The 60948-nt window shown below is 42.5% G+C and overlaps 3 protein-coding genes and 1 long non-coding RNA gene across 5 annotated transcripts in view; 2 read left to right on the top strand and 2 right to left on the bottom strand.

Annotated features, from left to right (window-relative positions):
• The first annotated feature begins 7149 nt into the window (after positions 1-7149).
• On the top strand, positions 7150-24873 carry LOC130192843 (complexin-3-like). Its single transcript, XM_056413019.1, has 3 exons — positions 7150-7585; positions 22223-22310; positions 22481-24873. The coding sequence occupies exons 1-3, from the start codon at positions 7428-7430 to the stop codon at positions 22703-22705; spliced, it is 471 nt and encodes a 156-aa protein (XP_056268994.1). The 5' UTR covers positions 7150-7427; the 3' UTR covers positions 22706-24873.
• On the bottom strand, positions 9091-9642 carry LOC130192844 (uncharacterized). The gene is made up of 3 exons (XR_008831459.1): positions 9459-9642; positions 9240-9360; positions 9091-9161 (listed from the first exon to the last, which is right to left on the bottom strand). It is a non-coding gene; the product is annotated as an uncharacterized LOC130192844 (long non-coding RNA).
• Positions 24874-49825: 24952 nt separating the features above from the next.
• Positions 49826-50711, top strand: LOC130192675 (complexin-3-like). The gene is made up of 3 exons (XM_056412782.1): positions 49826-49932; positions 50126-50213; positions 50383-50711. The coding sequence occupies exons 1-3, from the start codon at positions 49826-49828 to the stop codon at positions 50605-50607; spliced, it is 420 nt and encodes a 139-aa protein (XP_056268757.1). The 3' UTR covers positions 50608-50711.
• A 10069-nt stretch (positions 50712-60780) lies between these two features.
• Positions 60781-60948, bottom strand: part of pnoca (prepronociceptin a) — a 17482-nt gene continuing 17314 nt past the window's right edge. For both annotated transcript variants that reach the window (XM_056413040.1, XM_056413041.1), the window contains exon 3: positions 60781-60948. This exon is cut by the window's right edge and continues 1173 nt beyond it. The gene's annotated coding sequence lies outside the window, so the exon portion shown is untranslated.

Here is a 60948-nt window from a genome sequence, read left to right as displayed (position 1 = left end):
CCCTGGTGCAGGTAGAGTGTGTCTAGCTTCACAGACCCTGGTGCAGGTAGAGTGTGTCTTCAAAAGAAGTTGATTTTCAAAATGAACAGATTTCAGTCTCGCTCTTCTTGGACTGAAGACGAGTCCTGCGATGCTGAAGAGCCGTTCACAGGCCCTGGTGCAGGTAGAGTGTGTCTAGCTTCACAGACAGCAGCACACAGTTGGGAAGCATTTCAGCAAGTCAACGTGATCTGCTGAACAGGTCACGTCTCCATCCAGCTGTTTGCTGCTGTCGTGCTTGAGATGACGAAGAAGTCCTCTTCATCAGATGAACTGGACCTGGTGGCATCACATAGCTGCAGGGAGGGTTCTTCCATGTGCTGCTTGATGTAGTCCATTCCTGAAATAAAGTGAGGGTATTATATACATGATAGAATTAATACCACTTCCTAACATGTCATGACCCCAACCTAAAGTTTTGTACAAAATAGTTTGTTTTAATTTGAGGTTTATACATTTAGTTTCATGCGCTGTCCGAGCATCCAGAGTTAATTTGTGAATATGTACTTGTATCTCTAGTTAAACACAACAACAGTCCCAAATCAATATCCTCGGCATTACTGGACCGTCACTCTTATAATATTAATACAAATCATAATAATAATGCTGTAATGATTAGCATTATATTATAGCTAAGACGACTCAAATCAACAAATTCTCACAACTGTCAACACTTCTTCAGCTCATTAACTCGCTAGCGATCTGTCTGCTGCACTAACGCAAATTGTCTCATTTAATTGACGATAGCTAGCGAACGTTAGCCTAACATACAACATGTGTAGGACAATCAGACACCTGTCTTCCCCTCTCCTGCCAAAGATATAACTTACTCCAATCCTGAGGACAACACTGCTAGATATCTTAACAGGTTTATAATGATTATCAAAACTAAACATTAACGTTGCGGCTCATGGGATTAATCTTAATTTACCTCAATGTGTTTCCTGAGGTTGGTGAGTTGTTGAAGGCCAGTATCTCCGTAGCTTTCGGTCGGCATGAGAGACACTTCATCCGGTAGGAAGAAACTTTCACTCCGACAAAAGAAAAGAGTTCGCCCAAATATGGCCACGGACGTTGATCTTGGTCACCGTGGTTGTTCGAGTAGCCGGCGCTTCCATTGCTGCTCCACATGAAATGAGTCGTATCTGTAGCCGCTCGCTCGCTCGCATCCTGGGCACCACTGGGAATAGAAAACACGCGGCAAGGACCACTGATCCCCAACCTGGTGTTCGTGCTGCGTTCAGGTGCGCTGCGGTGTGTTCCACAACAGTCCCCGATGTTTGTCTCATGATTATTTTTTTCCGTAGTAACGAGTAACGATACTGTTTCAGGGGAAATGTATCGGAGTAAAAGTACAAGTTTTCATTGCAAAATGTAGTGAAGTAAAAGTAAAAGTAAACAGAAATATAAGTAGTAAAATAAAGTACAGATACCCAAAAAAACGACTTAAGTAAAGTAACGAAGTATTTCTACTTCGTTACTTTACACCACTGCCTGCGCCTCACCTGTAGTCCTATGTTCCTCTTTCAGGAGCACAGCTAACAACACGGCTGTCAGAGAACCCGTTTTCAAGCGTTCATTAAAATCAGGCGGAGATCTTTTCTGACGTCGATCGTCAGGAAGAGAACATTTCAGAAGACACTTTAGAAAATGTTCGAGAATGAGGAACAATGTGTTTCGGATTTTATTTTCATTTTATTTTGGAGAGCGACAGCGAACGTCTCCGAGATCGACCGAGCGAACGTCTCCGCGGTCGACGGGTTGGCGACCGCTGCTCTAGGAGGTCCTACTTCTATTGTTGCCAATGTGTCTTCATTGTTACGCCGACCGAAAGGAGTCTCTTTCAAAGAAAGAAATGAATCGCTGCTGTTGCCCTGAGCACTGGCCATCTCGACTGAATACGCCTCTGTCGAAGCTGTATGACGTACTGATAAGCTTTTACGTCGATTACTGATGACACGACCTGGAGGGGCGAGTCCTCCCGGAAGCCATAGAGAATGCATTGAGAGCTCTGTTTTGTGAAAAAAATGGGTTTAACATTGGAGTCAATGGGAGAGGTCTGGGGCGATTTTCATTTCGCCCAAAGTCACCCCAGAAGGGGCGTGGCCATTTGAAGCACGACTTTAGGCGGACTGAATGACTGTTACCTGATTGGACAATGACATACAGAGGCAGATCAGACGTCTAGTGGTAGAATGCAACTTTTTTTTCTTTTTTTCTTTTCTTTGTTCTTTTCCCCCTAGGCAGTGCATCGCCCCAATCGCCCTTATGGACAAGCCGCCCCTGCATATGACATTCCTGTCCCAGGACCTCAAATTGGATCAGGAACAACTCCCATAAAATAGAAAAAACCCTTTCAGGGGGAAAAACGGTAAGTAACCTTCAGGAGAGCAACAGATACATACATATACATACACATATATACACATATATACACACACACATACATACACATACACACACACACATACAGGACTGTCTCAGAAAATTAGAATATTGTGATGAAGTTCTTTATTTTCTGTAATGCAATTAAAAAAACAAAAATGTCATGCATTCTGGATTCATTACAAATCAACTGAAATATTGTAAGCCTTTTATTCTTTTAATATTGCTGATTATGGCTTACAGCTTAAGAAAACTCTAAAATCCTATCTCATAAAATTTTAATATTTCCTCAGACCAAGTAAAAAAAAAGATTTATAACAGCTGAGTGTTTGTCAAGGCTCAGGAAACCCTTGCAGGTGTTTCGAGTTAATTAGACAATTCAAGTGATTTGTTTAATACCCTACTAGTATACTTTTTCATGATATTCTAATATTTAGAGATAGGATATTTGAGTTTTCTTAAGCTGTAAGCCATAATCAGCAATAAATCAGAATAAAAGGCTTGCAATATTTCAGTTGATTTGTAATGAATCCAGAATGCATGACATTTTTGTTTTTTAAATTGCATTACAGAAAATAAAGAACTTCATCACAATATTCTAATTTTCTGAGACAGTCCTGTACATACACACACATACATATATATATATTTTTTTCAAGAACTTGTCTCCATTAACCGTTCCTTCTTATGCGTCATCAATGCTGTTACGTCTATACTTCTCCAGAGTCATGTCTTTAAATTTTTTATTGAATATCACCAGATTTTTACTTTCTTTGATGTCATCAGTTAAAATATTCCACTGTTTCACCCCACATCACATAGTCATGGACCACGATACAGACCTCCATGATCCATCAAGCAGATGGAGGTAGAGAGGAGGAGTTACTATTACTTAAAAAAAAAAAGTATGATACACCATACTAGGATTTTTATGACATACTATATTACGACATTTCTTTCTGACTTTTTAATGAAATCTTTATGACATACTTTAATTTGACATTTTGATGAAATTTATTTCATTAAATATATTATTGTTAGTATTTTCGGCATTTTAAAATGTGACACGGACGCATTAAAACTGTTTTCAAACAACGAATCTTGCAATAACAGCATTCATCATAAGCAAAAAGCACTAAACTAAGAGAACTCGCCTCAATTGAAGCTACAGCAACTTAACTTGTATTAACCTACATCTGTACGGGGGAGGGGGGGGGGGTGTATTTTGTGTGTTTCAATGCAGCTCTGAATGTCACGGTCAAAAGTTGAAACAGCCTTCTGTGGTGGTGGTGGTGGTGGGGGGGTCATAATATTCAGCTCACGAGGAAGCCGTTGACGTTACCCGAGGGGGACAGTTGCCATGCTGGCACACAGTGGAGCTCTACACCTCCAAGACAGCCTGCGGAGCATCAAACCTCTGTCGCTGGGGTGACTCGCTTCCCATCATATGGCGCCGAACTGCCACTGTGACCCCACCTGTCTGTTCGATCTCCGGTCGAGGTGGCCGACGTAAGGAGAAAAAAAATCTCTTTGAAATCAGCACCCTCCTGTTACCTTTATATTTACTAACATATTTTACCCTTTGGGTTCAATTTGATGCCAGCAATTAAAACCTCCAGAAAATTATTAGAATTAATATTGTTTTCCAAGTTTAAGTGTGAGGCACTTTATGTTTGTTTGTTGACTACCGAAAGAACACCGACATTAAACATTGAATGGGGTCAAATTAATCCTAAGGCGACACGAGGGTGTAATATTGATTCGGGTCAAATTGACCCTAAGGCAACACAAGGGTTAAGAGGTGGACGCAGTCACCGTAACGTCACCCAGTGGTTTGTGGACTGACGTTTTTAAAGCCTGGAGTTCAGCATTTTCACATGACTGGAGCTAAGTGCAACTGAACATTGAATTTTTAGGCAACCAAAAACTACCATGTACTGAAAAACAAAGGGAAAGGGTTAAATTCTAAGAGAAAAACTCCCCGACCGAACAACACAGGGATAGCAGCCTGTCAATCACAAGGTAGCCCCGCCCTAAAGCATACCCTGCTTTATGGTCTGTTTGACTCTAATTGGACCGTCATTTACTAAATTTATTGCACACTGTATTAAAGAAGACTTAAAACAAGCCATTAACATCATTAACTCATGTTTACAATGTTTATTGAGGGAAGGAGTCATTTTCCAATATACTTCTATACAATCAGAGGAGAGGCCCCCTAGTGGCCAGTAGAGAGAATGCAAGGTCAAGGCACCTTTTAAAGGACCTGGAGGTTTCCACCATAAACAAATGGCTGATCAAAAATATCCTGTAATGAAGAAATATTTTACAGATCGTGACAGAGATCACAAGAGAGTGAGAAGGTGGTCTCTTTTCAGTATTCAAAACATTTGTGGCGTAGCACATTTGTTGCGAGTATGTTCACATTTGTGTTCGCCATACGTCATAAATCCATGAGCCCTCTGAGGATGCCATCCTCATAAAAAAAAGGGTTTAGCTTGGGCTCCAGAAAAAAGACTCTGCTCCCACTTTTAATGCCGACACGACCTCTGTCCTCTGTCCTCCGCTGCCAGAACATGTCATCATCCTCTTCATTGAAATGCATGAAGTTGACCATTAAGCCTCCGTGTGTGTCTTTGAATCACATTATCTTGGGGTCAACCTTTCTGCTGGAGCACCTGTAGTCAGGGCTCACGGATAATCCGTAAAAAAGGGAAAATAAAGTGAGACCTGCTCTGAAGGAACAGATCTTATGGGTGTGCGAATCAAAAGAAAAAAAGAAAAAAATATAATTTGATGTTGAAACATGCTGATTAGGCAAATTATTTCTCTTTATTAAATTTCACAGAGATTACAGTTTAGATCTCATTCCCCGCGTTACATTTCCATCTGATTAGCAGATGACAGCTTTAAAGTCGGAGGGAGATTTATAAAGCGAGACAGGTACTGGGTCCCTCTCTAAGCCCATGACAAAAAGACACGGAGTCGCTCTCCGTCTTTTTTGATCCTCAGGGAACCGGGAAGTAGGCCAGGCTGCGGCGGCAGACTGCTGCGAGGATCAGGACGCCAACGTTGTTGACTTGTATTCAAAGTTGAATCCCACAGAAAGAGAGAGAGAAAGAGAGAGAGAAAGAGAGAGAGAGAGATTTAAAATACTCCTTCCACACACACACACACATCTTTTATTTTAGGCTTTCTACCCCAAACATTGCGTCACGCTGTGCCATCCAGAACCGCACCTCTTTAAATAAATCATATTTCACCAGTGATGGAAGTTGAACTATATTCACCCGCCCCTATGTATCCATCAGAGACGCACAGAAACACGAGAGGGTGTATGGCGCAGAAAATCCTACTGGAGGCCAAGACGCTTAAGACCAGGGGTCCCCAAACTTTTTCCTGAGAGGGCCACATAACGTTTCCCTTGTCTGCTGGAGGGCCAGCCGGGAGGGGGGGGGGGGGGGTGCTAGTGAGAATGTGCTCACATGTGTGCGCGCATCACGGCTGAGCGATGCGCGCGCCACTCGCTCTGAGCACTGCGCGTGCAGACAGCATTTAACGGAGCGGAGCAGCGCGTGCGCTCTGATCGCTCTTTTAATGAAGTATCGATACTAAAAATATGCTAAATCACATCGTTTTTAACGCACGGGTACTTTGTTAGTATCGCTACACCGTGCAGCGTGACAGCAGCAGATGTAGCGGACTAACATTCAAGCTAACCTAACTTCCCAAACGCTGTCGACATCTGAACGCTGATTGGCCGAGACGCGACACGTCCCATCAAAGATGTTTTATTGCGAAGAGCACCACTTCACATTTTCTCCGCGTCTCACTGCAATCTCAACGGCAGCGGGCCAGGTGAAAAAAATAATAAATCGGAACGCGTCTCGGGTATTGTTCAAGGGGCCGGTCCAAATGTGGAGGCGGGCCGCATCCGGCCCGCGGGCCGTAGTTTGGGGACCACTGCTTAAGACACTAATATCATACACCCACTTGTGGGCGGTACAGGAGTACATGAGCAATGACAGGAGTATTATGGGATGATGCAAGCGGAGGCAAAACTTTCTAATTTTAGAATTTTGGGGGTGAGGAATATTTACGAGGACGTTAGATGCGCACTGGGGGGTAGAGTTGTGTTTACTTGCGCATTGCATGCACGCTCGATCTTTTCAGTGGGAACGAGCTTGTTCTTGGAGGCAAGCCCTCCGAGAGAAGACACTCATCATTTCTGAGTGATTAGACAAATAAACCGGACGCATGCCGGTGGCTTAATAGACAACAATTTGACTCATTTGCCATTAGAAAAACTGTTAACATGGCAGATGACCCTGAGAGGGATACGGGCACAAAATCAACAAGGACAAAAAAAGTCACGTGCGTCTCCCCCCCCCCTCCTCTCTCCCCAGTCCTTCAGCGCGCCCAGCATCGTTATTTAGAGTCAGACTGCGAATCACGGGAGCAGCGACGCGAGCGCGCCCGCACACACACACACACACACACACACACACACACACACACACACACACACACACACACACACACACACACACACACACACACACACACACACACACACACACACACACACACACACACACACACACACACACACACCGTCTGGCGGTGTTTAGGATTGGGCGCAGGGAGTGCTGGCTGCGGACGAAGTCACGGGATTGGTAGAGTTCACCGCCAAACTTGTTGACTCACAACCGAGCGGGCTCCGTCTCCATCTCCTCCCGCCGCGGAGCTGTCCACGGGACAGTGGTGCTGAAACTACCAGCGCCGTTGGAAACTATTCCCCCCACCCTTCCCCAACCCATCACGGTTTGAACGCTCCCATCAAGCCTCTTTTCTTTAATCTTTGGAAAGTTACACACATGTCGGTTTGAGCGTCACTTGACGGATATTCATCCGCTCAGACGCTCCATCCGAGGAGCGCATCGCGTTGCCTTCAACTTCTCGGCCGATCCGAAGAATAAGAGGACCCTCCGAGCGGCGCAGCCATGGCTTTCATGGTGAAACATGTGGTGGGAGGGCAGCTGAAGAACCTGACGGGCGGACTGACGGAGGAGAAACCCGAAGCGGAGAAGACGGACGCCGCCGCGCAGGGCATGACTCAGGAGGAATTCGAACAGTACCAGCAACAGTTAGAGGAGGAAAAGTAAGGACCTGATTGAAGCTTTGTGTGCGTGTTTTTTTATTTTTTAAAGTTGTGATGTTAAAGAAAAAAGAACATAGTGCACGCGCGCGTGTGTGTGTCAAACGGGGTTCTGTGCGTAAATTAGCAGAGCGCTCCAGTACGCCGCGCGCGCTCTCTGATGTCTCTTTTACGCATCAGTGCAATAACAATAGCGCGCCACGCGCAGAGTTCAGTAAAGTTAGAAAGATATTCACAGATTCGGACTTCCCGGCTCAATAGCTCTCTGACGAAACGGAGTTAAAACACAAACAACACCTCTCTGTGATCGTAGTGATGTCGACAACAAGCTACAACCTTCATTTTACCCAAAAAAGCCGGTCTCCGAGATCGATACATAACGTTGGTCTCAATGTGCGATCAGCTGTGAGACCGTCTGCAACCAGGGACCGTCTGCAAAAAGCAATCCAGGAAAAACATATTCCAAAAATATTCAATAGCTCCACTGAAAGATTGTGAAGGCTGACAGAACTTATACCATACGTCAAATGGCCACCCTGTGTTGTACTACAGCTGTTTAAAAAAAAAACTCATCTTAAATAATTATTATGAATTATATTTAATATTTCATGGGAAAAAACTTCAATAGCTTCACTGTTATCAAGTGTTGGATGAAACCATTCATTTCCTACATCAATGGGCTCCACATAGGTGGACTACACCTCTTACTTTGGAGAAATGTGTTTTTGAAAAATTATTATGAATATTCTTTCAGATTTTATGGAAAAAAATCTTCAATAGCTTCATTATTATCAAGTGTAGAGTGAAATCATTCTGTATCTATGGGCTCCACATGAGTGGACTACACCTCTCATTTTGAAGAAAAAAGATTTAGAATAGTTATTATGAATATTTTGTCATAATTTATGGAAACAATCTTCAATAGCTTCACTGTTATCAAGTGTAGGGTATATTAATTCAATATCTACATCAATGGGCTCCACATGAGTGGACTACACCTGTTATTTTGGAAGAAATACGATTATGAATAATTATTATGAATTATTTTAAATATTTTATGGAGACAATATTCAATATACCCAATGTAGTAAAGTGTTGGCTGACAACTAGGGCTGTCAATCGATTTAACGATCAGATACCAATATATACATGACTGGTTCGGCTTGAACAACATTTAACTTGATAAACTTGAAGTCAACAAGTTTATCCGACAAAGTCAGACATACATATTCCTAAGTGTTCAGTTACACAACACACAATACCAAGGGGTTGTTTGGTATTTGTGCTGCTGTCATCCCAAGGCACTGCGTGTGAAATCATCTTGAGCAAGTTCCACACTGAATCTACATGGGGATAAATAAATTAAACATATTTAAAAAATGGAAACTTTAGGAAACATGTTATGCATACAAGTTAACACTATTTGATTACTAATGTTATTCCTTGAAACTCACTCCAGGTTATCTACAGATTATCCACAACTCAGATTGTCTAAAAACAAGTCTCACCCAAACAGCATCAACCGCAGTTTTGGGCAGGTCCTCAATTCCACAGAAGGAACAGAGCTCATCCTTTGAAACTAGAAATAAATACATGTATATTAGTGTCAATTATGTATTAAGTCAAACAAATATTGATTACATATTTTGAACAAAACCTGATTGTTTCAGAATGTCTTCAGCCATCTTTCTTCTTAGCTTTTCAATAGATTGTTTAGATGAGTCGATGCGAAAATGCTGCGGAATCTTTGGAAGTTCCATCACCGTCATCTTGGCCATCTGTCAAATGGCAAAACAACACACCTTGTATGAATTTACATAGTAAAACAGCATATTGTTTAATCTATCAGAAAGACAAAAGGTTGCATTAAAATAACCTGCATGACAAAGATCCCACAACTGCTGCCATCTTTCTGGCAGCTGTGGGTTATCTGGCCCGGCTGCCACTTGATGTTAACCCAGTCCTCCTTTCCAAGTCGGTTCCGGCGCATTTTGAAATACTGTCTGCAGGATGAAAGGAAAATAATGTTGGTTTACATTTGCACTTACTCTATGGCCTTACTAAAGATGTGAATAACGTTATATATTTCCCATAATCTCATTAATATTACCCACATCTTTGGCCAGCCTTTCTGGAGTCGTCAACTTCATTTGACCCTTGCAGAGGATCAACCACAAATATGCGGTTTAAAAGGGCATGGAGAAACTGTTTTAAAAAGTAATATAGTGTTAAAGCATGCCATATTTTAAATGTACCAACAACAGCAACAATAATAACATAATACATTTTATTTATGTAAAACCTAAATGAATGAGCAACATTGGAAGTATATTTATTGTACACAAGATAATCACAACTGTGAGTAAATAAAGAAACAAACCACGTTAAATAGGCATATTTTAACATTTTACTTGAAAGTACTGAATATTAGTCTGAAAATAAGTTCCACAATATGGGGTCATACTCAATCAAAGAAAACTCAAATTGTTAGAGTAGCAGTGGGGACTATCAACGGGATCCTGTTGGATGATTCAAGTGCTTTGATTGGACAATAATCATATATATATATTTCATTAAGATAGGGATGACGACCATGAAGACATTTAAAACTAAAAGAACAGTCTTAAAATCAATCCACATGCTACAGATGTGCATGTACACAATGCAGCTACATTAGATACAAATATACAATCTCATTGTCTCTTCATTTATTAATGACAATTTATGAAAAATTACATTAACTTGTAATAAAACTTGTATTTAACATTGAATTAGATTTAGTTATATTGACTTGATTGTAGGTTGTTATAAATATTTAAAGCAATTTTAAGATTGATAACCTTAAAATACACTCACAACAATGAGCCATACATGAATGCTGTAAAGGCACATTGTACCACATGACCAGCTGCATACTCACCACAAACTTCCAGTGCACATTTCTTATGTTGACAAATCCAATGGCTCCATCATAGTCATCAAACGTGACCTGACAACGTGCGTAAAAATGGAAAAATAATTGTATTTTGCTGCAAAACTCAAATAGAATGTACCCAGTATGCATTATGTATTTTTCCTCCAACGGAACAACCAAAAAACTAAAGCTGCTTTTTCAAATGGATTGTTTCAAAACAACTTGATGTTAAGATTTATAATAATAATATAATTACTCACCTTTTTTAACCCTTGCCTGGCCATTTGCTCTCTCGTGCCGTACAAGATTAAACCCATGGTATAATGATTCATGAGGTATAGCCGGCCAGGTGTAGTACACTCATGTGGAGCCCATTGATGTAGATGTTGAATGATTTCACTCTACACTTGATAATAGTGAAGCTATTGAAGATTGTTTCCATAAATATGACAAAATATTCATAAAAATTATTCAAAATCTTTTCTCTTCAAAGTAAGAGGTGTAGTCCACTAATGTGGAGCCCATTGATGCAGATGTTGAATGATTTCACTCTACACTTGATAACAGTGATGCTATTGAAGATTGTTTCCATAAATGATATCAAAATATTCATAACAATTATTCAAAATCTTTTTTCTTCAAAATGAGAGGTGTAGTCCATTCATGTGGAGCCCATTGATGTAGATGTTGAATGATTTCACTCTAGACTTGATAACAGTGATGCTATTGAAGATTGTTTCCATAAATATGACAAAATATTCATCATAATTTTTCCAAATCTTTGTTCTCCAAAGTAAGAGGTGTAGTCCACTCATGTGAAGCCCATTGATGTAGGAAATGAATGTGTTCATCCTACACTTGATAACAGTGAAGCTATTGAAGATTTTTTCCATAAAATATTAAATATAATTCATAATAATTATTTAAGATGAGTTTTTTTCAACAACAAAAAACAGCTGTAGTACAACACAGGGTGGCCATTTGACGTATGGTATAAGTTCTGTCAGCCTTCACAATCTTTCAGTGGATATATTGACTATTTTTGGAATATGTTTTTCCTGGATTGCTTTTTGCAGACGGTCCCTGGGTTTAGGTCTCACAGCTGATCGCACATTGAGACCAACGTTATTCATCGATCTCGGAGACCGGCTTTTTTTGGTAAAAAGAAGGTTGTAGCTTGTTGTCGACATCACTATGGTCACAGAGAGGTGTTGTTTGTGTTTTAACTCTGTGTCGTTTGAGAGCTATTGAGCCGGGAAGTCCAAATCTGTGAATATCTTTCTAACTTTACTGAACTCACTCGCAGCTGTTCCTCTCGCCCAGGGAGCTTCGGCAAATTGTGTAGCGCCGTTTTTTGTTTGTGTGTTTTGTTTAATTTGGGATTCCTGGATTCATTAGTCCATGGAAATGTCCACAGGGAGTCGTGCTTTGGGCGAAATGGTGCGTGCGACTGAATAATGAGGTTTTATATATAAATAGCATCAGACGGCAAACAACCCACATATGAACTAATATTGTTTTGTTGTGTTTGTTTGGTTCATTAGTCGACTTTCATCATTTACAGTTACTGCTCCAGATGGTTGCAATGTGTAGCGTGAGACATTCTTGCAGCTCTCTACGTTGTTGCAGTCACCAAAGTGGTTAGCTAGTAGCTCCTAGTAGCTAGCATTCACGGGAGAAAAAGGACAGACGACCAACGTCTCTTCACTGCGGTCAAGCCAGCCGCCACTTCGAAAAACACAGTCAAGCCAGCCCGCACGATTTTTTTCAGTACACGTATATACCAGACATTACGGTACGAGCGTGTGAAAGCTGTCTTCAAAATAAGAGCGAACTTCCGGTGAACGTGATATGACGAAACACGCCTTTAAATACAGATATAGTGATAGATTAAACTAAATGAAGAGATGAAAAATCATGAATGGTATTAATGATGAACACATTAAATGAAATAAAGTAATTATTCCAATATTGGGATATTCTGATTTAGAATTTCAAAATAAAAGCTAAAGACTTTCACTTCTGATTCATGGTAGAGTACCTCAATGTGTCATCCAGAGATGATCAAGACATTCTGACGTTTGCTTTCTAAATGAAAGCACTTCATAAAGAAAATAATAGTAATATATTTCCAATATTTGATATTTCTTTGAAGCAAATCTGTAAGTTTCTTGATAAAAATTACACTGCGGTCTTGTTAATGGTGACCTCTGCTAGGCCCATGATTATTCTCATGAGATATTACTGTGTAGATTTTGAATGAATTCAATTCAAAGTTAGCGAGAAACAAATATTATTAATATTATGGCAATATTTGGATTTTATTTTAAGCAAATCTGAAACTTTCTTCAAAAAAGGTACACTGCAGTCTTGTTAATGGTGACCTCTGCTAGGTCCATGATTATTTTCATGAGATATTACTGTGTAGATTTTGAATAAATTCACTTTAAAGTTAGCGAGAAATCAATATGATTAATATTATGGCAATATTTGGATTTTATTTAAAGCAAATCTGAAACTTTCTTCAAAAAAGGTACACTGCAGTCTTGTTATTGGTGACCTCAGCTAGACCCATGAATATTTTCATGAGATATTACTGTGTAGATTTTGAAGAAATTCAATTTAAAGTTAGCGAAAAATAAATATTATTAACACACACAAACACTACTCTGCAGACTGACCTTCGACCTTCAAATTCTCTCTAGAATATAACCTTACTGCTTTATATTCAACATAAGTCTTTTAGTTAATTTGTCATACTTCCAATCTACTTCGAGATGTGGATCCTTTTCAAATTCAAAGAAGGGCATCTGAATACCCTAAGGTTTAGAACCGATAGGTCTGAGTTAAGGGCCCCAAAAAAAGGTCCAAAGGGTAAAATTGGGCCTTGTTCTCTTGTATTTGCAGATTTATTGACAAGTGCAAAAATGGCCATAATGTCCTAAATATTATTCCTGGAAATTCTAAATTGAACGCAGACATTCAAGACAGGGCCTACAATGATGTTGATGACATTTCTTCCAAAACACCCACAAGAGTTAATTGGCTGTCTGAAATCCAGGACTTGAAGAGGGTGTGTGATTTAGCAAATCTGAGACCCTGTTGTGAGTTTGGGCAGGATTTTAGCTTTTCTTTTTTCTAAACATGTCAGAGCTTAGCTTTCTTTCCCAGGTTGTAGCCACTCCCAAATGGGGCCCAACCATGTAGGCTGGCAATATATAGTACTACCCCATTTGCGGGTACCCAATTTTTACTCAAAACAAGTTCCAAACAAAGTGATTGAGACATTAAGTAAAAAAACAACAACAACAGCATATGCAACAATATTTCAACACAGAAACAATTCAGTTATAATTAACCAAATCTACTCATGAAGTAAGTAGTCATATGGCAATAACTTTACCAGCATTCACAAAAAATAATAACATAGTTAGCAACAAAAAGTCTAAGGAAGAGTTTTTTCTAATTCTTGCGAGTTTTTCCTAAGTGTATGCAGTGTATTTAAGTGAATAATTAGGTGCGCGGAAGGAAATTGTCCTGGGGATGTAAGTCAGTGGGGGACCCGGGTGAGAGGAGTCAGCTACAATCTTCCTTGCTCGCTTCAGGGTCCTGGAAGCAGACAAGTCCTGGAGGGATGGCAGATTGCAGCCAATCACTCTCTCAGCGGAGCAGATGATCCGCTGCAGTCTGGCTCTGTCCTTAGCAGTGGCTGCAGCGTACCAGACGGTGATGGAGGAGCAGAGGATGGACTCGATGATGGCAGTGTAGAAGTGCACCATCATGGTCTTTGGCAGGTTCAATTCAGCTACGTCAGGAAGAACGTCCCCTGCCATGCCTTTTTAGTGATGGAGCTGATGTTCAGCTCCCACTTGAGGTCCTGTTATTTAGCTGATATTTCAGATTTGCTTAAAATAAAATTCATATATTGTCATAATATTAATAATATTTATTTCTCGCTAACTTTAAAGTGAATTTATTCAAAATCTACACAGTAATATCTCATGAGAATAATCATGGACCTAGCTGAGGTCACCATTAACAAGACTGCAGTGTACCTTTTTTGAAGAAAGTTTCAGATTTACTTTAAATAAAATCTAAATATTGCAATAATATTAATCATATTTATTTCTCGCTAAATTTAAAGTGAATTTATTCGAAATCTCCACAGTAATATCTCATGAAAATAATCATGGACCTAGCAGAGGTCACCAGTAACAAGACTGCAGTGTATCTCTTTTGAAGAAAGTTTCAGATTTGCTTTAAATAAAATCCAAATATTGTCATAATATTAATAATATTTATTTCTCGCTAACTTTAAAGTGAATTTATTCAAAATCTCCACAGTAATATCTCATGAAAATAATCATGGACCTAGCTGAGGTCACCAATAACAAGACTGCAGTGTACCTCTTTTGAAGAAAGTTTCAGATTTGCTTTAAATAAAATCCAAATATTGCCATAATATTAATCATATTGATTTCTCGCTAACTTTAAAGTGAATTTATTCAAAATCTACACAGTAATATCTCATGAGAATAATCATGGACCTAGCTGAGGTCACCAATAACAAGACTGCAGTGTACCTTTTTTGAAGAAAGTTTCAGATTTGCTTTAAATAAAATCCAAATATTGCCATAATATTAATCATATTGATTTCTCGCTAACTTTAAAGTGAATTTATTCAAAATCTACACAGTAATATCTCATGAGAATAATCATGGACCTAGCTGAGGTCACCAATAACAAGACTGCAGTGTACCTTTTTTGAAGAAAGTTTCAGATTTACTTTAAATAAAATCAAAATATTGCCATAATATTAATCATATTTATTTCTCGCTAAGTTTAAACTGAATTTATTCAAAATCTACACAGTAATATCTCATGAAAATATTCATGGACCTAGCTGAGGTCACCAATAACAAGACTGCAGTGTACCTTTTTTGAAGAAAGTTTCAGATTTGCTTTAAATAAAATCCAAATATTGCAATAATATTAATCATATTGATTTCTCGCTAAATTTAAAGTGAATTTATTCAAAATCCACACAGTAATATCTCATGATAATATTCATGGGTCTAGCAGAGGTCACCATTAACAAGACTGCAGTGTACCTTTTTTGAAGAAAGTTTCAGATTTGCTTTAAATAAAATCCAAATATTGCCATAATATTAATCATATTGATTTCTCGCTAACTTTAAAGTGAATTTATTCAAAATCTACAAAGTAATATCTCATGAAAATAATCATGGACCTAGCAGAGGTCACCCTTAACAAGACTGCATTGTACCTTTTTTCAAGAAAGTTTCAGATTTGCTTAAAATAAAATCCAAATATTGCCATAATATTAATAATATTTGTTTCTCGCTAACTTTGAATTGAATTCATTCAAAATCTACACAGTAATATCTCATGAGAATAATCATGGGCCTAGCAGAGGTCACCATTAACAAGACCGCAATGTAATTTTTATCAAGAAACTTACAGATTTGCTTCAAAGAAATATCAAATATTGGAAATATATTACTATTATTTTCTTTATGAAGTGCTTTCATTTAGAAATCAAACGTCAGAATGTCTTGATCATCTCTGGATGACACATTGAGGTACTCTACCATGAATCAGAAGTGAAAGTCTTTAGCTTTTATTTTGAAATTCTAAATCAGAATATCCCAATATTGGAATAATTACTTTATTTCATTTAATGTGTTCATCATTAATACCATTCATGATTTTTCATCTCTTCATTTAGTTTAATCTATCACTATATCTGTATTTAAAGGCGTGTTTCGTCATATCACGTTCACCGGAAGTTCGCTCTTATTTTGAAGACAGCTTTCACACGCTCGTACCGTAATGTCTGGTATATACGTGTACTGAAAAAAATCGTGCGGGCTGGCTTGACTGTGTTTTTCGAAGTGGCGGCTGGCTTGACCGCAGTGTCTCTTCAGTCCGGGAACTCAACCGGTGTTTTTATTCTGCGCATGCGCACAACAGCACCTCAACAGACACAGGTACACATGAACTTACAGCACAGAGCACTCAACATGACTTTGCTATTCAGGAATATACTCAACACAATGACACACATCTATTGTATCCAGGCGGATACATTGAATTTAGAATGATATGGCTTCTATTAAAACATGTGTTCTAAAATACATTTGCAGCTATATGAGTCCTTGCTTTTATTCTTTGAAGCCGTTGCTCTGTCTTACCTGCAGCCATAGATTCTGAGAGAGGGCGAGTGCAATCACTGGCACCGACAACTCACTGGCACCTCACTGGCAACTCACTGGCACCTCACTGGCACCTCACTGGCAACTCACTGGCACCTCACTGGCACCTCACTGGCAACTCACTGGCACCTCAGTGGCAAGTCTGTGGCAAGTGCCACAGACTTGCATAGATAATGTATTTGTATTTTTTTAGACTTACTTAAAATATGCAATACGATATTGCTGTACAATACTGCTGTACTATATTGAATATTGTTTTGCTACTACTACGTTTCACTTCGTAATATATAACACTTATATACCATGATATGTATAATGTGGTCCGCCTTTCTTTAATAATAAAAAATATATAATTATTTTTTTTACCATGTCATACTGTTATACCTCCATGAAATTCTCCTTTGAGGAGATGCCACTGTTAGTCTAAAGTTTAAGCACTGGCACTCAGTGACACTTGCCGGCACTTGCCATCAGTTGCCAGCAGTTGCCAGCAGTTGCCAGCAGATGCCACTACTAGTCAAAAAGTGCCACTACTAGTTAAAAAGTGCCACTACTAGTCAAAAGTGCCACTACTAGTCAAAAGTGCCAGCAGACGGAGGGTCGGGCATGTCTGCGCAGTGACGAGTCTGCGACGATTTAGTGACAAGCTCCACTGAAGTGCCCGGACAGCGGAAGAAATTACTTTCATGATCACAAAATGGAGGAGCTGCGGTTTAGCTAGATAGATACACAGATGGATATATATATATACATATATGTATATATATATATATATATATATATATAGAGATAATTTGTGTCTTTTTGTAGACTTACTTACAATATGCAATAAGATAGTTCTGTACATTACTGCTATACTATATTTAATATTGGTTTGCTTCTATATATTTGTAAGGTGCTGTGATGCTTGAGTTAGGTTTATAAATGCAATTAATGTGATGGTTATTAATTGAATACTAGGCCAACATTAAATTACAGAACATTACTGCTATACTATATTTAATATTGGTTTGCTTCTATATATTTGTAAGGTGCTGTGATGCTTGAGTTAGGTTTATAAATGCAATTAATGTGATGGTTATTAATTAAATACTAGGCCAACATTAAATTACACATCAAAGCACATATATTTGCTGAATCAATAAAGCTACAGTTGTCATGGGTGTGAACAGAATATGAAAAGAACGAGACGCAGAGAAAGTCCGGAAACAGTATTCACGGAACGTATTAGTAAATATGAAACACATTTAATAAAACAAAACACAACATGTAAAACAATAAACTCTCATTACGCAACTAATCACAGTGCTTGAATGACCCATCCACCTTGTAACCCTTGTCCATGAATTCCTCAGAAAACCTATTATAATCACTTTGATATTCAAAGTTGAAATCCAAGAGTCTTTCAGCTCCGTCGTCTTCTTCTTCTCCCGCATGTGCTTTTCCGATGGCCAGCTGTTCTGATCGGCCCATTAGCGTCAGTGCGGGTAATGTCACCTTCCCCTTCAAAGGCCATGTCTGGCACCTTTCTGACTTCTGCCCCCATCGTGGTGGCATCTGTCTAACTACTGGCTGGTGGCAAGTCTCTGACGCGTCGTGGCACTTCTTTGACAACTAGCACTGGCAGCTCATGGCACCTACCGACACCGAACTAGTGCAATCACTGGCACCGACAACTCAGCGGCAAGTGCCGCTCGGTGCCAGTACTCAGCGACAACTCAGCGGCGTGTTTGCGACGAGTCGCCGGCAGCAACACTCAAGTGGCAGGACAGGAGCAAGCGAACGACACTCGCCGAGAAGCTGTGGGTGGAACAACCATTGTTGTTACGACAGATCAGCTGCCGTTAATCAGTTTTATGATCATAGATTGGAGGAGCTCCAGGTTTTTTTATTTACACTTACACTCATATACCATCATATGTATAATGTACCCGCCTTTTTTAAATAATAAAAATAAAAAAAGATTTGTTTTTTACCATGATCATAGGCCTACTGTTATACCCCCACTATGATACTCTACTCTGAGGAGATGCCACTGTTAGTCTAAAGTTTAATATATTACGAAGTGAAACGTAGTAGAAGCAAAACAATATTAAATATAGTAGCCTACAGCAGTAATGTACAGCACTATCTTATTGTCAGTAAGTGTCTACAAAAAGACAATTATATATATATATATATCCATCTGTGTATCTAGCTATTTTAGCTATCTATCTATCTATCTAGCTAAACCGCAGCTCCTCCATTCTGTGATCATGAAAGTGATTTCTTCCGCTGTCCGGGCACTTCAGTGAAGCTTGTCACTAAATCGTCGAAGACTCGTCTCGTCACTGCGCAGACATGCCGCAGACGCGCCTGGCCGACCCTCCGTCTGCTGGCACTTTTTGACTAGTAGTGGCACTTTTTGACTAGTAGTGGCACTTTTTGACTAGTAGTGGCACTTTTTGACTAGTAGTGGCATCTGCTGGCAACTGCTGGCAACTGCCGGCAAGTGTCACTGAGTGCCAGTGCTTACACTTTAGATTAACAGTGGCATCTCCTCAAAGTAGAATTTCATGGCGGTATTACAGTATGACATGGTAAAACAAGAAATTATATATATATATATATTATTTTTTTTAAATTATTATTATAGAAAGGCGGGTACATTATACATTTTGTAGCGACCCTGTGAAGTGGCTGTCAATCACAGTGTGGCACCGTGCATGCTGGTCGAGGGAGCGTGCCTGTGATTGGCGGAGTAGAGGGGAGGCGGGGTTAACCTGTCGGAAAACGGAAGTTAAGGGTGGTTGACGGGAACCGTTGTTGTTGACATTCGAGCTGCTAAACTGAGAGGAGCACGCTGTCTGTGTTGGTGGATGCCTAATAAAGGGAGGATTAATAACGTCGTCCCGTCTCCGTGTCATCAGTGTCATAACGTCCGAGACATTACAATATCATGGTATATAAGTGTAATAGGTTACGAAGTGAAACGTAGTAGTAGCAAAACAATATTAAATATAGTACAGCAGTAATGTACAGCACTATCTTATTGCATATTGTCAGTAAGTGTCTACAAAAAGACACTAATTAATATATATATATATATATTAATTAGTGTCTTTTTTATATATATACACACATCCATCTGTGTATCTAGCTATTTTAGCTATCTATCTAGCTAAACCGCAGCTCCTCCATTTTGTGATCATGAAAGTGATTTCTTCCGCTGTCCGGGCACTTCAGTGAAGCTTGTCACTAAATCGTCGCAGACTCGTCACTGGGCCCGACCCTCCGTCTGCTGGCACTTTTTGACTAGTAGTGGCACTTTTTAACTAGTAGTGGCACTTTTTAACTAGTAGTGGCACTTTTTGACTAGTAGTGGCATCTGCTGGCAACTGCTGGCAACTGATGGCAAGTGCCGGCAAGTGTCACTGAGTGCCAGTGCTTAAACTTTAGACTAACAGTGGCATCTCCTCAAAGGAGAATTTCATGGAGGTATAACAGTATGACATGGTAAAAAAAATAATTATATATTTTTTATTATTAAAGAAAGGCGGACCACATTATACATATCATGGTATATAAGTGTTATATATTACGAAGTGAAACGTAGTAGTAGCAAAACAATATTCAATATAGTACAGCAGTATTGTACAGCAATATCGTATTGCATATTTTAAGTAAGTCTAAAAAAATACATTATCTATGCAAGTCTGTGGCACTTGCCACAGACTTGCCACTGAGGTGCCAGTGAGGTGCCAGTGAGTTGCCAGTGAGGTGCCAGTGAGGTGCCAGTGAGGTGCCAGTGAGGTGCCAGTGAGTTGCCAGTGAGGTGCCAGTGAGTGCCAGCGTCGCTAGGGGGATCTCGCCCCTACTGTAGATTCTTTGCATTTTAATGTTCCGCCTGACCTCCATAGCTGTCATGGTGTTTCATGTCCTCGGGCGTTCCGGGAGACGATGTGAAGTAACAACAAGGTCATTTTGGCAGACAAGAGTTGACCCGGCAGACAGCAACTCACTATTGATTAGCGTGACGCCTCCACCATGGAGCCCTGTTCAGATTCAATACAGACATAGATTCACTAAGAGGAGTAAGGAGTTCTACAGAAAGGAAGAGTCTGGTTATATGTTTTTTCAGCTGTTCCATAAACCATAGGCATCCTAAAGCAGCGCTGCTCGCCCTCCGCTGGGCGGAAACGACAATGAAAAGATGCAATGTTATCCGACTGCTTTCAAGCTCCCGGCTCTTTCCTCTCGACAAAAACCACAAACCACAACCTTGGCATTTAATTAAGAGTGTGTGTGGGTGGGGGGGGGGGGGTCCCCCAACGCAGCATTAACACTAAGCTTAGCCCACGGAGCTCTACAGGAGCTGCACGGCGAGACGCTTCAGCGCTCTGACTGACCTTCAGTGGGAGTTATTAGTGCGAGGTGCTGAACCACGAGCGTATAGATCCCCTCAAAGCCCACACTGCTTCGATTAAAGGCAGGAATATGTTCCTCACCCTGACATGTCACATGTAGACGTGCTATCACCCTCAGGAACCGCAGGGCCGCATGCAGCCACCGTCATCCGACGACCTTGATGGGGGGGGTCGCAGGCCCCCCCAACTCATGGTAACACAAAGTGAACTTGCACGAACATCTCCAGATAGAACAACCTTCCTTTCCTGACAGACTTTGAAAAAAAACATGCCGCTGGTTCTCCGGGTGCCTAACCCCCCCCCCCCCTTTTTTTTTGATGCTGTTGCTGATACACGTGCAGTGCAACCTCTGCCACCGTTTCCTTTTGAAGAATATCATCTCCTTGTGTGATGAGATGCGGCCTTTCCTCACCGTATCCGTGCCGTGTTTGGCCCTCGGGGGCCGCACAAGCGACTTTGTTCAGCACGGTGTCACGTTGGTGGCTCATGAGTTTTAGAGCCATTCCAGCACATTTGGCAATGGCAACAATTCTGAACAATATCGAAGCCGCAAATATTCCAGGGACAGAGTGGGAACCGTGTTGACAGCAGCTTGTAAAGTCTGCCCTCTGCTGGAGGCACCACATGATGGAGGCTGGGTGGGGTCGAGAAAGAAATGACAGCAGGCCAACAGATGACAGATGAACTGTGGACATCAGGCAACACTCGGTTTCTCTAGCACAGATGTTTGGAGAGTCATTCCTAATTTCTCGGGTGGTTTTCCCTTAAACTGCCGCGATGGTTAAGAAAGCTCTTTTGTGGATCTCCAGCCCAGAAGATCTCGCTGAGGCCACGCTCCAAGGCTCCACATCCAGCAGGAGCCTTGTGATGCTCTTAAAGCAGAGGTGCAAATGCACACGGTGGTAATGGACGGTCGATTTCCCTCCTGTTTATAACATTAGGGGCGGGGTTAGTGTTGCTTTCCCGAGGCTTCTCACATTTAAAAGCTTGCACAGACATTCCTTCAGCGGCTTTGTATGAAAACTGAGTTGATTTGAACAACGTATTTTTGCCACAAAACTATATATTTCCTTTTGTCTTGCAGACAAGAACGAGAAGCCAATTTTGCCCAGAAGAAAGCGGAGAGGGCCACCGTCAGAAGCCATTTCCGGGATAAGTACAGACTTCCAAAGGTAAACGCGGAAAACCAATTACAATGCATATTTGGGTTGAAGGACATCGCACATGTCTGAAGTACAATGTGATGCAAAAGAAGTTTATTCTAAACGCCCCCCCCCCCCCCCCCCACACACACCCACACACACTCTCCCCCCTCTCCCATCCTGTTGGGTTCCTACCCCAGAACGAGACGGACGAGACCCAGATCCAGCAGGCCGGGGACGATGTGGTGCTGCCCACGGAGCTGGCCAAGATGATCGCGGAGGACAATCAGGAGGAGTCACACAAGCAGTCGGTGCTGGGCCAGCTGTCCAACATCCAGAACGTGGACATCGACCAGCTGAAGGACAAAGCGCAGGCCACGCTGGAAGACCTCAAAAAGCAGACGGAGAATTGCAGCCTCATGTGATCCGGCCCGCTCTGGAGTCCCAGGGGGGATTAGAGTTTCACTCACGCACATATTTTTCAAAGGCAGAGCTACTCTGGAGGTAGATGGGTTCCTATTGCTTTAGAGGAGCCTCCGTTGGCGGAGCCACATATTAGCAGCTCCCAGGCAGAAGAGGAAGGGGTCGTCTTATAAGTTCAGTTAGCTTTCCAAGTTGACCTTCAGACTTCCGAACAGTCACGAATGTCATCCACTTTCACTATTGCAGATTTATTTAGTCTCTTCCCGTTGAGATTAATTCTGCCTTTAGAGCAACTCCCCCTCTGAAAAATATGAATCTATTAGATCCTTTGCTCCCTTCGTTTCCGAACCTCACGTGTCCAGTGGTAACACAATGTGATTCTGCAGCAGAGGTTTTCAGGTGTGTGTGTGTGTGTGTTTGAGTGACACACACACACACTCATATGAGGAGGCCATACGTGTAATGTGTTGAATTTGGGGAAAAGTATCGTGGGGTTGTTTATATTTCATGTACAAAAGCAAAAAATAATTTACGAGCAAGACATGAGGCTGATTTCTTTTTGCCATAAGTAGCTTACAGATGTTGGCCCCCTGGTGCCCTGATTAAAACTCCCTGTGAACTGCATTAATCTTCATTTTTATGTTTTCTTAGTCATATCAATATAAAGGTTTCCTTCTTTTCGTACTTCAGCGTGCCTTGGACGTCCGTACAAGGTGTCTTCTCCAGAGCTCCGACATCTGTAGGCTACTTTTTTTCACGAGGATGGGCCTTCTGGTTAGCTGCAGAGACTTCTTACTTTAAGTTTTTGTTAAAGAGCAAAACATCCTTTGTGAGTAGGCAGAAACTGTGGGCCGCATTTTGTATGTTGTATTTGTATTTACAATCAAAGTGTGTCCAACTGTCCTCCCGAGATTGAGCCCAGCATCTACTACAAAGGGGACCAATCGGTGCGTTTGTGCCGCATCCAGAGGTTAAAGGGAGCAGTTCACCCTTAAATCAAAAATAACTTGTGTTTGCCCCTCACCTGTCGTGTGGTGTCTGTTAAGTTTTTCAAATTTATATTTATATATATAGACAAACACTTCTACATGCAACTCACCCCAAAACAATACAGACTGATAAATAGAAATACAGGTAAGAGTCAAAGAACACCATTTTCTTTATATTGGGGTGAACTGTCCCTGTTAAAGAAAGAGAGACGTGTAAATGCTTCAGACGTCGTAAGCCACTTTGACCAACATGAAGGAAAATGGCCCCAAATATGTCAAATGTGTGTAACCGTGGCGTGAGTATAAATCCACATACAAGTATTTGTGTTGTGTGAGACGTAAAACGTTGTGTGCCGTCAACAGCGAGTTACTCTTCGCTCCGCTCCCAGGTCTCGTGGTGTTGACCTTCGACCCGTTCCTCGATCCCAGTGGTGCAGTGTTGTGTGCTGGTGGATTTGTGTTGTTTAGCTGATGTGATGCGTCCAGTGGTGTCTTTTGTAACTCGGTATTCTCTCTGTTTGGTTTTCTAGCCAATACCAGAGGAGGGGGGGGGGGGGGGACGGAACGACGACAATGTCCTTGATGTTGTGTTACATCCACATACGCTACATTTTTGACTGTTTGATTTTCAATGTAGCCGTGGGACAGTGTCTGCTTTGGTCTCCATCCCTTTAGGTGCTTTAAGATTAGGAAAGTTTGGCATTTTAAGAGTGGACTTTTTAATTTTGTACTTAAATGGCAACCAGAGATGAGCCACACCACCGCTGAATGAAAGCCGAGGCCCAACACGCCGCCCAGCGGTTGTTGTCGCGGAAGATGAACAATACACAAATCACACTTCAATAATATAAAGTGGAGGAAAAGTTGCAATAAATTCCTTTTGCAGTAGAGCTACGAGAATCATGAGACAATATCGATAGATGGAACAGAAGCCATAAAGAAAACCGTTTTGTTTTGTACGTGTGTGTGTGTGTGTGACTTGAAAAAATAATTCCAATAATAATAATAATAATAATAATAATAATAATAGTAAACAAATGTCTTTTCTGTGTGTTGTCATCCTGTGGAAATGGCTGCTATGACACGCAGTTTCTTTTGGTTCTTTGTTTGACAGTTTCTCTATCCCTCTGTCTCTGAATTGTTTTTGTCTTCACTGCAATAAACAGGTTTTTAGAACGATGCATTGAGCGTGGTGTGTGGGTGCGCCACCCTGACAGCAGCCAAAACAGCAGGTGGAGACAAACACACAACTACACAGGCACTCACGAGGACTGACGCCAGTATGATTAACATTTTAGCCGCAGTACCTTGTGGACAGTTATCATGAAGCTAATTTTAATATAATTCATAAACATCCTTGTCCTGTCGCAACAGTGCAGTGAGAGAACAAGTCAAACAATACAGAGTTGGACAATAGAGTAAACTGCACATTACAACCTCTGTAGAGGTCGAACTTATGGCCGAGCTGATCGTACAAATGTAAAGTGGCAACTAGACACTCTTCCTGTGGCCCCTCTGGGACTCAAATGAAGCTACTTCCTGTTTGATCATGTGACCTCTGTGACGTGCCAAATTGTTAAAAAGGAGAAAAGTGTTAGGGTGACAGCGGGGACAGGAATACAAATATGTTTGATGAGAACATATATGTGTACGTCTAAATTGTAAATAAAATCACACAATAATAATGACACATACAAAGAATAAAAATGTCTTCAAGACTAATCCTTACACGTCATGGTGAAGTGTGGATGGCATGAAAGGCCAAGAGAAGTTTTTTCAAAGTTCTAGATAGTTCTTAAGAAGGCGGTTTCACCTGAAGCTAGCTGTCGTGTCTCGAGCTGACTCTCTTCCCCTTTCTTTACATCCTCACTCTGATCCCTCTATCTTCTCCTTTCTTTACATCCTCACTCTGATCCCTCTCTCTTCTCCTTTCTTTACATCCTCACTCTGATCCCTCTCCTCCTTTCTTTACATCATCACTCTGATCCCTCTCTCTTCTCCTTTCTTTACATCCTCACTCTGATCCCTATCTCATCAACTTTCGACAAGGACTAAGATCGGTGGAATTCTTTCTCCAGATATTCTCCATCTAATCCGATGATGTTTGGTTCCTGTAATGTTTTGAGCAAAACTTTTAATCAATTCATCAAACTGAGAGTTCATAATGTGATCATCTGTTAATGTTATTTGGTCACCAATATGACAAATACATACCACAAATATCAAGTGATTGTGCTTGAAACTGATTGTTTATTGTCTTTTTGAAATTGTTATAATACAAAAAATAGTAAAGAAAATACTGCTGTATCCTGTAATATCTGACTTCCTGTAAGAATTCAAAACTATTTGATTTATTAGTAGCTGTGGTTCAAATGTCCACTTCTTGTGGGGATTTTTTTATTCCTCAAACTGCAAAAATGTCACAATGTAGTTTGTATTAATAAGAGCCCTCCAACAATTTATGCTTGACAGTGTCAAGCATAAATCGTTCTTTCTCTGACAGATTACTATTAAATTGACAGTAATCTGTCAGAGAAAGAACACATGACGCTTCATGCTGATGTTTCCTGTTGAAACCCACTTCATCACTCAGATGTGCCGCAGTGGTGGAAACGTCCACACTGAAACCTTTAACATGATTCTACTGACCACTGCACTGTAAACCCGAACGTCCCAATTAACTAAATAGATTAAGTAGTGTTTACTCAAAGTTTTCGAAACAGTTCTACTAACTTAAATATGTCAAGTTGTTGTAAAATGATCTTCTTTTTGAGTAATTGTAACTAATATTTTTTTATTAAATTGAACTATTTTGTGTATAAGTAAGCATAGCTTAAAAACATAACTTTAGTCCAACTTAATATAATGAAGTAATTCCATGCTAAGAATGATTAAGTCCTGTTATTTCTATTGTTGTGAATAGTGATGATTTAAAAATACAATAAAATACAATAAGTGCTTCACCAAATAATTAAAATCGACCATAACAAATAAATTGCAATCATAGCCTGATAAAATAGTAACAATTTGAGGGGGAAATGGTCGGAAATTCATTAGACATTCATTAGTGGTAGACAAAATATATTTATTTTATGAATTTGTTGTATTTTTATTTGCAGTTGGTGTCCTATATATTTTACTTAAGTGTTGAGCAGCTGCATGGATCATGACAAAAACGTTATCCTGGAAATTCACATTGAAATCAACTTGGTTGAGGAAGTAGTCATCACGTGTTCGTGGCCGTTACCGAGGTGCATTATGGGGATTTCGCGGGCGAAGTTGACTTTCCAGGCGTCGCGGACCGGTCCCGGACCGGTCCCGGACCAGGCTCGGTGCCACCGTCGACTCAGACTGTTTTCAAGGTGAGTTAAATCATAAGAGTTTTATATATAAGTTGATATAGCGGTATGTAATGTATGAAGTTACACGATGTTGCAATCAGCCAGTTGCTAAACCTCTACAAAGTAAAACTAATTAAAATAAGTGTCGAGACTTTGCGCGCGACAATACTAACATCACGTCTGCTCCACTCGCGAGTCTTCAGTCTCCTCTGCCTGTGTCCGTCTCGACTTCAGCGGGGGCTGGTTTGAACTCAAGAGACACAAGTGGCGGCTAACGTAGGCTAACGTGCTCTACTCGTGTTAACTACTCTAGCTAACGCTCGCAGGTTAGCGCTAGCTAACGTTACTCGACGGTGCATCTTGGACAAGCCGACGAGCGCGAGGTGTTCCACTAAACTAGCTTGTTCGACTCAGAAACTGGCGGGTAACGAACTTGCGCTAGCTAACGTAAGTTAACGTGGTCTCCCGTGCGTCTCGGCTGGTCCAGGTGGAGCGCCCGGTGTTTCTGCATCAAGCTTGCTGTCACTCGCAACTGCAGCATTTTTTTGCTCGTCATTCTGTTCATTATTTTTTGTGCAAACCTGGAATTTCTGCACAGATAAAGATAAAGATTATGCTACTCAATTGTTCTGCGCTAACGCCACCAAACTTCAATCAACAGGTTTTTGTCAAGCTAAGTAAGTTATTCAAGACATGTCTACCGTGGCAAATAAAGCATGTTATTGTTAGATCCTGCATGGCAAATCCTAAATAGCAAGTAATTTAAGGTGGTGTTATTGAGACTTGCATGTAAGCTGCATCAATAACATGATATGCCATCAACTTCCTATCCAATTCTCCCCAAGGAAAGGATCCTTCGAGTCAGAGGCAGACAATTGTTGAGGTCAAGAAAACAGACCATCGTGATGCCCACCAGTGAAGACCTCATGGACCTCTGGCCTGTTCTCAGAATAGAGTCTGAGGTAATATGAATCAGCTCTCTCTTTTTAAGTGAAACTTGTGATTCTTATTAATTTGGCTGCTATTATCTGCTTTGTGTGCTAGATTCTTCAAATTGAATTTTTTTACAAATATCTATTTCTTGCTGAATTCTCCTGCTGTTATTTCAATGTAGTTGTATGCAGAGTTCCAGCAGATTACGAATCAGAACCCGCTCAACACATTCTATGCTAAGCTGACCGCCATCTTCCTCGACTGATGACCTGATTCAGACAGAAGGCATCAAAAACTGAAGACAGCCGATGCTCTTTTTAAAATCCACGATGAACAGGTAAAAATATTATTACACACTTCATAGTTTGAACCGGTGGAACTTCGTACAGGTTCAATGACTCAAAAGAACTTTGAATTTTGCATTAATCCACTTTGTGTTTTCCATTTGTCTGATTGCAAAAAATATGTAAACAGGTTATTTGTGGTTCTGATTGGACTGTTTTAAAATCAGCTTTGTTCAGTAAACTCTTCATTATGTACAATTCTGTTTTTATCTGAATAGGAAATAAATGACATCCACACCAAGTGCTGTTCTCCATGCCCTTCCTGCGTATCTGTAAGACGATGTTTCTGGATTCTTCAGAACCTGCAAAGTGAGTCTCCTTAAGTCACTAACAGATTATACTGTGTTTATGTAAACAGTTCTTCAAAATACTAATATCTATACTAAAAGACTTCGGGCCTACCTTTGTTTAGTCTACCCATACAGTTTTTGTGTATGGTCTGTTTTCTTTTCCCTCACTCAACAGGAACGGCAAGTGATAAGATATTCAGTAAAACATGTTCCTGTAAATGTCCTTTAGCTTGGTTTCAGTCTCTCACCACTTAGATTCTCTGGTAATTTGGCTGATTTTTGTGTGTGCAGAACATGGATCTTATGTTGTTCCCCTCTTACAATGACACAGGTCTCCCTTGTAAAAGAGGTCTTGGTTTTCAATGGGACTTGGTTAAAGAAAGAAACATTTGTCATCTGTTCTATTCCATGTGTTAGTTTGTGATGAGCGTCTCGTCTTTCATTCATTCAGGATGAGTCTGATGAGCCAGAGCTCGATGGTGTTGCAGTGGGCCTCCTGACCGTCATCACTGACCCGACGCAAGTCCAGTTCACTGCCACCCTGTGAGCATCTCTGTCGTCATTGATGTGATGCCACGGTCAGATTTGGCGATGCCTTCCTGGTAATCTTTGGACTAATCTATGCACTACACCTCAGCTACCCCAAAGTACTGACCAACACTTTTGAATTCACTCAAAAGATTTTACTTTACTGTTCTACAAAGTGGTAAACTGTCACCCAAGTTGCAGACCCTCAAGAATGACTTGATGATGTATAATGTCATCTTAATGAAGGCTGCAGGGTAAAGCATTATAAAAGGTTCAAACTTTGAAGTGAAAGTATTCTTACAGTCTATTGCTTTTTTGTATTTAATCTGAATTGCTGCCCTGTTGTCTTACTCAGGAAGCCCAAAGTGTTTTTTCTTTTATAGCTGTATAATAATTCCATTTTGTTTTTTTATTACACCGATTACTATTTGTTTAAGCTCTACAATTTATTAAAGTATATTTTCAAATTATTTTTTGTTCTATTTATTATTATTTATAAATGTTTATTTTTTCTATTCAATTTTAATATTGCAGTGTGCTAAAAGGGAGCATGCAAGAAAATACTGCGGATGTTCATGACTTTTAAATGCATTGAGTTTGTTGAACTCAATGTAATTGAGGCAATCGATTGCCTCAAACATTTTAAGTTTCGAGTCGCATCTTTTTAACCCTTGTGTTGCCTTCGGGTCAATTTGACCCGATTCAATGTTTCACCCTCCTGTTACCTTTATATTTACTAACATATTTTACCCTTGGTCGACATGAGAACTCGTCCATCTTCCTGGTAGTCGCTCACTCTCCAGCGGTTTTTCCAGTTCAGTGCTGTGAGAGCGGTACACCGGAGAAATGACTCGGGTCACAGTCCTGCCGTCGACCTGGAATGCGTCTGACAGAGTTTCTGCAGTCCGCTGTTAAGTTGTAATAGTTTATTTTGATAACATCTGCAGAGGTCTTATGTTTTAAATTAATACATATAGAAAGATATTATAAAAGAAAATATTAGGGAGAATATTGATATTGTTATTAATGTATTATGAAGCATAGGGGTAATGTTTACTCTATGCAAATGTAAATGGCAAGAATTAATGTATATTGCATGAGAGTGACGGTATGTTAGTATTATAGATTGACGAGGCCGGTTGAATTCCGTGAAGTGACTTACAATAACGGACTTTTATTGTGAAAGTGACTTTAATGCGGACAATAACAAGACGTGACTCTTATTGTGAAAATACTTTCGCGACGGGACCGGAAGTGATGTTTTGACCGGGGCCAGAGAGGAGTATGAAACTCCTGGTTTAGAGAAATCTCGCTCTTCCACAGGTAATCTCCGAGGCCGCAAGGCTGAGGGCACGGAGGAGCCGGGAGCCGAGGAGAGCGCCTTGAATGTTTGTTCTACACGTCCTGCCATTAAATGTTGATAACTTAATCCACGCGCATCCGGAAGCCTGTTTTCCATCATCTGCGAAGTGCCCAGTTTCAGAATACTCTACACCGCCTTCAGGGCTCCCAGCTCCGCCTGCTCAGAAAGAGCTGGAGTCAATACTGGTGCAGGAGCAGAGCTGGAGCCGGCAGGGGGCACCACGAGACCTGATGGGGCCTCCATCAGAGGACCTGGTGTGCTGTTCGCCCTCTGCTCCTGGTTCGAAGGCCTTAAAAAAAAGCTGTGCGATGAAAAGCCTTTATAAGGAATTATGGGATAGTCTTTGCTGCCTGTGATGAGGTTGTGGTACAAGCTCAGAACTGAGTCCCGTTCCTCAAGTTGGTAATTTCCAGCTGAAGGACGTCATCTGGCAGAGGCAGAGCAGCTGAAAGGAAAGTCAAGAAAAGGAAAACATTAGTCACGTTAGTCAGGATGACTTAAATGAATTTATCAAAGTTTAGATTAACAAGTTAAAAAAGCATCAAAGCTCAGTTCCACACAGAAAACATCAATATACTCACAGCTGGTCAGAGCGGAAAACCTTGTTTTAGATAATTTATTTGGTTTGAGTTGAGCATGAATGATGTGAAAACTTTACCACGCAATATGATATCAAACAGAATACAATAAAGCGTATTACTTTTTTTCATACCTAAAAAAAGGTCTTGTTTTTTACAGTGACGTGAATTAAATAATATGTAAATGTCTTCTAGATTAACTGGCCGACTTTTACCATAACATGTTCAAGATGTTGCCAGTTCTATTTACGTGAGGTTTATAATCAGATTAAAAGATGAAAATGCAGTTTGTGTGAATGCTAACTTGTTCATTCGTTAGCTAAAATGTAACTGAGACTTCTAAAGCAAATAACAACAACAAAGTACAGAACATTTAAAAACTGTCACCTTGCTGTTTGTTTCAGATCGTAATGAAAATCTCCATTAAAGTTAATATTTTTCTAATCTGTTGGTGGAAAATGCAAAATAAAAAGTTATTAAAAAAAAGAAGTTAATATTGTTTTCCTTGTTTGATCTTATACATGCTTCATATAATGTACCAAAGCTTCTTCAATAAAGAGTGTTTTTACCGTAGCGCTCATCCAGCACATCGACGATGCCGATACTCAGCAGGTCTTCCTCATGCCGCCCTGAGGAGGCCATGTTTTGATCACTGCAACAGCTGCTCTCACTTCCAGATTTCAGGAGTTCAGCTGTTTTCTTAGATCATGGTTTTCTCTTGCCAACAAATACACACTTGTTCACTCAACGCAACGATCATCTGGTGCAGACAGGAGTTAGAATGGATCCCTCAGTTCTACGGAGCAGCCAAAGGCTTCCATCATCACCACGACGACCAGTCGAACCTTCGATACGATTTTACTCAAGATATTTGAGATTTTATTGTTAATGATTAAAACCTAAGTTAATAAGACGATAGTTAATGATAAAAGCGATAGGTAATAAACAACTCGAGCAGAGTTATGTCACTTTTTAATTGAGCTATTATTAAAATTACTCTCACTTTACCTGCTGCAACATTAAAGTGATATGTATTATAGAGGCAGACAGCCATTCACACTTACATAACTGAATCAGTGCAATTTAAAGTTTTAGTTGTTGCTGTAGTGTGGCATTGCTTTTGTTATTTAACAGATCGAAGTAGTCCATTGCTGAGGAATACCGTCAAATAAGAATGTGGTAAACATACTTCAAAGTAACATTGTTCGATCCTGCGATATAAAGGAGGATGTGCAGTTGCACACATGCAGGAATGACCACAAGGGGGCACCGGAAGCCCACTTGATTATTTTACTCAGATTTTCTTTTAATAAAAAAACGTATATAAATTAGGGCTGTGAAACGATTACACATTTTAATCAAATTAATCATGCCTGGAACCGGGTGGTCATGGGCTATCACGCCATAAAGAAACCGAAACTCTGGGACCTTTAAATCAAATTTACCAAAAAATATCTGACCTGGTGAGTCGACGCAGCTACCCACCCAGAACATGTGTGCCAAGTTTGGGGTCGATCGGACGTTTCCCTGAGGAGTTACAGCGTTTCAAAGTTTCGAAAATCGAATTTACCAAAAAAATATCTGACCCGGTGAGTCGCCGCAGCTACCCACCCAGAACATGTGTGCCAAGTTTGGGGTCGATCGGACGTTTCCCTGAGTAGTTACAGCATTTCAAAGTTTCGTAAATCGAATTTACCAAATAGTATCTGACCCGGTGAGTCGACGCAGCTACCCGCCCAGAACATGTGTGCCAAGTTTGGGGTCGATCGGACGTTTCCTGAGGAGTTACAGCGTTTCAAAGTTTCGAAAATCGAATTTACCACAAAAATATCTGACCCGGTGAGTCGACGCCAAGAACATGTGTGCCAAGTTTGGGGTCGATCGGACGTTTCCCTGAGGAGTTACAGCGTTTCAAAGTTTCGAAATCGAATTTACCAAAAATATCTGACCCGTGAGTCGACAGCTACCCACCCAGAACATGTGTGCCAAGTTTGGGGTCGATCGGACGTTCCTGAGGAGTTACAGCGTTTCAAAGTTTCGAAAAACGAATTTACCAAAAATATCTGACCTGGTGAGTCGACGCAGCTACCCACCCAGAACATGTGTGCCAAGTTTGGGGTCGATCGGACGTTTCCTGAGGAGTTACAGCGTTTCAAAGTTTCGAAAATCGAATTTACCAAAAATATCTGACCGGTGAGTCGACGCCAAGAACATGTGTGCCAAGTTTGGGGTCGATCGGACGTTTCCCTGAGGAGTTACAGCGTTTCAAAGTTTCAAAATCAATTTACCAAAAATATCTGACCTGGTGAGTCGACGCCACCCAGAACATGTGCCCAAGTTTGGGGTCGATCGGACGTTTCCTGAGGAGTTACAGCGTTTCAAAGTTTCAAAATCGAATTTACCAAAAAATATCTGACCGGTGAGTCGCCGCCAAGAACATGTGTGCCAAGTTTGGGGTCGATCGGACGTTTCCTGAGGAGTTACAGCGTTTCAAAGTTTAAAATCGAATTTACCAAAAATATCTGACCTGGTGAGTCGACGCCACCCAGAACATGTGTGCCAAGTTTGGGGTCGATCGGACGTTTCCTGAGGAGTTACAGCGTTTCAAAGTTTCGTAAATCGAATTTACCAAAAAATATCTGACCCGGTGAGTCGACGCAGCTACCCACCCAGAACATGTGTGCCAAGTTTGGGGTCGATCGGACGTTTCCCTGAGGAGTTACAGCGTTTCAAAGTTTCAAAATCGAATTTACCAAAAAAATATCTGACCCGGTGAGTCGACGCCAAGAACATGTGTGCCAAGTTTGGGGTCGATCGGACGTTTCCCTGAGGAGTTACAGCGTTTCAAAGTTTCGAAAATCGAATTTACCAAAAAAATATCTGACCAGGTGAGTCGACGCAGCTACCCACCCAGAACATGTGTGCCAAGTTTGGGGTCGATCGGACGTTTCCCTGAGGAGTTACAGCGTTTCAAAGTTTCAAAATCGAATTTACCAAAAATATCTGACCCGTGAGTCGACGCTACCCACCCAAGAACATGTGTGCCAAGTTTGGGGTCGATCGGACGTTTCCTGAGGAGTTACAGCGTTTCAAAGTTTCAAAATCGAATTTACCAAAAATATCTGACCCGTGAGTCGACGCCAAGAACATGTGTGCCAAGTTTGGGGTCGATCGGACGTTTCCTGAGGAGTTACAGCGTTTCAAAGTTTCAAAATCGAATTTACCAAAAATATCTGACCTGGTGAGTCGACGCCAAGAACATGTGTGCCAAGTTTGGGGTCGATCGGACGTTTCCTGAGGAGTTACAGCATTTCAAAGTTTTGTAAATCGAATTTACCAAAAATATCTGACCTGGTGAGTCGACGCAGCTACCCACCCAGAACATGTGTGCCAAGTTTGGGGTCGATCGGACGTTTCCTGAGGAGTTACAGCGTTTCAAAGTTTCGAAAATCGAATTTACCAAAAATATCTGACCGGTGAGTCGACGCCACCCAGAACATGTGTGCCAAGTTTGGGGTCGATCGGACGTTTCCTGAGGAGTTACAGCGTTTCAAAGTTTCGAAAATCGAATTTACCAAAAAAATATCTGACCAGGTGAGTCGACGCAGCTACCCACCCAGAACATGTGTGCCAAGTTTGGGGTCGATCGGACGTTTCACTGAGGAGTTACAGCGTTTCAAAGTTTCAAAATCAAATTTACCAAAAAATATCTGACCCGGTGAGTCGACGCCAAGAACATGTGTGCCAAGTTTGGGGTCGATCGGACGTTTCCCTGAGGAGTTACAGCGTTTCAAAGTTTCGTAAATCGAATTTACCAAAAATATCTGACCTGGTGAGTCGACGCAGCTACCCACCCAGAACATGTGTGCCAAGTTTGGGGTCGATCGGACGTTTCCTGAGGAGTTACAGCGTTTCAAAGTTTCGAAAATCGAATTTACCAAAAATATCTGACCGGTGAGTCGACGCCAAGAACATGTGTGCCAAGTTTGGGGTCGATCGGACGTTTCCTGAGGAGTTACAGCGTTTCAAAGTTTCGTAAATCGAATTTACCAAAAATATCTGACCTGTGAGTCGACGCAGCTACCCACCCAGAACATGTGTGCCAAGTTTGGGGTCGATCGGACGTTTCCTGAGGAGTTACAGCGTTTCAAAGTTTCAAAATCAAATTTACCAAAAATATCTGACCCGGTGAGTCGACGCCAAGAACATGTGTGCCAAGTTTGGGGTCGATCGGACGTTTCCCTGAGGAGTTACAGCGTTTCAAAGTTTCGTAAATCGAATTTACCAAAAAAATATCTGACCCGGTGAGTCGACGCCAAGAACATGTGTGCCAAGTTTGGGGTCGATCGGACGTTTCCCTGAGGAGTTACAGCGTTTCAAAGTTTCGTAATCGAATTTACCAAAAATATCTGACCTGGTGAGTCGACGCAGCACCCACCCAGAACATGTGTGCCAAGTTTGGGGTCGATCGGACGTTTCCTGAGGAGTTACAGCGTTTCAAAGTTTCAAAATCGAATTTACCAAAAAATATCTGACACGGTGAGTCGACGCCAAGAACATGTGTGCCAAGTTTGGGGTCGATCGGACGTTTCCCTGAGGAGTTACAGCGTTTCAAAGTTTCGTAAATCGAATTTACCAAAAAAATATCTGACCTGGTGAGTCGACGCTACCCACCCAGAACATGTGTGCCAAGTTTGGGGTCGATCGGACGTTTCCCTGAGGAGTTACAGCGTTTCAAAGTTTCGTAAATCGAATTTACCAAAAATATCTGACCTGGTGAGTCGACGCAGCTACCCACCCAGAACATGTGTGCCAAGTTTGGGGTCGATCGGACGTTTCCTGAGGAGTTACAGCGTTTCAAAGTTTAAAATCGAATTTACCAAAAAATATCTGACCGGTGAGTCGACGCCAAGAACATGTGTGCCAAGTTTGGGGTCGATCGGACGTTTCCTGAGGAGTTACAGCGTTTCAAAGTTTAAAATCGAATTTACCAAAAATATCTGACCTGGTGAGTCGACGCTACCCACCCAGAACATGTGTGCCAAGTTTGGGGTCGATCGGACGTTTCCTGAGGAGTTACAGCGTTTCAAAGTTTCAAAATCGAATTTACCAAAAATATCTGACCGGTGAGTCGACGCCAAGAACATGTGTGCCAAGTTTGGGGTCGATCGGACGTTTCCTGAGGAGTTACAGCGTTTCAAAGTTTCGTAAATCGAATTTACCAAAAATATCTGACCGGTGAGTCGACGCAGCTACCCACCCAGAACATGTGTGCCATGTTTGGGGTCGATCGGACGTTTCCCTGAGTAGTTACAGCATTTCAATGTTTCGTAAATCGAATTTACCAAAAAATCTGACCTGGTGAGTCGACGCAGCTACCCACCCAGAACATGTGTGCCAAGTTTGGGGTCGATCGGACGTTTCCCTGAGGAGGTACAGCGTTTCAAAGTTTCAAATCGAATTTACCAAAAATATCTGACCTGGTGAGTCGACGCCACCCAGAACATGTGTGCCAAGTTTGGGGTCGATCGGACGTTTCCTGAGGAGTTACAGCGTTTCAAAGTTTCGAAAATCGAATTTACCAAAAATATCTGACCCGGTGAGTCGACGCCACCCAGAACATGTGTACCAAGTTTGGGGTCGATCGGACGTTTCCTGAGGAGTTACAGCGTTTCAAAGTTTCAAATCGAATTTACCAAAAATATCTGACCTGGTGAGTCGACGCAGCTACCCACCCAGAACATGTGTGCCAAGTTTGGGGTCGATCGGACGTTTCCCTGAGGAGTTACAGCGTTTCAAAGTTTCAAAATCGAATTTACCAAAAATATCTGACCTGGTGAGTCGACGCCACCCAGAACATGTGTGCCAAGTTTGGGGTCGATCGGACGTTTCCCTGAGGAGGTACAGCGTTTCAAAGTTTTGTAAATCGAATTTACCAAAAAAATATCTGACCTGGTGAGTCGATGCAGCTACCCACCCAGAACATGTGTGCCAAGTTTGGGGTCGATCGGACGTTTCCTGAGGAGTTACAGCGTTTCAAAGTTTCGTAAATCGAATTTACCAAAAAATATCTGACCTGGTGAGTCGACGCTACCCACCCAGAACATGTGTGCCAAGTTTGGGGTCGATCGGACGTTTCCTGAGGAGTTACAGCGTTTCAAAGTTTCAAAATCGAATTTACCAAAAATATCTGACCTGGTGAGTCGACGCTACCCACCCAGAACATGTGTGCCAAGTTTGGGGTCGATCGGACGTTTCCTGAGGAGTTACAGCGTTTCAAAGTTTCGAAATCGAATTTACCAAAAATATCTGACCTGGTGAGTCGACGCTACCCACCCAGAACATGTGTGCCAAGTTTGGGGTCGATCGGACGTTTCCCTGAGGAGTTACAGCGTTTCAAAGTTTCGAAATCGAATTTACCAAAAAAATATCTGACCTGGTGAGTCGACGCAGCTACCCACCCAGAACATGTGTGCCAAGTTTGGGGTCGATCGGACGTTTCCTGAGGAGTTACAGCGTTTCAAAGTTTGAAAATCGAATTTACCAAAAAATATCTGACCTGGTGAGTCGACGCCAAGAACATGTGTGCCAAGTTTGGGGTCGATCGGACGTTTCCTGAGGAGTTACAGCGTTTCAAAGTTTCGAAATCGAATTTACCAAAAAATATCTGACCGTGAGTCGACGCTACCCAAGAACATGTGTGCCAAGTTTGGGGTCGATCGGACGTTTCCTGAGGAGTTACAGCATTTCAAAGTTTCGTAAATCGAATTTACCAAAAAATCTGACCTGGTGAGTCGACGCAGCTACCCACCCAGAACATGTGTGCCAAGTTTGGGGTCGATCGGCCGTTTCCTGAGGAGTTACAGCGTTTCAAAGTTTCAAAATCGAATTTACCAAAAATATCTGACCCGGTGAGTCTACCCAAGAACATGTGTGCCAAGTTTGGGGTCGATCGGACGTTTCCTGAGGAGTTACAGCGTTTCAAAGTTTCGTAAATCGAATTTACCAAAAAATATCTGACCTGTGAGTCGACGCAGCTACCCACCCAGAACATGTGTGCCAAGTTTGGGGTCGATCGGACGTTTCCTGAGGAGTTACAGCGTTTCAAAGTTTCGAAATCGAATTTACCAAAAATATCTGACCCGGTGAGTCGACGCCACCCAGAACATGTGTGCCAAGTTTGGGGTCGATCGGACGTTTCCTGAGGAGTTACAGCGTTTCAAAGTTTCGTAAATCGAATTTACCAAAAATATCTGACCCGTGAGTCGACAGCTACCCACCCAGAACATGTGTGCCAAGTTTGGGGTCGATCGGACGTTCCCTGAGGAGTTACAGCGTTTCAAAGTTTCAGAATCGAATTTACCAAAAATATCTGACCTGGTGAGTCGACGCAGCTACCCACCCAGAACATGTGTGCCAAGTTTGGGGTCGATCGGACGTTTCCCTGAGGAGTTACAGCGTTTCAAAGTTTCGTAAATCGAATTTACCAAAAAAATATCTGACCCGGTGAGTCGACGCAGCTACCCACCCAGAACATGTGTGCCAAGTTTGGGGTCGATCGGACGTTTCCCTGAGGAGTTACAGCGTTTCAAAGTTTCGTAAATCGAATTTACCAAAAATATCTGACCTGGTGAGTCGACGCAGCTACCCACCCAGAACATGTGTGCCAAGTTTGGGGTCGATCGGACGTTTCCCTGAGGAGTTACAGCGTTTCAAAGTTTCGTAAATCGAATTTACCAAAAATTATCTGACCCGTGAGTCGACGCCAAGAACATGTGTGCCAAGTTTGGGGTCGATCGGACGTTTCCCTGAGGAGTTACAGCGTTTCAAAGTTTCAAAATCGAATTTACCAAAAATATCTGACCGGTGAGTCGACGCTACCCACCCAGAACATGTGTGCCAAGTTTGGGGTCGATCGGACGTTTCCCTGAGAAGTTACAGCGTTTCAAAGTTTCGTAAATCGAATTTACCAAAAAAATATCGGACCTGGTGAGTCGACGCAGCTACCCACCCAGAACATGTGTGCCAAGTTTGGGGTCGATCGGACGTTTCACTGAGGAGTTACAGCGTTTCAAAGTTTCGTAAATCGAATTTACCAAAAAATATCTGACCTTGTGAGTCGACGCAGCTACCCACCCAGAACATGTGTGCCAAGTTTGGGGTCGATCGGACGTTTCCCTGAGGAGTTACAGCGTTTCAAAGTTTCATAAATCGAATTTACCAAAAATATCTGACCTGGTGAGTCGACGCAGCTACCCACCCAGAACATGTGTGCCAAGTTTGGGGTCGATCGGACGTTTCACTGAGGAGTTACAGCGTTTCAAAGTTTCGAAAATCGAATTTACCAAAAAAATATCTGACCCGGTGAGTCGACGCAGCTACCCACCCAGAACATGTGTGCCAAGTTTGGGGTCGATCGGACGTTTCCCTGAGGAGTTACAGCGTTTCAAAGTTTCGTAAATCGAATTTACCAAAAATATCTGACCTGGTGAGTCGACGCAGCTACCCACCCAGAACATGTGTGCCAAGTTTGGGGTCGATCGGACGTTTCCCTGAGGAGTTACAGCGTTTCAAAGTTTCGAAAATCGAATTTACCAAAAAAATATCTGACCTGGTGAGTCGACGCAGCTACCCGAACATGTGTGCCAAGTTTGGGGTCGATCGGACGTTTCCCTGAGGAGTTACAGCGTTTCAAAGTTTCGTAAATCGAATTTACCAAAAATATCTGACCTGGTGAGTCGACGCAGCTACCCACCCAGAACATGTGTGCCAAGTTTGGGGTCGATCGGACGTTTCCCTGAGGAGTTACAGCGTTTCAAAGTTTCGTAAATCGAATTTACCAAAAATATCTGACCTGGTGAGTTGACGCCACCCAGAACATGTGTGCCAAGTTTGGGGTCGATCGGACGTTTCACTGAGGAGTTACAGCGTTTCAAAGTTTCGAAAATCGAATTTACCAAAAAAATATCTGACCCGGTGAGTCGACGCCAAGAACATGTGTGCCAAGTTTGGGGTCGATCGGACGTTTCCCTGAGGAGTTACAGCGTTTCAAAGTTTCGTAAATCGAATTTACCAAAAAATATCTGACCTGGTGAGTCGACGCAGCTACCCACCCAGAACATGTGTGCCAAGTTTGGGGTCGATCGGACGTTTCACTGAGGAGTTACAGCGTTTCAAAGTTTCGAAAATCGAATTTACCAAAAAAATATCTGACCCGGTGAGTCGACGCCAAGAACATGTGTGCCAAGTTTGGGGTCGATCGGACGTTTCCCTGAGGAGTTACAGCGTTTCAAAGTTTCGTAAATCGAATTTACCAAAAATATCTGACCTGGTGAGTCGACGCAGCTACCCACCCAGAACATGTGTGCCAAGTTTGGGGTCGATCGGACGTTTCCCTGAGGAGTTACAGCGTTTCAAAGTTTCGAAAATCGAATTTACCAAAAAAATATCTGACCCGGTGAGTCGACGCCAAGAACATGTGTGCCAAGTTTGGGGTCGATCGGACGTTTCCCTGAGAAGTTACAGCGTTTCAAAGTTTCGTAAATCGAATTTACCAAAAAAATATCGGACCTGGTGAGTCGACGCAGCTACCCACCCAGAACATGTGTGCCAAGTTTGGGGTCGATCGGACGTTTCCCTGAGGAGTTACAGCGTTTCAAAGTTTCGTAAATCGAATTTACCAAAAATATCTGACCTGGTGAGTCGACGCTACCCACCCAGAACATGTGTGCCAAGTTTGGGGTCGATCGGACGTTTCACTGAGGAGTTACAGCGTTTCAAAGTTTCGAAAATCGAATTTACCAAAAAAATATCTGACCAGGTGAGTCGACGCAGCTACCCACCCAGAACATGTGTGCCAAGTTTGGGGTCGATCGGACGTTTCCCTGAGGAGTTACAGCGTTTCAAAGTTTCGTAAATCGAATTTACCAAAAATATCTGACCTGGTGAGTCGACGCAGCTACCCACCCAGAACATGTGTGCCAAGTTTGGGGTCGATCGGACGTTTCCCTGAGGAGTTACAGCGTTTCAAAGTTTCGTAAATCGAATTTACCAAAAATATCTGACCTGGTGAGTCGACGCAGCTACCCACCCAGAACATGTGCCAAGTTTGGGGTCGATCGGACGTTTCCCTGAGTAGTTACAGCATTTCAAAGTTTCGTAAATCGAATTTACCAAAAAAATATCTGACCCGGTGAGTCGACGCCAAGAACATGTGTGCCAAGTTTGGGGTCGATCGGACGTTTCCCTGAGGAGTTACAGCGTTTCAAAGTTTCGTAAATCGAATTTACCAAAAAAATATCTGACCCGGTGAGTCGACGCAGCTACCCACCCAGAACATGTGTGCCAAGTTTGGGGTCGATCGGACGTTTCCCTGAGGAGTTACAGCGTTTCAAAGTTTCAAAATCGAATTTACCAAAAATATCTGACCCGGTGAGTCGACGCCAAGAACATGTGTGCCAAGTTTGGGGTCGATCGGACGTTTCCTGAGGAGTTACAGCGTTTCAAAGTTTCGAAAATCGAATTTACCAAAAATATCTGACCGGTGAGTCGACGCCAAGAACATGTGTGCCAAGTTTGGGGTCGATCGGACGTTTCCTGAGGAGTTACAGCGTTTCAAAGTTTCGTAAATCGAATTTACCAAAAAATATCTGACCTGGTGAGTCGACGCAGCTACCCACCCAGAACATGTGTGCCAAGTTTGGGGTCGATCGGACGTTTCCCTGAGGAGGTACAGCGTTTCAAAGTTTCGTAAATCGAATTTACCCAAATCATATCTGTCCTGGTGAGTCGACGCAACTACCCAAGAACATGTGTGCCAAGTTTGGGGTCGATCGGACGTTTCCCTGAGGAGTTACAGCGTTTCAAAGTTTCGTAAATCGAATTTACCAAAAAATATCTGACCTGGTGAGTCGACGCAGCTACCCACCCAGAACATGTGTGCCAAGTTTGGGGTCGATCGGACGTTTCCCTGAGGAGTTACAGCGTTTCAAAGTTTCGAAAATCGAATTTACCAAAAATATCTGACCTGGTGAGTCGACGCCAAGAACATGTGTGCCAAGTTTGGGGTCGATCGGACGTTTCCCTGAGGAGTTACAGCGTTTCAAAGTTTCGTAAATCGAATTTACCAAAAATATCTGACCTGGTGAGTCGACGCAGCTACCCACCCAGAACATGTGTGCCAAGTTTGGGGTCGATCGGACGTTTCCCTGAGGAGTTACAGCGTTTCAAAGTTTCGTAAATCGAATTTACCAAAAATATCTGACCTGGTGAGTCGACGCAGCTACCCAGAACATGTGTGCCAAGTTTGGGGTCGATCGGACGTTTCCCTGAGGAGGTACAGCGTTTCAAAGTTTCGTAAATCAAATTTACCAAAAATATCTGACCCGGTGAGTCGACGCCAAGAACATGTGTGCCAAGTTTGGGGTCGATCGGACGTTTCCCTGAGGAGTTACAGCGTTTCAAAGTTTCGTAAATCGAATTTACCAAAAATATCTGACCTGGTGAGTCGACGCAGCTACCCACCCAGAACATGTGTGCCAAGTTTGGGGTCGATCGGACGTTTCACTGAGGAGTTACAGCGTTTCAAAGTTTCGTAAATCGAATTTACCAAAAAATATCTGACCTTGTGAGTCGACGCAGCTACCCACCCAGAACATGTGTGCCAAGTTTGGGGTCGATCGGACGTTTCCCTGAGGAGTTACAGCGTTTCAAAGTTTCGTAAATCGAATTTACCAAAAAATATCTGACCTGGTGAGTCGACGCAGCTACACCCAGAACATGTGTGGCAAGTTTGGGGTCGATCGGACATTTCCCTGAGGAGTTACAGCGTTTCAAAGTTTCGTAAATCGAATTTACCAAAAATATCTGACCTGGTGAGTCGCAGCTACCCACCCAGAACATGTGTGCCAAGTTTGGGGTCGATCGGACGTTTCACTGAGGAGTTACAGCGTTTCAAAGTTTCGTAAATCGAATTTACCAAAAATATCTGACCTGGTGAGTCGACGCAGCTACCCACCCAGAACATGTGTGCCAAGTTTGGGGTCGATCGGACGTTTCCCTGAGGAGTTACAGCGTTTCAAAGTTTCGTAAATCGAATTTACCAAAAATATCTGACCTGGTGAGTCGACGCAGCTACCCACCCAGAACATGTGTGCCAAGTTTGGGGTCGATCGGACGTTTCCCTGAGGAGTTACAGCGTTTCAAAGTTTCGAAAATCGAATTTACCAAAAAAATATCTGACCCGGTGAGTCGACGCCAAGAACATGTGTGCCAAGTTTGGGGTCGATCGGACGTTTCCCTGAGGAGTTACAGCGTTTCAAAGTTTCGTAAATCGAATTTACCAAAAAATATCTGACCTGGTGAGTCGACGCAGCTACCCACCCAGAACATGTGTGCCAAGTTTGGGGTCGATCGGACGTTTCCCTGAGGAGTTACAGCGTTTCAAAGTTTCGAAAATCGAATTTACCAAAAATATCTGACCCGTGAGTCGACGCCAAGAACATGTGTGCCAAGTTTGGGGTCGATCGACGTTTCCTGAGGAGTTACAGCGTTTCAAAGTTTCGTAAATCGAATTTACCAAAAATATCTGACCTGGTGAGTCGACGCAGCTACCCACCCAGAACATGTGTGCCAAGTTTGGGGTCGATCGGACGTTTCCCTGAGGAGTTACAGCGTTTCAAAGTTTCGAAAATCGAATTTACCAAAAATATCTGACCCGGTGAGTCGACGCCAAGAACATGTGTGCCAAGTTTGGGGTCGATCGGACGTTTCCCTGAGGAGTTACAGCGTTTCAAAGTTTCGTAAATCGAATTTACCAAAAAATATCTGACCTGGTGAGTCGACGCAGCTACCCACCCAGAACATGTGTGCCAAGTTTGGGGTCGATCGGACGTTTCCCTGAGGAGTTACAGCGTTTCAAAGTTTCGAAAATCGAATTTACCAAAAAAATATCTGACCAGGTGAGTCGACGCAGCTACCCACCCAGAACATGTGTGCCAAGTTTGGGGTCGATCGGACGTTTCCCTGAGGAGTTACAGCGTTTCAAAGTTTCGTAAATCAAATTTACCAAAAATATCTGACCCGGTGAGTCGACGCCAAGAACATGTGTGCCAAGTTTGGGGTCGATCGGACGTTTCCCTGAGGAGTTACAGCGTTTCAAAGTTTCGAAAATCGAATTTACCAAAAAAATATCTGACCCGGTGAGTCGACGCCAAGAACATGTGTGCCAAGTTTGGGGTCGATCGGACGTTTCCCTGAGGAGTTACAGCGTTTCAAAGTTTCGTAAATCAAATTTACCAAAAATATCTGACCTGGTGAGTCGACGCAGCTACCCACCCAGAACATGTGTGCCATGTTTGGGGTCGATCGGACGTTTCCCTGAGTAGTTACAGCATTTCAAAGTTTCGTAAATCGAATTTACCAAAAATATCTGACCCGGTGAGTCGACGCCAAGAACATGTGTGCCAAGTTTGGGGTCGATCGGACGTTTCCCTGAGTAGTTACAGCATTTCAAAGTTTCGTAAATCGAATTTACCAAAAAAATATCTGACCCGGTGAGTCGACGCCAAGAACATGTGTGCCAAGTTTGGGGTCGATCGGACGTTTCCCTGAGGAGGTACAGCGTTTCAAAGTTTCGTAAATCAAATTTACCAAAAATATCTGACCTGGTGAGTCGACGCAGCTACCCACCCAGAACATGTGTGCCAAGTTTGGGGTCGATCGGACGTTTCCCTGAGGAGTTACAGCGTTTCAAAGTTTCAAAATCGAATTTACCAAAAAATATCTGACCCGGTGAGTCGACGCCAAGAACATGTGTGCCAAGTTTGGGGTCGATCGGACGTTTCCCTGAGGAGTTACAGCGTTTCAAAGTTTCGTAAATCAAATTTACCAAAAATATCTGACCTGGTGAGTCGACGCAGCTACCCACCCAGAACATGTGTGCCAAGTTTGGGGTCGATCGGACGTTTCCCTGAGGAGTTACAGCGTTTCAAAGTTTCGAAAATCGAATTTACCAAAAAAATATCTGACCCGGTGAGTCGACGCCAAGAACATGTGTGCCAAGTTTGGGGTCGATCGGACGTTTCCCTGAGGAGTTACAGCGTTTCAAAGTTTCGTAAATCGAATTTACCAAAAAATATCTGACCTTGTGAGTCGACGCAGCTACCCACCCAGAACATGTGTGCCAAGTTTGGGGTCGATCGAACGTTTCCCTGAGGAGTTACAGCGTTTCAAAGTTTCATAAATCGAATTTACCAAAAAATATCTGACCTCGTGAGTCGACGCAGCTACCCACCCAGAACATGTGTGCCAAGTTTGGGGTCGATCGGACGTTTCACTGAGGAGTTACAGCGTTTCAAAGTTTCGAAAATCGAATTTACCATAAAATATCTGACCCGTGAGTCGACGCCAAGAACATGTGTGCCAAGTTTGGGGTCGATCGGACGTTTCCTGAGGAGTTACAGCGTTTCAAAGTTTCATAAATCGAATTTACCAAAAATATCTGACCTCGTGAGTCGAAGCCAGGAACTTGTCTGCCAAGTTTGGGGTCGATCGCACGTTTCCCTGAGGTGTTACAGCGTTTCAAAGTTTCGTAAATCGAATTTACCAAAAAATATCTGACCTGGTGAGTCGACGCAGCTACCCACCCAGAACATGTGTGCCAAGTTTGGGGTCGATCGGACGTTTCACTGAGGAGTTACAGCGTTTCAAAGTTTCGAAAATCGAATTTACCAAAAAAATATCTGACCCGGTGAGTCGCCGCCAAGAACATGTGTGCCAAGTTTGGGGTCGATCGGACGTTTCCCTAAGGAGTTACAGCGTTTCAAAGTTTCGTAAATCGAATTTACCAAAAAATATCTGACCTTGTGAGTCGACGCAGCTACCCACCCAGAACATGTGTGCCAAGTTTGGGGTCGATCGGACGTTTCACTGAGGAGTTACAGCGTTTCAAAGTTTCGAAAATCGAATTTACCAAAAAAATATCTGACCCGGTGAGTCGCCGCCAAGAACATGTGTGCCAAGTTTGGGGTCGATCAGACGTTTCCCTGAGGAGTTACAGCGTTTCAAAGTTTCGTAAATCGAATTTACCAAAAAATATCTGACCTTGTGAGTCGACGCAGCTACCCACCCAGAACATGTGTGCCAAGTTTGGGGTCGATCGAACGTTTCCCTGAGGAGTTACAGCGTTTCAAAGTTTCATAAATCGAATTTACCAAAAAATATCTGACCCGGTGAGTCGCCGCCAAGAACATGTGTGCCAAGTTTGGGGTCGATCAGACGTTTCCCTGAGGAGTTACAGCGTTTCAAAGTTTCGTAAATCGAATTTACCAAAAAATATCTGACCTCGTGAGTCGACGCAGCTACCCACCCAGAACATGTGTGCCAAGTTTGGGGTCGATCGGACGTTTCCCTGAGGAGTTACAGCGTTTCAAAGTTTCGAAAATCGAATTTACCAAAAAAATATCTGACCCGGTGAGTCGACGCCAAGAACATGTGTGCCAAGTTTGGGGTTGATCGGACGTTTCCCTGAGGAGTTACAGCGTTTCAAAGTTTCGTAAATCGAATTTACCAAAAATATCTGACCTGGTGAGTCGACGCAGCTACCCACCCAGAACATGTGTGCCAAGTTTGGGGTCGATCGGACGTTTCACTGAGGAGTTACAGCGTTTCAAAGTTTCGAAAATCGAATTTACCAAAAAAATATCTGCCCCGGTGAGTCGACGCCAAGAACATGTGTGCCAAGTTTGGGGTCGATCGGACGTTTCCCTGAGGAGTTACAGCGTTTCAAAGTTTCGAAAATCGAATTTACCAAAAAAATATCTGCCCCGGTGAGTCGACGCCAAGAACATGTGTGCCAAGTTTGGGGTCGATCAGACGTTTCCCTGAGGAGTTACAGCGTTTCAAAGTTTCGTAAATCGAATTTACCAAAAAATATCTGACCTTGTGAGTCGACGCAGCTACCCACCCAGAACATGTGTGCCAAGTTTGGGGTCGATCGGACGTTTCCCTGAGGAGTTACAGCGTTTCAAAGTTTCGTAAATCGAATTTACCAAAAATATCTGACCTGGTGAGTCGACGCAGCTACCCACCCAGAACATGTATGCGAAGTTTGGGGTCGATCGGACGTTTCACTGAGGAGTTACAGCGTTTCAAAGTTTCGAAAATCGAATTTACCAAAAAAATATCTGACCCGGTGAGTCGACGCCAAGAACATGTGTGCCAAGTTTGGGGTTGATCGGACGTTTCCCTGAGGAGTTACAGCGTTTCAAAGTTTCATAAATCGAATTTACCAAAAAATATCTGACCTCGTGAGTCGACGCAGCTACCCACCCAGAACATGTGTGCCAAGTTTGGGGTCGATCGGACGTTTCCCTGAGGAGTTACAGCGTTTCAAAGTTTCGAAAATCGAATTTACCAAAAAAATATCTGACCCGGTGAGTCGCCGCCAAGAACATGTGTGCCAAGTTTGGGGTCGATCGGACGTTTCCCTAAGGAGTTACAGCGTTTCAAAGTTTCGTAAATCGAATTTACCAAAAAAATATCTGACCTTGTGAGTCGACGCAGCTACCCACCCAGAACATGTGTGCCAAGTTTGGGGTCGATCGGACGTTTCCCTGAGGAGTTACAGCGTTTCAAAGTTTCAAAAATCGAATTTACCAAAAAAATATCTGACCCGGTGAGTCGACGCCAAGAACATGTGTGGCAAGTTTGGGGTCGATCAGACGTTTCCCTGAGGAGTTACAGCGTTTCAAAATTTCGTAAATCGAATTTACCAAAAAATATCTGACCTTGTGAGTCGACGCAGCTACCCACCCAGAACATGTGTGCCAAGTTTGGGGTCGATCGGACGTTTCCCTGAGGAGTTACAGCGTTTCAAAGTTTCGTAAATCGAATTTACCAAAAATATCTGACCTGGTGAGTCGACGCAGCTACCCACCCAGAACATGTATGCCAAGTTTGGGGTCGATCGGACGTTTCACTGAGGAGTTACAGCGTTTCAAAGTTTCGAAAATCGAATTTACCAAAAAAATATCTGACCCGGTGAGTCGACGCCAAGAACATGTGTGCCAAGTTTGGGGTTGATCGGACGTTTCCCTGAGGAGTTACAGCGTTTCAAAGTTTCATAAATCGAATTTACCAAAAAATATCTGACCTCGTGAGTCGACGCAGCTACCCACCCAGAACATGTGTGCCAAGTTTGGGGTCGATCGGACGTTTCCCTAAGGAGTTACAGCGTTTCAAAGTTTCGTAAATCGAATTTACCAAAAAATATCTGACCTTGTGAGTCGACGCAGCTACCCACCCAGAACATGTGTGCCAAGTTTGGGGTCGATCGGACGTTTCCCTGAGGAGTTACAGCGTTTCAAAGTTTCGTAAATCGAATTTACCAAAAAAATATCTGACCCGGTGAGTCGACGCCAAGAACATGTGTGCCAAGTTTGGGGTCGATCGGACGTTTCCCTGAGGAGTTACAGCGTTTCAAATTTCGAAAATCGAATTTACCAAAAAAATATCTGACCCGGTGAGTCGACGCAGCTACCCACCCAGACCATGTGCCAAATTTGGGGTTGATCGGACGTTTCCTTGAGGAGTTACAGCGTTTCAAAGTTTTGTCGATTTTGGGCATTCCAACGCCTATAGCGGGACGATTCCTGGGGCTACTGGGACCAAAAGCACATGCCTGGAACCGGGTGGTCACGGGCTATCACGCGAAAAAGAAATAGCTGTCATGGTGTTTCATGTCCTCGGGCGTTCCGGGAGACGATGTGAAGTAACAACAAGGTCATTTTGGTAGACAAGAGTTGACCCGGCAGACAGCAACTCACTATTGATTAGCGTGACGCCTCCACCATGGAGCCCTGTTCAGATTCAATACAGACATAGATTCACGAAGAGGAGTAAGGAGTTCTACAGAAAGGAAGAGTCTGGTTATATGTTTTTTCAGCTGTTCCATAAACCATAGGCGTCCTAAAGCAGCGCTGCTCGCCCTCCGCTGGGCGGAAACAACAATGCATAGATGCAATGTTTTCCGACTGCTTCCAAGCTCCCGGCTCTTTCCTCTCGACAAAAACCACAAACCACAACCTTGGCATTTAAGAGTGTGTGTGGGTGGGGTGTGGGTGGGGGGGGGTCCCCCAACGCAGCATTAACACTAAGCTTAGCCCACGGAGCTCTACAGGAGCTGCACGGCGAGACGCTTCAGCGCTCTGACTGACCTTCAGTGGGAGTTATTAGTGCGAGGTGCTGACATATCACATGTAGACGCGCTATCACCCTCAGGAACGGCAGGGCCGCATGGACAGCCACCGTCATCCGACGACCTTGATGGGGGGGGGATCTTCCTTTTGAAGAATATCATCTCCTTGTGTGATGAGATGTGGCCTTTCCTCACCGTATCCGTGCCGTGTTTGGCCCTCGGGGGCCGCACAAGCGACTTTGTTCAGCACGGTGTCACATTGGTGGCTCGTGAGTTTTAGAGGCATTCCAGCACATTTGGCAATGGCAACAATTCTGAACAATATCGAAGCCGCAAATATTCCAGGGACAGAGTGGGAACTGTGTTGGCAGCAGCTTGTAAAGTCTGCCCTCTGCTGGAGGCACCACATGATGGAGGCTGGGTGGGGTCGAGAAAGAAATGACAGCAGGCCAACAGATGACAGATGAACTGTGGACATCAGGCAACACTCGGTTTCTCTAGCACAGATGTTTGGAGAGTCATTCCTAATTTCTCGGGTGGTTTTCCCTTAAACTGCCGCGATGGTTAAGAAAGCTCTTTTGTGGATCTCCAGCCCAGAAGATCTCGCTGAGGCCACGCTCCAAGGCTCCACATCCAGCAGGAGCCTTGTGATGCTCTTAAAGCAGAGGTGCAAATGCACACGGTGGTAATGGACGGTCGATTTCCCTCCTGTTTATAACATTAGGGGCGGGGTTAGCGTTGCTTTCCCGAGGCTTCTCACATTTAAAAGCTTGCACAGACATTCCTTCAGCGGCTTTGTATGAAAACTGAGTTGATTTGAACAACGTATTTTTGCCACAAAACTATATATTTTCTTGCAGACAAGAACGAGAAGCCAATTTTGTCCAGAAGAAAGCGGAGAGGGCCACCGTCAGAAGCCATTTCCGGGATAAGTACAGACTTCCAAAGGTAAACGCGGAAAACCAATTACAATGCATATTTGGGTTGAAGGACATCGCACATGTCTGAAGTACAATGTGATGCAAAAAAATTTGTTCTAAACGCCTCCCCCCCCCCCCCCCACACACACACACACACACTCTCCCCCCTCTCCCATCCTGTTGGGTTCCTACCCCAGAACGAGACGGACGAGACCCAGATCCAGCAGGCCGGGGACGATGTGGTGCTGCCCACGGAGCTGGCCAAGATGATCGCGGAGGACAATCAGGAGGAGTCACACAAGCAGTCGGTGCTGGGCCAGCTGTCCAACATCCAGAACGTGGACATCGACCAGCTGAAGGACAAAGCGCAGGCCACGCTGGAAGACCTCAAAAAGCAGACGGAGAATTGCAGCCTCATGTGATCCGGCCCGCTCTGGAGTCCCAGGGGGGATTAGAGTTTCACTCACGCACATATTTTTCAAAGGCAGAGCTACTCTGGAGGTAGATGGGTTCCTATTGCTTTAGAGGAGCCTCCGTTGGTGGAGCCACATATTAGCAGCTCCCAGGCAGAAGAGGAAGGGGTCGTCTTATTCGTTCAGTTAGCTTTCCAGTTGACCTTCAGACTTCCTAACAGTCACGAATGTCATCCACTTTCACTATTGCAGATTTATTTAGTCTCTTCCCGTTGAGATTAATTCTGCCTTTAGAGCAACTCCCCCTCTGAAAAATATGAATCTATTAGATCCTTTGCTCCCTTCGTTTCCGAACCTCGCGTGTCCAGTGGTAACACAATGTGATTCTGCAGCAGAGGTTTTCAGGTGTGTGTGTGTGTTTGAGTGACACACACACTCATATGAGGAGGCCATATGTGTAATGTGTTAAATTTGGGGAAAGTATCGTGGGGTTGTTTATATTTCACGTACAAAAGCAACAAAAAAATGTACGAGCAACACATGAGGCTGATTTCTTTTTGCCATAAGTAGCTTACAGATGTTGGCCCCCTGGTGCCCTGATTAAAAAGGTGTGAACTGCATTAATCTTCATTTTTATATTTTCTTAGTCATATTGTTGAGCTGAATCTGAGGGCCTAGTTGTATGAGACTACATTTCCCAGAGTGCAGCAGCAGCAGGAGCAGCAGCAGCAATCAGTGTTGCTTATTAGGAGCACCTGTGGGGATGCTCTGATGCATTTTGTAAAGACAAGCAGCAGAGAGAGGACGCTTCAGGTCACTCCACGGTTCAACCCAAAGACGGCAATGGTGAAATGATTTGTTTAATGTCATGATGTTTAAAAATGCTGATTTTGTGTTAAAAGAATATTTCATTTTGAATTTGGTAAAAATGAAAAGTATAAAATGTTGAATTAAAATGTTTAATTTAAAATGTAATTCATGTTCTGTCTTAAAGGTTACAACTAGTGATGGTGAGATGAAGCCTCATGAGGCATCGAACCACTTCAGCCAATTGGTTCGAGAAAGGGTTCATTTCTCGAAGCTTCATGTGCTCACGAAACCACCTACTGGCCAAGTGTATAATCACAGGCAGCTGTATCTGAACCACATAATGTGATGCATTGAATTTTTGTGTCTGTTATGGCTGTTGGGAATGACTATGAATTACAAAAATGTATGACCAAATAATTTCTGTACATAAATTATCACATATGTGCATAATAAAATATTTTTTTAATGTATTCTGTGTGTGTAAATGTTCCCAAAATGGTAGTATCATATGATATGGCAGGTTGTGTAATAATGTGATTATGTCCCTTTAGGAAAATGGCATGGGCTTAAGCAGGCAGAGGACAGTGAACATGTGTGTGTGTAACTAGGAAGAGGGGACTGAATATGCTTGTGTAACTTGGACAGTGATGTACAGGACAAGGGACATTTATTCATTTTTATTCAGAAATAACAGTTTCTCAACAGTTCCATCTTATCACCTCTCCTTCTCGCCTCACTCTCCTAACTCTCCAAACTATCTCTCTCTCTAAACTCTCAACCAACAACCCACATTTTGAATGGAGCCTGAGGGGTTTATATTGCTGTCAAACCTACCGGCAAAATCTGAGGATGGCACTTATTGTGGTGCTTTTGTGGTTCGACTGAGTTAAGGAAGTGTTGCTTCCTGTGTTCTTGTTGTTCTTGGTTTATACTCCAGGTTGAAATGCACTTATTGGAAGTCGCTTTGGATAAAAGCGTCTGCTAAATGACATGTAATGTAATGTAATGAACCACTTCCCGAAGCAGTCACATGGTACAGCCGGGCAGCGAGGCTTCGGACGTCATCATTTTTGGCTCCTCCCCTAAATGAAGAAAGCCTCGATACGCGCTTCGAGGAAACGCCCCCTCCATTACTCGACACACGCTTCGAAGCGTCGGCACATCTCGTCACAACACTAGTTACAACCTAATTCACTGGCAGAGCAATCAACGAACAAAAGAAAAATAAAAGAAAGATTAAGTCAGTAATTTGAGTTGTCTTCACGTCCTTTGGAAACGGTGAACAGGAGCTGGACTTGACACATATCAATATAAAGGTTTCCTTCTTTTCGTACTTCAGCGTGCCTTGGACGTCCGCACAAGGTGTCTTCTCCAGAGCTCCGACATCTGTAGGCTACTTTTTTTCACGAGGATGGGCCTTCTGGTTAGCTGCAGGAGACTTCTTACTTGAAGTTTTTGTTAAAGAGCAAAACATCCTTTGTGAGTAGGCAGAAACTGTGTGCCGCATTTTGTATGTTGTATTTACAAAAGTGTGTCCAACTGTCCTCCCGAGATTGAGCCCAGCATCAACTACAAAGGGGACCAATCGGTGCGTTTGTGCCGCATCCAGAGGTTAAAGGGAGCAGTTCACCCTTAAATCAAAAATAACTTGTGTTTGCCCCTCACATCAGTGTGTTGTCTGTTAAGTTTTTCAAATTAATATTTATATATATAGACAAACACTTCTACATGCAACTCACCCCAAAACAATACAGACTGATAAATAGAAATACAGGTAAGAGTCAAAGAACACCATTTTCTTTATATTGGGGTGAACTGTCCCTGTTAAAGAAAGAGAGACGTGTAAATGCTTCAGACGTCGTAAGCCACTTTGACCAACATGAAGGAAAATGGCCCCAAATATGTCAAACGTGTGTAACCGTGGCGTGAGTATAAATCCACATACAAGTATTTGTGTTGTGTGAGACGTAAAACGTTGTGTGCCGTCAACAGCGAGTTACTCTTCGCTCCGCTCCCAGGTCTCGTGGTGTTGACCTTCGACCCGTTCCTCGATCCCAGTGGTGCAGTGTTGTGTGCTGGTGGATTTGTGTTGTTTAGCTGATGTGATGCGTCCAGTGGTGTCTTTTGTAACTCGGTATTCTCTCTGTTTGGTTTTCTAGCCAATACCAGAGGAGGGGGGAGGGGGGGGGGACGGAACGACGACAATGTCCTTGATGTTGTGTTACATCCACATACGCTACATTTTTGACTGTTTGATTTTCAATGTAGCCGTGGGACAGTGTCTGCTTTGGTCTCCGTCCCTTTAGGTGCTTTAAGATTAGGAAAGTTTGGCATTTTAAGAGTGGACTTTTTAATTTTGTACTTAAATGGCAACCAGAGACGAGCCACGCCACCGCTGAATGAAAGCCGAGGCCCAACACGCCGCCCAGCGGTTGTTGTCGCGGAAGATGAACAATACACAAATCACACTTCAATAATATAAAACGGAGGAAAAGTTGCAATAAATTCCTTTTACAGTAGAGCTACGAGAATCATGAGACAATATCGATAGATGGAACAGAAGCCATAAAGAAAACCGTTTTGTTTTGTACGCGTGTGTGTGTGTGTGACTTGAAAAAATAATTCCAATAATAATAATAATAATAATAGTAAACAAATGTCTTTTCTGTGTGTTGTCATCCTGTGGGAATGGCTGCTATGACACTCAGTTTCTTCTGGTTCTTTGACAGTTTCTCTATCCCTCTGTCTCTGAATTGTTTTTGTCTTCACTGCAATAAACAGGTTTTTAGAACGATGCATTGAGCGTGGTGTGTGGGTGCGCCACCCTGACAGCAGCCAAAACAGCAGGTGGAGACAAACACACAACTACACAGGCACTCACGAGGACTGACGCCAGTATGATTAACATTTTAGCCGCAGTACCTTGTGGACAGTTATCATAAAGCTAATTTTAATATAATTCATAAACATCCTTGTCCTGTCGCAACAGTGCAGTGAGAGAACAAGTCAAACAATACAGAGTTGGACAATAGAGTAAACTGCACATTACAACCTCTGTAGAGGTCGAACTTATGGCCGAGCTGATTGTACAAATGTAAAGTGGCAACTAGATACTCTTCCTGTGGCCCCTCAGGGACTCAAATGAACTACTTCCTGTTTGATCATGTGACCTCTGTGACGTCCCAAATTGTTAAAAAGGAGAAAAGTGTTAGGGTGACACCGGGGACAGGAATACAAATATGTGTGATGAGAACATATATGTCTCTCTTCTCCTTTCTTTACATCCTCACTCTGATCCCTCTCTCTTCTCCTTTCTTTACATCCTCACTCTGATCCCTCTCTCTTCTCCTTTCTTTACATCCTCACTCTGATCCCTCTCTCTTCTCCTTTCTTTACATCCTCACTCTGATCCCTCTATCTTCTCCTTTCTTTACATCCTCACTCTGATCCCTCTCTCTTCTCCTTTCTTTACATCCTCACTCTGATCCCTATCTGATCAACTTTCGACAAGGACTAAGATCGGTGGAATTCTTTCTCCAGATATTCTCCATCTAATCCGATGATGTTTGGTTCCTGTAATGTTTTGAGCAAAACTGTTAATCAATTCATCAAACAGAGTTCATAATGTGATCACCTGTTAATGGTATTTGGTCACCAACATGACAAATACATACCACAAATATCAAGTGATTGTGCTTGAAACTGATTGTTTATTGTCTTTTTGAAATTGTTATAATACAAAAAATAGTTTAAAAAATACTGCTGTATCCTGTAATATCTGACTTCCTGTAAGAATTCAAAACTATTTGATTTATTAGTAGCTGTGGTTCAAATGTCCACTTCTTGTGGGGATTTTTGTATTCCTCAAACTGCAAAAATGTCACAATGTAGTTTGTATTAATAAGAGCCCTCCAACGATTTATGCTTGACAGTGTCAAGCTGTGTGTCTATGAGGTGGTTGACAGTCTTGTCTTCTCGTCAGTATCTGAAAGACAAATGGCAAATCAGGGGAAATCAGTCCATAACTTCAGCAATGAGGGATACAGAAGAAATATTCATACAAATTGTGATTATCACCATAATAGGAATAAATGAACCTGCATTGATCTTCTTGGACCAGAGAGTTCACAGTTCAAGCTGTCTCATCTTGTTTTGTCTAAAGACAAACAGATGATAAGGAGGACACAGTTAATATTCTCAAGTGTTTCTAACATTTTGGTCATCTCACTTCTCCATGAACACAAGATATCTCACTTCTCCATCGTCTGTAAAGGACTACCTACCAAGTAGATCACTCTTGGAGTCGTTTCAGAGCTAAGCAGATCTTCTTTTACAAAACAAAAGGTTTCTATCCTCCACAAAGCGCTCAGTGTTCCTCAGCTGGTTGGTCCAGTTACCTGGAGAGACGTGCAGGTAGAATTCATGTCACCACTACTTTCTATCAAGCCGTCTCTGTCCTCTCCCTAGTCCTCCATCAGTCTGCTCTTCCTGCTGTCATTGGTGGGTCACTCTGTCTGCAGCAGTGCTGTTCCCTTGTGTCTCTCTCTCTTTCTTCACTGACATTTGAAGCTCGATCTCAACGGATGATGAGTCAGCGACAATAACTCCATTTGAGTTGTTTCAGGAAGTGAGATCCCCGTAGCTCCCTTTAGTTTCACCAAGTGGACCCACAGGCCAACTCCAAGAAATAAAGAAATGTGCCAGACGCACCAAAAATGCTGACCTGTGTGCTAAATCCATAATGACCAAACTATATCCAAATGTTCACTCCTCAGACAACTTCGGTTTAGTCCACAAATACCCCAGTGCGCCCGTCTCTGAGTCGGGGCGCGCTGCGTAGACCGTTTATTAAACTGACAGAGGGTCGACATGAGAACTCGTCCATCTTCCTGTTGTCGCTCACTCTCCAGCGGTTTTTCCAGTTCAGTGCTGTGAGAGCGGTACACCGGAGAAATGACTCGGGTCACAGTCCTGCCGTCGACCTGGAATGCGTCTGACAGAGTTTCTGCAGTCCGCTGTTAAGTTGTAATAGTTTATTTTGATAACATCTGCAGAGGTCTTATGTTTTAAATTAATACATATAGAAAGATATTATAAAAGAAAATATTAGGGAGAATATTGATATTGTTATTAATGTATTATGAAGCATAGGGGTAATGTTTACTCTATGCAAATGTAAATGGCAAGAATTAATGTATATTGCATGAGAGTGACTGTATGTTAGTATTATAGATTGACGAGGCCGGTTGAATTCCGTGAAGTGACTTACAATAACGGACTTTTATTGTGAAAGTGACTTTAATGCGGACAATAACAAGACGTGACTCTTATTGTGAAAATACTTTAGCGACGGGACCGGAAGTGATGTTTTGACCGGGGCCAGAGAGGAGTATGAAACTCCTGTGGTTTAGAGAAATCGCGCTCTTCCACAGGTAATCTCCGAGGCCGTAAGGCTGAGGGCACGGAGGAGCCGGGAGCCGAGGAGAGCGCCTTGAATGTTTGTTCTACATGTCCTGCCATTAAATGTTGATAACTTAATCCACGCGCATCCGGAAGCCTGTTTTCCATCATCTGCGAAGTGCCCAGTTTCAGAATACTCTACACCGCCTTCAGGGCTCCCAGCTCCGCCTGCTCAGAAAGAGCTGGAGTCAATACTGGTGCAGGAGCAGAGCTGGAGCCGGCAGGGGGCACCACGAGACCTGATGGAGCCTCCATCAGAGGACCTGGTGTGCTGTTCGCCCTCTGCTCCTGGTTCGCGAAGGCCTTAAAAAAAAGCTGTGCGATGAAAAAGCCTTTATAAGGAATTATGGGATAGTCTTTGCTGCCTGTGATGAGGTTGTGGTACAAGCTCAGAACTGAGTCCCGGTTCCTCAAGTTGGTAATTTCCAGCTGAAGGACGTCATCTGGCAGAGGCAGAGCAGCTGAAAGGAAAGTCAAGAAAAGGAAAACATTAGTCACGTTAGTCAGGATGACTTAAATGAATTTATCAAAGTTTAGATTAACAAGTTAAAAAAGCATCAAAGCTCAGTTCCACACAGAAAACATCAATATACTCACAGCTGGTCAGAGCGGAAAACCTTGTTTTAGATAATTTATTTGGTTTGAGTTGAGCATGAATGATGTGAAAACTTTACCACGCAATATGATATCAAACAGAATACAATAAAGCGTATTACTTTTTTTCATACCTAAAAAAATGTCTGTTTTTTACAGTGACGTGAATTAAATAATATGTAAATGTCTTCTAGATTAACTGGCCGACTTTTACCATAACATGTTCAAGATGTTGCCAGTTCTATTTACGTGAGGTTTATAATCAGATTAAAAGATGAAAATGCAGTTTGTGTGAATGCTAACTTGTTCATTCGTTAGCTAAAATGTAACTGAGACTTCTAAAGCAAATAACAACAACAAAGTACAGAACATTTAAAAACTGTCACCTTGCTGTTTGTTTCAGATCGTAATGAAAATCTCCATTAAAGTTAATATTGTTCTAATCTGTTGGTGGAAAATGCAAAATAAAAAGTTATTCAAAAAAAGAAGTTAATATTGTTTTCCTTGTTTGATCTTATACATGCTTCATATCATAAAGTAATGTACCAAAGCTTCTTCAATAAAGAGTGTTTTTACCGTAGCGCTCATCCAGCACATCGACGATGCCGATACTCAGCAGGTATTCCTCATGCCGCCCTGAGGAGGCCATGTTTTGATCACTGCAACAGCTGCTCTCACCTCCAGATATCAGGAGTTCAGCTGTTTTCTTAGATCATGGTTTTCTCTTGCCAACAAATACACACTTGTTCACTCAACGCAACGATCATCGGGTGCAGACAGGAGTTAGAATGGATCCCTCAGTTCTACGGAGCAGCCAAAGGCTTCCATCATCACCACGACGACCAGTCGAACCTTCGATACGATTTTACTCAAGATATTTGAGATTTTATTGTTAATGATTAAAACCTAAGTTAATAAGACGATAGTTAATTATAAAAGCGATAGGTAATAAACTACTCGAGCAGAGTTATTTCACTTTTTAATTTAGCTATTATTAAAATTACTCTCACTTTACCTGCTGCAACATTAAAGTGATATGTATTATAGAGGCAGACAGCCATTCACACTTACATAACTGAATCAGTGCAATTTAAAGTTTTAGTTGTTGCTCTATTGTGGCATTGCTTTTGTTATTTAACAGATTGAAGTAGTCCATTGCTGACGAATACCGTCAAATAAGAATGTGGTAAACATACTTCAAAATAACATTGTTCGATCCTGCGATATAAAGGAGGATGTGCAGTTGCACACATGCAGGAATTACCACAAGGGGGCACCGGAAGCCCACTTGATTATTTTACTCAGATTTTCTTTGAATAAAAAACGTATATAAATTAGGGCTGTGAAACGATTAAAAATTGTAATCAAATTAATCACAGGTTTCTGTGGATTAATCAGTATATTTATAGAACATAAAGATTAATGACAAAAGACGGATATATACATTTATACATTCTTTTTTTATTCATTAAAAAAACAAACAATGGTGCTGCAACTCAGCAGTTATTTCGCAGTTCTCTTCCATATGGAACATTAATATATCTTCATCCGAAACAGAATGTTTAAACAGAACATGTTTCTCTTTTTTGTCAACCATTAACTCCACCAAGATACAATCTAAAGGCCCTCTCGTCTTCCTTTAGCAGCTGCTGAGGCAAACTGACTTTGTGGGTTTTCTTCATGAACTGGGGCCATGATTAAAGGGACGGCCGGGGACATTCGTAGGCTATTGTGCCGCTAGAGGTGACATTCTTGGGACGGCGCAAGACGGACGAAAACGAAAGCATTCGTCAAGAATGTTTTCATTAATCAAGAGCAAAAGTCGGAGGTTCGAAGACGATCAGGTACCGTCGTAGTTCCGACCATAAACGATGCCAACCAGCGATCCGGCGGCGTTATTCCCATGACCCGCCGGGCAGCGTCCGGGGAACCAAAGTCTTTGGGTTCCGGGGGGAGTATGGTTGCAAAGCTGAAACTTAAAGGAATTGACGGAAGGGCACCAACAGGAGTGGAGCCTGCGGCTTAATTTGACTCAACATGGGAAACCTAGGTTTCACCCGGCCCGGACACGGAAAGGATTGACAGATTGACAGGTGCAAGTGACTTTTTTTTGCTCCGTCCCGATGCGCGCACAGCTCTGCGGCGCGCGGGACGGAGAGCCGAGAAGTGTTAACGCGACACGTAGAGACAGAATGACATGCTGCTGTGGAGACACGATCAACAACAGACGGCTGTTTAGTTTAATAAAAGAACAAAGACGTGCTAAAGAGAAAATTATAGGGGGGCGGGCCAATTTTGTTTCATGTCATGCGATCTACCAATACTACGCCGCGATCGACTGGTAGGTCGCGATCGACGTATTGAGCACCCCTGATCTAGAGGAAGTAAAAGTCGTAACAAGGTTTCCGTGGGTGAACCTGCAGGAGGATCATTACGGATGAACAGCACGACCGTCTGCATTAGAGCGGGACATAGTTCAGATTGAATAGGTGTATTGGAAGCTCATTCTGGGCATGCGTTAAATGCGTTAAAAGAAAGAACTAATTACAGGATTAATTAGTTTGTTTTTTTAACGCATTTAACGCATGCGCAGAATGAGCTTCCAATACGTCTGTTGTTGATCGTCTCTAACCAGCAGCATGTCATTTCTGTCTCTACGTGTCGCGTTAACAGCTAACGCTTCATATGGAGTGAGTACCAAACACCATCTCCCGGTACTCACCTGAGTAACTCACTGAAAAAGTTATGTGCACCCCTGTGTATAAATGTCTATATCCGTCTTTTGTCATAAATCTTTATGTTCTCACAAAAATATATCGAGCATATCGGTAATTCATGATTAATCCACAGAAACCTGTGATTAATTTGATTAAAATGTTTAATCGTTTCACAGCCCTAATAAATACATATAAAAGAAGTTAAGAGATTAAGATAACTCATCCCCTATAACTGGTATCAGCGGAAATTCTAAGAACAAAACCGCTCAAGACACAGAATCAGTTGCTGCATAACACCACGACGGAAATAGTAAACTATTTTTATTTACAAGTTCACTGTGAGCAATGTTTTACACCATTACAGTTTAAAGAAAAAAGGAAAAAAAAGACAGGGATCTGGCCACAAGAGCCAGTCCGAGATGGTGCTCACTTGTACATCACATTCGTTTGGCAGACAGGGGTGTAGCACTATGTGTGAATATTGAGTGCCGAGTTGTCACTTCACTATCGCACCAGATTGAAGAGGAGCTATTTGCATTAAACTGGCCTCAGAAGCCCCGTCTCAGGTGTGTTATGGCACAATCAATCAATGACCTTTAGCTGCATTTTTGCATGTTTTCATTTATTTACTACAAGTTACATACAATATACTTCACATTACCCTAACCGTTATGGCAAAACATGAAACAAAAACACTGGCGTGGTCCTCTGAAAGAGACTGGATTTATCCCAGAAAACGCTAGAGGCCTCAATATAAGAACATTAAGCA

This window comes from Pseudoliparis swirei, chromosome 4, assembly GCF_029220125.1.
Source record: "Pseudoliparis swirei isolate HS2019 ecotype Mariana Trench chromosome 4, NWPU_hadal_v1, whole genome shotgun sequence".
NCBI classification, from domain to species: domain Eukaryota; kingdom Metazoa; phylum Chordata; class Actinopteri; order Perciformes; family Liparidae; genus Pseudoliparis; species Pseudoliparis swirei.
This window is presented reverse-complemented; position numbering and strand designations above follow the sequence as displayed.

Coding starts and splice junctions, on each gene's coding strand:
- LOC130192843 (XM_056413019.1), top strand. CDS start 7,428: ATGGCTTTCATGGTGAAACATGTGGTGGGAGGGCAGCTGAAGAACCTG. Junction 7,586..22,222: donor CAACAGTTAGAGGAGGAAAA/GTAAGGACCTGA, acceptor TTTGTCTTGCAG/ACAAGAACGAGAAGCCAATT. Junction 22,311..22,480: donor ATAAGTACAGACTTCCAAAG/GTAAACGCGGAA, acceptor TTCCTACCCCAG/AACGAGACGGACGAGACCCA.
- LOC130192675 (XM_056412782.1), top strand. CDS start 49,826: ATGGTTAAGAAAGCTCTTTTGTGGATCTCCAGCCCAGAAGATCTCGCT. Junction 49,933..50,125: donor GTGATGCTCTTAAAGCAGAG/GTGCAAATGCAC, acceptor ATTTTCTTGCAG/ACAAGAACGAGAAGCCAATT. Junction 50,214..50,382: donor ATAAGTACAGACTTCCAAAG/GTAAACGCGGAA, acceptor TTCCTACCCCAG/AACGAGACGGACGAGACCCA.